Source organism: Chanos chanos, chromosome 5 (genome assembly GCF_902362185.1).
Source record: "Chanos chanos chromosome 5, fChaCha1.1, whole genome shotgun sequence".
Lineage (NCBI taxonomy): Eukaryota > Metazoa > Chordata > Actinopteri > Gonorynchiformes > Chanidae > Chanos > Chanos chanos.
Window position 1 is genome coordinate 31,218,116 of NC_044499.1, and position 72,089 is coordinate 31,290,204.

General features: G+C 38.1%; 3 protein-coding genes across 3 annotated transcripts in view; 1 reads left to right on the plus strand and 2 right to left on the minus strand.

Moving 5' to 3' along the window:
• Positions 1-21,148: 21,148 nt before the first annotated feature.
• LOC115812394 (legumain-like) lies at positions 21,149-35,424 on the plus strand. The gene is made up of 13 exons (XM_030774872.1): positions 21,149-21,232; positions 23,023-23,120; positions 23,329-23,410; positions 23,710-23,795; positions 24,441-24,516; positions 24,632-24,694; positions 24,916-24,982; positions 25,552-25,670; positions 26,445-26,534; positions 26,848-27,057; positions 27,662-27,826; positions 27,957-28,024; positions 35,412-35,424. The coding sequence occupies exons 1-13, from the start codon at positions 21,149-21,151 to the stop codon at positions 35,422-35,424; spliced, it is 1,221 nt and encodes a 406-aa protein (XP_030630732.1).
• Positions 35,425-45,840: 10,416 nt separating this feature from the next.
• LOC115812395 (legumain-like) lies at positions 45,841-53,598 on the minus strand. The gene is made up of 13 exons (XM_030774873.1): positions 53,515-53,598; positions 53,063-53,160; positions 52,792-52,873; positions 51,653-51,726; positions 51,106-51,181; positions 50,959-51,021; positions 50,633-50,699; positions 49,645-49,763; positions 49,160-49,249; positions 48,500-48,709; positions 47,529-47,720; positions 46,036-46,103; positions 45,841-45,886 (listed from the first exon to the last, which is right to left on the minus strand). Exons 1-13 carry the CDS (start codon positions 53,596-53,598, stop codon positions 45,841-45,843), a joined length of 1,269 nt encoding a protein of 422 aa, XP_030630733.1.
• A 17,015-nt stretch (positions 53,599-70,613) lies between these two features.
• chst3b (carbohydrate (chondroitin 6) sulfotransferase 3b) overlaps positions 70,614-72,089 on the minus strand; it is a 1,735-nt gene continuing 259 nt past the window's right edge. The window contains exon 2 of the mRNA XM_030775926.1: positions 70,614-71,853. Coding sequence (XP_030631786.1) covers positions 70,614-71,853 — 1,240 coding nt within the window. The remainder of the gene's footprint in view (positions 71,854-72,089) is intronic.

Here is a 72,089-nt window from a genome sequence, read left to right on the forward strand (position 1 = left end):
ACACAACATTCTCCCTGTAACCTCTGCATATGAAGGTTTATAGTGTAACCGGTCTTTCTTACTCTGGGTATATTTCATTTTTTTTTTTTTTTTAAGACAAGTTCTCTAGCTTTATTAAACTCAACACGTTCAGTACGTACAAACAACCTGCTCCATTAAAGGCTCTCTTCATTCTAACGAAACTGTAAAAGACAGTATGTAGATAAAACAAAGTTTTAACATTCTGTCACTTCTTTTTTTTTTTTTTAAAGGACAGGTTACGGGACAATGGGCTCTCTTAACAAGCATGGGTTCATTTCAAAAGGCCGTAAATTAAAACTGTGCCGGCCTATAAAACATATTTGTGATCGTTCCATTACCGTAACCTTCAGAGGCTGTCTAACAGCCAACAAAAACCTTATCCTTAGACAGACACTTTTTATTTAATGATAAATGGAAGTCTTTTTCATTGGCATGATGGGTATAAAATATTGCCATAAAGTCTGATGAAGAAGTCTGTCTTGCTTGAGACAAATAATTTTAATAGCCAACTGGCTATGTTATATGAAATACAATTAATTAAATGCTGTAATTTGCTGGAAAAACAAACAGACTTGAATGTCAATTAAGCTCCATATTCATTGTTACTTGTATGTAATATGCTGTCCAGAACAACAGTCTCCATTATTGTAAGTTTATGTCTGCTTCGGAGTCTGCAGATATTGCTCTGCATGAAAAGCTAATGCATTGTGAGGAGAGATAGCATACACACACACACACACACACACACAGTGCAAGTGATAGTCTGTACCTGAGCACGTGCGATGGCTGCTGTGTGCTACATTTCCGTTTTGCCCCGTTGGTCTTGTGAGGTGCAGGCGAAATGTCAAAGAGACACGGCAATTTGCTATCCACACAATATAATCATGTTTCCCTCTAGGAACAGAGATATAAGATATTAAAAGCGATGCAAAGACAACATTTCAAAGCCAAGGGAAGCACTTTGAAAGACTGTCTCTATTCCCTTTTTCTTCTTTTTTTTTTTTTTTTTTTGATGCTCAGTTCACATTCTTCTGCCTGGTTTCAAACAAAGCTCTTGTAATACATGGAGTAATGTTAGCAACCCCCACCTCCAAAAAAAAAAAACCTTTAAAGAAATTAATCTTTTACAGATCAAATCCATTCCCAAAGTGTCTGAAAATGTCTTAAGTCTGGAGATTATACTACTGTACTAAGAACCATATGGACACTGATATGAAAAACACCAACTCTCTATCTCTAAGCTTTAGAAAACATGGCATATTCCCAGTCCTCTAGAGTTTCACTTCTCATTCTTACCATGAGAAAAAATACAAAGAGTCACTTCTGTGTAAAGCATAGCTTTTAAATTGTTTCTTTCTTCCTCCTCTTTTTTTTCCAATAAAATTTTTTTAGTTTAGTTTTGCTTTGCCTCCTAATACATTTCCTCATTGTCCAAACCCAAAACGTCAGAGTAATGGGCTGACAGGCCTCTGAATTTGTGTGAGTTAGGCCTGATTGTCGCTAAGAATAAAAATATATTTATATAAATACATATTTGAAAACCTTAGATATGCATATACATGTTATGGCAGGACATATTTTGTTATTGAATTAGCTGTAATGTATGGAGGAGATGCTGTAGCTCGGTAACAGAGGAGAATAGAAAACTTAACTGAGCAGATCTATGCATTAAACATATTGTAGACTACAGTCTAACATTCATCAATGTCAAGACTGGAGTTTGTATAAATTTAAATGCACTGAAGCATGCAGGGCTTTTTTTCCCCACCCTACCTCTTTGTCTGTGTGTGTGTGTGTGTGTGTCTGCGTGCATGTGTGTTTCAGAGTGAGCACATGCAATATCACTGAAAACACTGATCACAGTGCGGTTTATTTTTCTTTTTTAATATCCATCAAGCTTATCACACAAAACATGTATATTATACTCCATAATGATGAACCAAAATGTAAATCAGAACAACAGACCGGAAGATATAGAAGTTTAGTTCATCCATTTAGTTCATCCATTTTGCGCTTCAAAACGCCACTCGTTAAATGTGCCAGTGTTAGATTTGGGCTGAGGATTGATCTGGTCGCACTGCTGTCAAGGACAGGCCACTGACTCTGAGGAAATATTTGCATTGGTGAACTGTGTAATTTAATGTGTACGGTCTTGTATATCCTCTTATTAACAAAACAAACAAACAAACAAAAAAGACGTATGTCAATAACATATTCATAAATGTGGTTTCCATCTCATTTTATTTACTGATTATTAATTGTTCTGTGTGTGTGTGTGTATGTATGTATGTATGTATGTATGTATGTATCTATCTATCTGTCTGTCTGTCCATCTCTCTGTATGTCTGTCTGTCTGTCTAGCTATCTATCTGTCTACCATTCCTTCTAAATTTTCAGAGTATTGTATCATTCATATTGGATCTTGAAACAAAACAAAATAAAGCAAAAAGTCCCCTACACGCTCTGCATTAGTGATTACCTCTTGACAAACATTGAGAGAACATTTTTGGGACCATTTTTGGGATTTTTGCACCTCCCTGAGAACCTGAGAAATCACTGGGTGTATTTCGACATGTATGCTAAATTTGAAATTATTTGTGGTGCAATACCTTTAAATGTGCATGTAACCACTCAGGTGCACTGGACCATTGTGCACCTGTTCAAACTCAGAATGACCAGCTGATTACTAAAAAGATATGCAAAAGGTAAATCATTCATGTCAGTTTGTAACTGCAGCTACACCAAAGTGCTCAGACTGAACTAAGTGTTTGGTTAGCTCAAATCATTTTCGCTGTTCAATCTGCTAAAACTAGAGCCTGAACAAACTTTGTCAAAAGGAACAGTGCTGCCATGACTGTGAGTTTGATCTGATAAAAAACAAAAACAGCAAAACAAAACAACAACATCAAAAACAAACAAACAAACAAAAAACAATAAGTACTTCAGAGTTCTGAAAGAAAAGTTTAGAAAGTAAGACACGGCAGTGTTGCTGCCTGACAGTTTATACATTAAAATAAATCACCTAACCTTTCCAAGTTACAGAGGCAAAAAAGCGGGAAAAATGAAAGATAATGGATTAGTATTCACAGAGGGATCTTATACATAATAATGATGTCATCAATAATAGCCAAGATACGCTACAGCTCCACATCTCTGACTTAAATAAATATATAAATAAATGAAATTACTTTCGCTCTCTTTTTTTTTGTTTCTTAAGCCAGTGGTCCCAGAGCAGTCTGAGCCAGTTCAGCGAGGGGGGAAAAAAGCCTCAGAGAAAGGGAAAGGCAGTGAGGGAGGGAAGAAAAGAGGGGATGGCTAGTATGTTAGGGTGTGCGAGTGTATGTGTGTCGACAGCGGAGAAAAATGTGTTGAATTATAATTCTTTGCGGTGGGTTACCAAGGCAGCGGCCACAAGTCAATTTGCCCAATGAGAGAAGGCGAGCCAGACAAAAGAGACCCATCAGTGACTATTTAAAGTGCATGGCAGTAAAGTGGCCAATAGACTTACAAAGTATTGCAGCTCTCGCCTGACAAATGCAATAAAGGGCTTTATCGCTCAGAGACGCCGCTTGTACACAGGAAGGCAGGACCCAGAAGAGAAGGAGAGTGTGGAGGAGAGCAGACTGGAGAAGTGAACAGTGAAAGGGTGCTTAGATTGACTTCAGTATATGAATATGATACTCTAATGACATTATTTTGTGCTTTCCTTTTCAAATAAGCATTCTTCTGAGGATAGATTATCAGCCTACAGAATGAGACCCAATGTTAGTGTGTGTGTGTACTTGTGTGCGTGCGTGCACTGTTCCGTGTTTTCGCTGCTTTACACTCAGATACATGATACATGGCAAGTTTTTGTGTGTTGCCAATCTACCATGACAAAGCAGTGAATAAAAATGACTCCATAACTCCATAAACTGCTTTCCCAAAATGAAATAAGGTTTGGATGACATTATGAATTCTTGGGTGTTCTCGAAATTGATAAGAGGGCAAGAAATGAAAAGAGAAAAAAATTCTCAAATTATTCACAAATTGCATACGATTGACTGGGAGGGTGCTAGGTCGATTTTGGATCAATTTTGGTGGTGTTGGCTAATGTAAATCTCTTTGTGCTTATGTTTTATCCTGCTGAGTGGACTGTGAAGCGCAGTATTCTCATTTCCCGTCCACCTCGCCATCTCTGCTGCTGTGACCTGGTGGAACAAAGTCAAATGGAGTTTGCTAATGCCTGTAACTTAAGACTGCAGCTCTGCTCTTCAGTCAAACTGCGAGAGAACTCTCACATTCAACTCTAACATCTTATGCCCAAATCCAGACAGCCAGAATTTACATGGGAGAAGACATTTCATGAGCCTGTCTTCAGTCTGACAGTAATGAAGGAAGGTTGGTGACAGTAATTAAAATAAGAATATATATGCTTTCACACCCATTATTTGTAGGGATGTCCCGATCAGGTTTTTTCGCCCCGATCCGAGTCATTTAATATTGAATTTCTGCCGATACCAAGTCCCGATCCGATACATCCGGTATTTTCCTAGATAATACAGTGGCACAGTGCACATTTCAAGTACAGTATTAAAATCAATTCAATGTATAAGCTTGACAATTGAATAGTGATGCACTAAGAAAAGAAATTGCCTGCATCCAAGCCATTCCTTAATTTTCCCTTTTTTTTATCTTTTTTTTTTTTTTTAATTTTACAAAATAACAAAGTAAACTTTGCTGTAAAGTTCCGGTAGGCCAGTGTCTGAAATGTAGTGTCGAGAGGGCATGGCGTACCATGGCTCCAAAAAAAGGACAGCGAAAACCTGAAGTGCGTTCAGTTAGCACAGAAAGGAAAAGATACGCGAACATTTTCTATCAGTTTTTCGTTTGCTTTGGGTTCACTGCGAACGTTTGTGAACACACACAAACGGTCTGAGGAGGTAGTTTTCGGCGAATAAACATGGACGCTGGACTAAGGGAGATATGTGATGGGAGTTATACCAGAAAATATATGTAAGTGTTCGATTTGATTTAATTTCCTTACCATAACTCAAGTGGTTAATTTGTCTGTCAGTTTCGTTGATACTTTTTCTGAAAGCCTCTTTTTTGTATGCTACCGTTATCAGTCCATAGAGTTATTGCTCTCTGTGGTCGTTAGTTTAGGCTAATTCGCATATGTCACATACAGCTAAGCGTTAGGCGTTTCAATTTTGATACCTTGATACCTTTGTTGTTGTTAGTAGCCTTGAGGATTAATGTCGTCGGAGTATGCTGACCTAAAAAAAAGTTCAAATTTTAAAGTTAAAAGAGATCTCTGGTTTTCAACTGGAACTTCCACTAGGGGAACCCATTCGCCTGGAAAGTTCGCCCCAGTTTGCCGAATTTGAAAGCACCTCTGTATTCGCTGCCACAGCGATGGGCTGGTCATCCAAAGCGATTAATTCAGTTACCCTCCGTAATCTTTTTGGCCTTGTCGCAGTCTCGAGGAAATTTCTCTCTCCTTTTAAATGTATATCCTCCAGTGTGTGTTGCTTCGGAGCAACCTTTGCCTGAGTTACCTGAGTGAACCCACTGTATTCCGTTGAGCGTTCATTTTTAGGTGTCGTATCAAAGCGGTAGTAGCATATTGAATGCAGCTCCTACCGCCTCGCGAAATGCTGCATTACAAACATTAGGCTAAGTGGCTGCTGGACTGCTTTCGTTTCCAAATTTAAAATATTTCCACACTGCAGACATTTTAGCCGCGTCCTGCCACATATTATGCTATCCGTTTACGACACCTGTGTGACAGCTGACGTAAAGCAAAGGATCAGGCTTAGGGTCGTGCTCAATAAAGCCGATACCGATCAGTTAAAAAAATGCCTTGATCGCCCCGATACCGATCTTTGAGATCGGATCGGGACATCCCTAATTACTGGTTATCATTTGTTATTCGTAGACAAAATCGAAGACTTTATTGAAGCACAACTATTTGGAGCTGTTGAGTACTCATGTGTAAAGTAAAGTTTTCTTCTCAGGACTTGTTGTATACTCAGGCCTAATGTTTGTGATTTAGTATTTGTATAGATCACTACATATGGTTTGTGTTCAGTGGTTCATCCTCCCCCTCACACCATCATGCGCGCTACTATACAAAACCTCCATATCTGACAGGAAGAAGAGTCCAGACAAGTGTTAAGTGATCATTTAAAAAACAATTCTGTGTTAAGGCACCGCAGTTAAAATGAAGTGCAACCAAAGGGAAAAAAAAGTTCTGGTTTGTATATTTCCCTTCTGTATTGCTCATTTGAATTCAATTGTTAATCTGGTAATGTAATAAGAGAAAATGTCAAATTAAGCTGCCCTCCTCTCATAAGGAGTAAATATGCTGGTTTTATGAACTCTAAACAAATGACCCTTCATGCATGATTGTTCTAGTGCTCTGATACATTAAATAAAACTTGGGTGACGGGCTTGCCTGAGGACTCTCTCTCCAGTCAGCAGCATGGTTAGTTGTTTATCTGATCATGCGAAGGTTTAGAAAAACACTGCTGTAATGAATGATCATTACGCAGGCCCTAGCTTAGCCATAGTTCTCATTCAGAGTTTCGGATCAAAGGGGAATATATATGATCCATGGGAGACTCATCAAATTTGAGCCATTACGGCTCTAACTGTCTTTCAGGCAATGTCAATAAGTGTGTTCAAATGACCATAATAATCCTTGTCTTGTCCATATCTGTCTGCATAATTCAATTAGAAACTTGTTTGGTACTTCTCTAAACAACCATGAGAAACTCTTGTGGTGTTGATGTTTCTTTTTTTCCCCAGGTGTGTTCCAGGTCTGTTGTTCAGAAGAGAGTCATTTTTGTGTATCTGGCGAAACATGTCATTCTATGCTTCTATGTCATTATAAGAACTGATCTAAAACTGTCACTGTGTTGCACTGTTGATGTGGACTAGCATTGATTGGTTGCCAGTGGTAAGGGCATGTCCAATGAGAGGTGGCTTCCATTAAAGAGTGGAATTGGTTAATACAAAAGCATGTCGGTAATAACAATGTCCCCTCCGCGGTGACAGAGACAGAGTGCCTGCGTTTGGAGCGCACAGGCGTGCGAGACAAGTGACGTGGCTGAGAGGTAGACTTTGGGAGAGCATTTGAATTTCCTGTCCAAGAAGAGGCAGTCCATCATTAAAAAACCTTAATTTCTGTGTCAGGTGGAGTTACAGGTAATCGATCATCTTGTCAGGCCAGTTTATTTTTTTTCTTTCTCTCTGCCACTTCAAAGTGAATTCTACTTCTTTTCCAATTAAACTTGTTGCTGAGAGGGAGCAAAAAGAAAATGTCTTTCGCTATTAAAGGTACATTTTGCCATGTTAGGCTTTTTTTTTCTTCTGCAGCCCGTGTAATTTCCCAAGGTTTTAAAAGAACGGGCCCATGGGAAATTGTGGCTTGCCTGCTATGTTAGAGAGCAGGAAGTCAAATCTGAACTGCCACTGATATCTATGGCATTATGTCATTATTGAAATTGTCCAATGGCACGCTCACAGAAGGGTTCTTTTTATGATGTCACATGTCATGTTATGCTTTTTACCACATGACAGTACATTACAACAAATGACTCATCAGCAATAATTTTCAATTTTCTTTTTTTTTTTAATGGAAAAAATGCTTTAATGATCAAAGATGGCTTTTGTGCTATGTTGTCTTATTATACATTAGAATGTAAGGGGGCTGGTTTCATTAAAGTAAGGATAACAGGATTCAAATTTTTAATGTTTCAATCAGGTAAAGCTCCCATTTAATGAGTGGCTTGGGGAATAAGAGCAGTAGGGATTCTGTTAATGTTTCTGGAACCTTTAGTCACGCACATGACGGTCCTGAATTGTGGCGACAACTGTGACAACGTACTGCACTAAAGCACAAAATATCTCTGCATAAAAAGTCATTTACTGGTACATTTCCAAGTGTTAACGCTTGTCAGGTCCAATCTCTAGAGAGGAGACTCTCATACATGCAGAGTAAAATGCCGTTGTGGCGTTCAGGGGACTACCTTTGCCTTGACCTGACAAACAGCGACAGAAACACCACGGGTGGTGACAGACTGGTCCCCTCTTTCTCTCTCTCTCTCTCTCTCTCTCTCTCTCTCTCTCTCTCTCACACTCACTCACTCACTCACTCTTACTCTGTATGTGTGGAGGCTTATGCCACTCAGCGTCTCAACTTAATCTATTCATACGGCTAATCTAAAGAGGAAAAAGAGAAGAATGTTCTCAGAGGTTAGATGAGAGGTAACTTAGTAAAATATAAATAACCTGTGATGTGAAATGCAACACAAGATTTGCTTCATGTTTCAGCCACAAAAATGGGTTTTTAAATTTTTATTTATTTATTTATGTTCTAAAATGTATTAATTTATTTTTTATTTTTCAAGTGGAGAGTCCCTTTATAATTTATAGTGACATTTATTGTTGACATATAGGTATTTCAGGAGACTTAGGAGAGTATGAGCCACAGCTAGATGTGAATGACATGGAAAATCTGACAAAAACAGTGTGCTTATAAGGTATGGAGCACTATGGTAGGCAAGCAGCAACTACAACACCTGTCAAAATATGATGAAACCTTACAAATGGTACACAAATGATTTTCTGTTGTTTAGGAGAGGAGATGAGATCAAGAAATCTTTAGAAGCTAATCCTGTTCAAATAATCCTTTTTGTAGTCTGAAAATGAAAAACAATTTTTCAGGTTCATAAGACATTATACAACATTTACAGTATTCACAAGCTACAGTATGTTATGAATTTCACCCTGTGTTAGGGTTATATAAGATCAAACTTCTTTCTAAATATTGTTTATAAAGAGTGCATTTTGTCAACCAGACAAGTGATATCACAGACTACACTGATGGGGTCTTTAGAGAAATTCATACTCTGCTCTTACTGTCAGTACCACAAGCCTAAACTTTACTCATTCTCCTACTGCAGCATTTCTCTAGACCACGATGCGATAGCAGCAGAAACCAAACTGGGAAGAGAGACAGAGACTTGATTAGCAGGACCCTTTCCCATCATGCATCACTATGACAAATGATTGACTCAGAACAATATCCAATGTGATCAGGATAAAGTGCTGGCCCATTCAAGGCTCAGCAGAATTCTAATTCCAATTAGACCACTTTGCACCAAATTCAATAAAAAAAAAAAAAACTTTCACTTGGTATTTGGGAACTTTAGGAAAGTCTCTCTTTTTCATCACACTCCCTTAACTTCTCCCTCTCTGAGCATTGAGACAAATCGAATAAAGGAAGATGAATAAAGCGATACTGATGGCATAAAATGTGAAACGTTAAGGCCACACATCTGGGATCTGGATGTTGCTGCTTGACCATTTGTATCATTACATTCTGCCCTCCCATTCTCTTTGCATGACAGATAGCGGCAAACAGAGACAAAAAGGAAAGCGATAAGTGATAAGAAAATGTAGTTGGGGGGGGTGGGGGGAGGTGTACAGAGAGAGACGGCAATATAAAAGGTAGAAAGCGAAAAACTCCAATAGGCCTTTGGGCTTTTGGCATTATTAATGACTCTTCCAAAATCTTCCCACATTTCCAATTTCAGTGAGAAGCGCTTGAAGGAGCTCGGAGATGAAGCTGACCTTCAAAATGTTCTTTGGTCTTTAGTTAAGAAATTCACTCACCATTATGGCATCATTAAGGAAACAAGGATAAAATTACCCCATGGTTAATGACCTATAGGATCCAGTACCAAAATTTGTTTCAGATCTCATAAAAATGTGCTTAACACACTCCAATGAATTATGAGGACTGTTAGGTGGGGGTATTAAAATGAGAGAAAGAGGCACTGAAGAGCTGGGTTGGGGGCTGGAGGTCTGGACTTCTCAAATCGGATGGTCGGATGGAATTTTCCGGGCAATAAATTCCCCCCATGTCTCAATTTAATTTCTTTTAATGTTGAAGTTCTTAAGGCGCAATCGAATAGCCAGACTAGATGGCCAACTAGCCACTGAGGTGGCCACCACTCAGTCCCTCTCAAACACGCGAAAAAACAAACATTCTATACACTCAGTAAACAATTCCAAGTCTTTCCACAACACAGTATCCATGGCGGGTTCCTCTTGGCAATTACATTCTTTTAAATTCTCAGCGAAGGGAACACACTCTTAATTAGCACAATCTGTGCTATGTGATGTGATTATTTATGACTAGGACACCTGTGAAATTTGATTTAACATTTACATTAGCTCAGATAACATGGTGTAGGACTGGCAGACACACAAATCCCAAACAGGACACAGAGAGAAACCCAAAGACACAGGCAGCTCTGGAGTTATCTGAAGATATAGGCCTACTCTGTCTCTCTCCCTCTCTCAATTCAAAAGCCATGTCGCAGTGTAACACTTATCATTATTACTGGCCAAGTGATTCTCCTGCATTAGAATAAACAGGGAAAAGAAATGTAAATGTTCAAATGTAAATAAAAAAGGAGGAGAAAAAAGGTAGACTGCTATTTTTCTCATATTACATGTCCAGCCACTCCAGTCAGACACCTTGTACAGTTCATACCATACAGGTAGCACTGCTATGCTGAGACATATAGTTATTTAGAAGAGAGAGAGAAAGAGAGAGAGAGAGAGAGAGGAGAGAGAGAGAGAGGAAAGTTAAACTGCCACTGCTGTGTGGAGAGGTTGCTTGTGCGGTAATGGCATTTGCTCTCTTTAAACTTTAATCTTTCCTATTAATTCCCTGCAACTGGAGAATGTGCGAGAGTTAATGTTCCATGAATGTGTTGCTCACTCCGCAATCTCCTCAAGCTAATTACGCTCAGGTGCTAAATGGAGTGAAATTGCCATCCGTTTGGATGAGAAAAATCTCACCTCCTGTTCCCTAGTGAAACATTACCGTTTTTTTTTTTCTCTTTTTTTTTCTTGAGTCTTCAAAAGGAAAAAAAAGAAAAACAGAAAAAGTCAGAATTTTCTCTGAGGTAAACAAATAATAGTGAAACTTCCACTGTTCCTCTCTACCTATGTAACCTGAGACAGAAGACCTCCATTCCGTCTTCAAAGAGGTCGGACGGAGGTCACCAGGTGCTCCGCCCGCCGAGAAGGGACTGCGAACAGATGTTTGATTGGCATGAATCATCGAAACGGCCCCATTAAAAACTTATGATGTGAACGGATGGGACTCTGGTTACCGTGAGAATTTTTAATCACAATTTTGACGGGTAAACAGAAAGCGGATCTTTAAAGGAACGACACTTTTAATTAGAGCTGAATGGTCATACTGCAAGCCTGAATGCTGCCCTTATGAGCAAATATCAAATAACCTTCTCTGTCAATGTTATCTACTGGTGGAGATTTTCCATGTCCATTAACGTCACAGTGAAAAAAAATTACCTCAGACAACATTCAAACTCCTTCACAAATGCCTACAACACAAAGGCTGGAAAGATATGCATTAATTACCAAGACAAGTTTGCAATGAAATCTAGCCTCACAGTGTGATAATTCTGGGTTTTTTGTTTGTTTGTTTTACAGCAAGTTCAAAAGCAAAAGAGACCATACTATGCAAGTTTCTGATTTTTTTTTTTCTACAGTTAAAATCTATGAAGCCTTCTCAATTTCTGGAGACATGAAGGTTTGCGGGTCTCATCAGGTATGGTGACCTCTCGTCTGTATTACAGAGTACAGGTATCTCTGATGAAGAAACTTAAAGACGCATCAGGAGAATAGAGAAGAAAAAACAAAAAGATAGAAGTTTTACTCACACAGCAGACATGCATTTATAGATTGAAAACAAGCATGAAGAGCGCAATAAAGACAGAGGGAAGAAAGAGAGAGAGAGGGAGAGAGAGAGAGAGAGAATGAAGGGACAAAGAGGGAGGTGGATGGGAGTATCTGGTGTTTGCCCCCTGTATCAGAGACTGGGGTTGGGTGTAGGCTGGTGGGGTATAGATGGTGTTGATGAGCTTAGGGTTGAGGACGGGAGGAAGGCGGATCGGGGTGAGAACATTTTAAAATCAACCAACCTTCAAAAGTAATGAATATTAAATCTGGGTGTAAATAGCTGGTTCCAACAGGAGTCTCACAGGATTAGACTTTCAGATGCGACATCAGCTTTGGACAGGCCTGAGTAGGAGCGTGTAACCTCAAATCACATGGGAAAAAAAATCAGTAGCGCTATGGCAACCAAGGAATAACACCCTAACCAATCAAGTGAATGGAACTATCATTGGAGACATATATCCTGATCCTTAAAACTTTCACCTTAAAACCAAGCTTCACTGTATCCTCAGGTTTATGTACTGCATGTTAAAAGGACTGATCGTAATCATGTGATTTAGAAAAATGGTTGTTCAATTATTAATTCACTTTATGTTAATAATGTAACATAAAGTGAATCTCCAGTATTGGGCAGTAAGGCTTAGAGTTCAGTGATTTGCAGGAATGTTGCTGAAATATTAAAATCTATACATGTGTACAGACGTAGAATTAATAATTTCTTTCATGGTTTTACTGTGAAACAGAATACAAGGATCCAACCTGACACCAGCACAGTCCCAGTTAATCTGAAACGTTGTTTTTTTTTCATTGTTTTGTTTAACCGTGTTTCACACCCACATGTGTGTGTGTCCACGTGATGAGCTAAGTCATACAATGCACATTAAACATCAAAACTGAGCAGTGAATTCATTTCAAAATCATAAAACATGCTGGACAGAGCTATGTTATTTACCTCAGTCTTCACAGATCTACGAAAAACACACGGGCCTTTCCTTATTTTTCATCCAGTGTTCCCAGATGACTCCATTACGATCTGACAGTCACAGCAAATAACAGGAGTTGGTTCCCCATCAGGTTCTGCTCTGAATCTACCAAACTCTCACTGTGTCTAAATCTCTCTCCAGCTGCTTGACTCAGACTTTCTCCTCTTTAGATTTAATTATCTTTTGTCATCTCCTCTCTTGCTCCAGCTCCGGGGAGGGGCCACGGCAGGGGGTTAAAAGAATAAGGAGCAAAAAGACAAGTGTGTATGGATGGGGGGGGGGGGGCACTCATGGTTTGTGTGTGTATGTGGGGGGGTGTTAACAGTTAGCTGGGGAGCACACGGGGCCAGTTTGTCTTCTGTTTGATCTGTTTCTCTAGCTGACACAGCAGGAAATTAGGATGAAAGGAATGCTTTCAGACTACTGCCTTCTGGACAACACAGAGAGAAAGAAAGCTCATTTCCTCCAGTGTAAATGCAAAGTTTGTACTACGCAGTTCAACGTTTGAGATCCTGCTGTGACATTGCCCTGTTCATACTTTTTTTTTTAAAATTGTATGTCTGCTTATGCAATTGTTTAATGCATTTCCATAGAAATTACAAAAAAGAAAAAGAAGTTTAGTGTGTTCATCACTTAGCTCTGGTAAGTGATGAACACACTGACTTAAGTGATGAACACACTGACTTAAGTTTCCTTAAGTCAGTCATTCGCCAATTATGGTCAAGGAGTGAGTAAATAATCACCCATCAAAATCATAGATACATAAACATGGAAACTGGAAACATGGAAACACATGGAAACACAATCTACAACCTTTTCTGAACATTTGTCTTCTTCTGATCTTGTGCCCATTACAACGGACACCATAACTTCACATTTTTTCCTCTTCAATGTTAGTACTTATGCATGATTTATACCAATTTTTTATTTAATGAAACTACTTCAAGTCTTTGCCTAAAGGCATGGTTGCCACTTTGTCCCACCAGATAAATTAAAGAACACTTAAAACCCTTTATTTCACATTGATTTCTTTATTTCTCATGTTTCTCATCAGCACATCAAACTTACAAAATATCGTTCGTTGAAATATTTTGAACTATCAAATATCTCTGTGTAAGCTTTTACACAGGATTTTTCTAAATGGTATTTTCCATTACTGTGGACAGTCGGTATTAAAGTCATGAGTACATGAGCTACTGAGCATATTACATGACATGCTGATTTTCCTCATGATTCCCATCCTCTGTGAACCATAAAACAGACATCTAGACCTGTTTTCCCTGTTATCTCAGTGAACATATATATTTAGCAGTCAGTCCTGATGTAATTAATGGAGTGACATGCGAGGAAGTGATGAGAGGAGAGAGAAACGGGAAGCGTACATTCGGCAAACACAGGCTGCACTGATTGGCTTTTCTGTACCCTGTGAGATCTGCTTGTTAATTCAGTCATTTAAAGTGTTACATTTCTTTTTGTCTGTGAAAAAGAGAGGTGTTGGTGTCTGTATTGTCGGATTAGGGACCTGTAATGTATGTGTTGCATGCTCCAATTGGCTGACACCTGATTTCTAGTTGTGTAACACTACATTAAGGAGTTATTGAAGTTCTCATTATTGTTGAATTATGTAGAGATCAATATTTTTTTAGATAAATCACATGAGAAGCTATAATGTCATAACATTTTTCTCATTTACACATGTTTGTCATCTTTATATGACACATCTTTATATATATATATATAGTGTTACATTTCCCTTTTTGCCCAGGGGGGTAAAGGAATGTAACATTAAATAAATACTTAAATTAAATAAATAAATGTCCCCAGCACTCCACAATACAACAAAAACCGGCTTTGAAAAAGTAATAATTGGATTTATTAATCAAACTTAAATGAAAACAGGAAGCGTCAACCAAAACAAAAAAAGAGAGACTTCAGGAGGGGGAAAAGCCAAAACAATAAACAATATAAATATATGTAAAAATTCAAATCTAAAAACATTTTCAAATCACTTCCAAAAGTAGCTTTGCGTATGTCCTTTTGTTAGGCAAAGAGAGTGTAAAATTAAGTATAGAGCAAACAGGAATAAAAAAAAAAAAACAATTACTGTTAAATTAGTCTGGGCCAGTCAGGTTTCGATAAAGGTAGCCAGGTGCTTCATCACCAACAAAAGGGCAACTCTGTAGATGACCAATGATCTAAAGACAAGTCTTTAAGGTCCAGAGGCATATGATATGAAAATAATAAAGGTAAAAACAGACAAGAGAACACAAGCACCTACACACTGCACAGGAGAAAAAAATCTAGTGCAACACACACTGTTGTTTGTTATTCAATGAAGCAACTATATACACAGACAGAAAAATGTGGATAATTCTTTTTTGTTGCCAAGTGGTACAAAGAATTTATTTCTGTGATAGTATATGAAAAAAATACTGCATCTTCAGTTTGAAGTGGTCACATATTTACATACATACAGTCTGTTTCAAAATTAGAGCGCGAGCGATCAATAAAAGATTGCAGAAAAAAAGGAACAAATGGAAATATTGATCCAAATGGTGAAGTCGTTGTTCCCAGCTCCATCCACTAGAGGGTCGTTTTTTTTTTTTTTTTAATCAAAAATGGTTCTTTTTAGGGGTCTTTTTTGTGTGTGTCTGTCTGCTGAGTGACATCCAAAATTGCTGCAAATAACTGTATGTCTACAAGGGCTTAGCTGACAAATTATTATTTTTTTAAATTAATTTAAAGCAAAGAGCAGCTAGTATGAACCTGGTTATAATCAGCTCAGCAATAAATTTAGCATTAATAAAGTTTAACAGCACTCTAATTAATCACAAAGTCACTTTCTGGCAATTAAGACATTAGAACATTTATAAATAAGCCACTACTTTCATAGAAACACTCTCTGAAGGCTCTCTAGAACAGAGTGTAAGTGAATAAATAAATAAAAAGACTATAGGTCCAAACGTGTCTGAATGGAGTACACAGTGGCAGTCTTGCCAAGCAATCGATTAAAGCAGCTTTCCCAAGGGTCATGTTTCTGTCTTCTCAGACAAACATGTTTACAACATTCGCTGGATTATGGACTGTAAATAATTCAGCAATAGCCCATGTGCACACACACTTGGATCATTAAAGGTCACATGACTTCTCCCCAAAAATAAATGTATGAATATATGAATATTATTTATTTTTTTCTTAGATTTGACAATAGCTATATTTTTGCTCTCAAAATTAAACAAAATGACTTACAGAGACTTTAAATATATAAAATATGAATAAACCTATTTCAAACCTATTTAAAATATATAAAAACCTATATCAGGGCAAAAGAAAATCAGTTATTTTTCCTTAACATTTTCCCTAACAGAACACTTCTATGCACTTTTTAAAGAAAAGAAAAAAACGTGGTGTATACATGGCATCACTTTTAATCTGACGGTGACACTAATGATATGGGCCTGTATTTAAGGTAATCAGTGCTGAACACTGGCTGTGGCAGGTGGGCCTGTCACCACGCCAAGCCATCGCCGATAACACTGGTAATTGCATTTCCGGAGTAGCGTGAGGCGATGGAACACACCACGGACACAGATACCGCTCGCCGGGAACCCCGGTCTCTTCTGTCAGAAAAATTCCATTTTCTCCAGGTGGAAGCCGCAAGTGCCAAGGCAGATTCCCAATCCGTTCCTTTCTCGTGCTTTATCGGCGGGCGGCCCACCAAGTGCAGAGACGGAGGGGTAAATTACTCAGGCGAAACCCTGCACCCTAATCCAATTTCCAGCCTCCCCCAGCAAGAGATAATTACAAGTATTAAAGCAGGCAAAACAGGGGGAGACAGGGGGCTCTGCGTGTGTGTGTGTGTGTGTGGGTGTGTGTTGGGGGGGGGGGGGGGCAGGGGGAGTGTAAAATTCTGCTGCAGGGCCTAGAGATATGGACGGGGCAGTCAGAGCTCTGCTGGGAAAACTCAAGCCAAGGCATTGTTCAAAACTAACAGTGTGTGTTAACTAATGAAGCAAAGGGAATCCGCAGGCAAAAAGGATACCCGCGGTCAAGTGTCATAACACACCCCATGATGTTTTTGTTCCTCTCTTAAGCCCAGATGAGGAATAGCTCCTGGTATAAGGGCTGGGTTTGTGATGGCCCTACATTGTCAGAGAGTGTGTGTTGGACTAATCAAACAATGTTGTGCATATCTTAGATTTTATACTTTCTGATTTTGTTGAGATACTGACACCATACTTTTACACAAAGGTTTACAGATGCAGTTTGATCACTGGTTCTTGCCTGTGTCCCATTTCTCTGGATTCCCTACAGCACATGTTGAATCAAACAGAAGGACCTCTCTCTCTCTATCTCTCTCTCTCTCTCTCTGTCTCTTTAAGTTCACATTATGCATGGGTTGTAGCTGACTACAATGTCAGGTCTTTAGGTTTTTTTTCACTTAATGTTGTTATTTTCCTTCAGTAATCTCCAGTAGTAATCTAGTTATAGTAATAACCATCATGTTAACTGTACAATGAACATGTATCTAACACCCTAGTGTCTGACTAGTCATGGTATTGAGAAAAAGACATTTTCATCATCTTCACATAACACTATGGCCAGATATAAACCATTCTTTTCTCTTAATTCATATTCAGAGTTGTTATTTCACCTCCACCAGTGAAACTACTGCCAGTTTCTTCACTATAACAGGTCAGCTTTGGTGGCTGGTGCTTTTGCGACTTTCATCCTCCTGATTTTAACAATAAACAATAAAGATCTGAGAACTAAGTCAACAGAGAAAGTTTTTATTTTCATTTTTATTTCTCATTGGGTTTTTTTTTCTTTTTCTTTTTTTTGAAGGATGGGGTTCTTTGTGCCAGGCTGGCTTTGATACTTCCTCGTCTATGGAAGTAAACCAGACCTCCTTAGTGTCTTTGATGTCACTACGGAGGAATGGGGTTACCATTACCTTTTGAAAAGGAAGCCCTCCCTCGACCCTAACAATAATAATGACTTTGTTGGAAGCGGAAGAAGCTGTGAGTTCTAATTAGAGAACAGACAGACATTTGGTATGTCTTCCATTCAGTCTCTTACAATGAGCAGGCCTCTGATGCAGAACATAGGGATGAATACTGAAGAGATGAGAGAGAGAGAGACAGAGTGAGAGAGAGAGAGAGAGAGGGGGAGAGAGAGAGAGAGAGAGGACGAAAGAGACTCAGCAACTCCTGGTATCTTTGGTCTTCCTGCTGCTCCTTCTCCTTATTGCTATTTGAAAATACTCTTTTGTTTTTCTCTTTGTGCTACTCTAACCTACCGCGCTGGTCTAGAATGCCTTTGGATGATTATTACTGTTCATCGACAACAATACCATCCAAGGCGTAAATACTGTGTATCTCTTTTCATTGAAAATATGGGGATGAGACGTGGATGTTATGATCTTGTGACTGACTGAGGTCAGTGGTCAGTTCACTATAGACAGACGTATCTGTTTTCTGAATATTTCCAGGAGATAAACAGGTGATAATACCTGACTTTTTTTCTTTAATGAACAATGTGTGTTTTACAGGAATTAATTAGGTTTACTGTATTCAGTGTAAATTGATCACACTCCTTTTTTCCATGTCCAACTGTTCACTTTGACAAGTAATCCCACGATTGTTTCCAAAGTCCTCAAAACTTTTTGGCATGCATTTCATTAATTAGCTGGGCGTTTTTTTTGGGGGGGGGGGTTGTTTATTTTTTTTTAAATCACACTATATTGCGCACGTTTGATGCCACGACAAGTCTGTTTGAAGGGCCTGAAGTTTGGAAGGCTGAAGCATAGACCCACCTGAGCCTGCCCCACCCCCTGCTGGGAGGCTGTAGACATGACCTTTCCACTTGAGAGGCACTTCTCAACACTAATCAGGTAATTAGAGGATGATAATGCATGTAGAAAATTTTAGGCGTGCAACATGTCATGGCCACTCTAGATGGCACAGTTTCACCAAAAACATTAAAGGGAAAAAAGGCTACAGAATATGTATAATGACAAAAATAAATTGTCGGCCAGCCAGAGGTGTTTCCAGGCACTTTTTTTTTTTTTAAAAAAGAGTGCAATCACTCAGGAGGATTTGGGCAGAGGGTTCTTCTGGTCTGTTTACCATGCAGTCATAGGCTGATAATGTCTCTCTCTCTCTCTCTTTCTCACTCTCTCTCTCTCTCTCTCTCTCTCTCTCCCAGATGCATGACCATATTTGGTTATGTAGCTGTTTTCAAAAAATATTTTAGCCACTCAACACTGAGAGCTGGTTGCATTTATCCATTTTTTTGAGCAATTGATAATATATTATTGGCATGAGGCTAGTAAACTCTTATATGCCAAAACATCAGTAATGTTCTCCCTATTCTAAATAGGGGCTGGGAGTATTCAAAAGCCCGAGGTAGGGGGAGCGGGGAATCTGTCTTTGTACAGTACTGACAGGGCGTGTCTACGGTTGGGCTGGTGTGGGCATTGCACACACAGAGATAAGCCTTGCCCACCTAGAGGAATCCTCTGCCCATCCAGTGAAAACTCTGAAAAAATCGTTATAGCTATTCTTGAGCGTTCATAGTCGTTTAACGTCCATGATATGTCCAAAACATCAGTAATGTTCTCCCTATTCTAAATTTTTAAGTGAAAGTTTCTACAACTGATGTTAAGTATAAAATCAGAGCACCCTTTGTACCTCTCTATGCTTGAAGGCTGGAGAGCAACCAAATCATTGTGCTGCTAGCAATATCTGTGAGAGACCTGAACTCTGGGTTTTGATAAGCTATCCTTTATGTTCACAACTACAGTACATGTTTTTCTCAACTTTCATTATTTCTTCTGATTTATTCATTACACAGCCTGTTTTATTATGCTATATTTTGTGGCAAACTTGATGTGTAGGTAGGATAGTATTGTGTGAGGTAAGAAGTTGTTTTGGTGGTAAATAAATTGTGTGAAAAATAGAGAGCAGAATTAAGTGTGGAACAATATGTTTGTTCCTCATAAAATAAGAATAAAATAAAATAAAATAAGTCTTTCGTTCCCTTTTGTTCCCATGTACCATTACTTAACACTTCTTTCTTCTTATATAGCAAGGACCGTTCCTAGAAGTCTTTCAGTCTTATCACTGTATCTTACAAATCACTCATCACTTTTTACACAGCACTCATATTCCAGAAGTACACACTTAATATTGTAGGCCACTTCCCATTTCCCATTTTTCTTGAAAAAAATGTGACGTGTTATGAGCAAACCCTGGAGATGGATGTGAATCACACACAACTGTCAACCACACCCTCTTTAAGGCATCAGTCTACAAAGGAAAACAGATGTTACTTCTCCATTTTACTATAGTGTTCTCTATTTCAATTCATTGCTTCATCAATTCATTTTTTGGTTTGTAAGGTTAGGTGTTTGTACACGTCAGGTATATTAGAGCAAGCAAAACAGCAAAGCCCAGTCTGCAGTTGGCAGGGTGAGGAAGTCATCAGTTTCAGTCTCTGAATCACCTGACCCACAGATACAGACAATAAAACCTGCTACCAAGTCTCTCTCAAGCCAACAGACTTTTAACAAAATTTGCAATTTCTGTACAGAGTACATTTATGAAATAACAACTGTTTATTGTAAGAGCATTCTCACCTACATTTATGAACAAGAATAATAAAACAAAAAAAAACAAAACAAAAAAAAACCCCACAAAAACAAAAACAAAAAACACAAAACACAAAACATTGCACTCTACAAGATCAATATCATCCTTCAGAAATTTGCTTGAAACACTAAAGGTCACAAGTGTCACGTTTCATGAATAGGAAAGCAACCGAAATTAAACAGAGAGTTTGGATGGATGAAAGCTTTGATGATTTCAAAGTTTGAAATCTCATAACACATTATGAACGTTGTCTGTTTGCTTTCAGTATGTTGAGGCTATGTGCAGTCACAGTGCTAAGTCATGTAAAAAAATCTCCAAAGGACAGCAAGGGGATTCCCCAAGGAAAAATGAATCATTTCCAGTTTTGTTTCTCATAAAATGAAAGTGAAAGAAAGACTTGCTCAAAGGGATAAAGCTCCCCAACTGCATTGTCCACAACCCATCTCACACAACCCAGTCCACAACCCAGGAGGAGAACACTCAACACAGGTAAGATTTCATGGTTAACTTCATTAACAGTAAAAGCTAGTTCATTTTACAGAGTGTTAATCAAATCTGAATAAATACCATCTTTTAAATTAGCATTTGAGGAATAGTTCAAAAACTTTTCCCACACTTTCAAAACTTTTCAAGACACTGTTTTCCACAAACTTTTGAAGGAAATAAGCTTAAGACTGAATTGTTATGTGCTTTTACCAGTCTTTACAGAATAATTATAATTTTAATATGGGTGGAGGAAACAGCAAAAGTGGCAAACAGTGGGTTCTTCTTGCTGCTGGTTCTAAGGGCTGGGACAATTACCGGCATCAGGTATGTATGTGTACGAATTCTAAATTTTAAACATAGGCGTAACTGAGGGGATGGGCGGGCTGGGAGTATTCAAAAGCCCGAGGTAGGGGGAGCGGGGAATCTGTCTTTGTACAGTACTGACAGGGCGTGTCTACGGTTGGGCTGGTGTGGGCATTGCACACACAGAGATAAGCCTTGCCCACCCAGAGGAATCCTCTGCCCATCCAGTGAAAACTCTGAAAAAATCGTTATAGCTATTCTTGAGCGTTCATAGTCGTTTAACGTCCATGATATGTTCTGTGAAATTGGACATTATGTGATTTGGACGTTGTGCGAACACCATATTACTTAGCAAAATCGCGAGCAATAGCATTCACTGATTTTCTACCTTCATGTTGTTTGATAACAAAAGTAACTGTTCAGCAAAAGTAACTGTTGTTCAACATTTATTAGCTCCAACACCAACATGATCCACTCAGTTTCAGTCGCAACTGAAAATTTTCGGCAAAATGGCGAACTGAACGCTCGTTATTTTAAGAGCTCCATTTGTCCCCCGAAGTTTAGAAACTAGTCCTTCTTTTAAACGCAACACTTATTTGACAGATATTGCTGCGCAAAAACTGAATTTGAACTTTTTATTCAACATTACTCCACCGTTTGTAATGCACGAGGAAATCAACACAGTGGCATAGAAATCCCTCCGCAAACTAGCGTTTTGAAGGTTTCATTACAGAACGACGCAGACACACCAACGCAGATGTATAAATGCTCACAACGGCGTACGCCACTCGCGTAGGCTACGGCGTAGGCGCCGCGTAGAGCATACGCAGAAGTATAAATCAGCTTTATCACAAGGACTGATTTTGGGAGTCGTAACGTGCTTCATGGTAACATTTTCACAGAGAGATAACGCTACACTTGAGAGACGCGCGATACATGAGATTGGATGCTGCTGGCTACGAGTTGAAGTATACACTGTTATACGGTAAACTTTTATTTTTAAGTAGGGAAAGTTCACATTAAAATAACAATAGAAAGTACAGTGCAGTACATACATAAGCCAGTAACATAAGCGTTTATTATGACTATCAAGACATATGTATTATTATTTATAATGATAATAATACATATGTCTCAAAAGCCATTATTGTGGGATTAATGTCTGATGATGTCACTCCGTACCACCAGCCGGTCCTATGTCTAGATCATAAGGTACGTAACGTGATAATGTTTGCACTAACCGCGCAAGCAGACAGTGACCTGGCCACGGTCACACACAGACACACAAACGCAATGTGCACATTATGATTAGGCTACAGTTAAAAGTAATGGGGCAAAAATTTTATCTATGCTGGCCCTGAAAAAAAATCTTCTGCCCAGATGCCATGGTAGCTATGTTGTAGATGCAGTTGTTTTAATTGAAATGTAGGCTATATAATTCTGTAAATACCTTTGCAATTACTGTGCATTTAGCATATAGATGCGCAAACGTACAGGCAGCATGCAGTAACATGCAAAATACAGTAACACTTGACCACAAGCAACACCCCCCCCCAACTGCCCCAAAAGCCTTGATGTAATTCAAACACTGCTCTTGATCCAAAATGACAGGCAAGGCCTTTTGTAGGCCTGAGTAACAAAGTGTATATGGCCAATATTGACACGGATGGGTAGCGGACTCAGGAGGACAGAATTGATTCAGTCTCTTAATGGATCTGTCCCTATTTTGAAAACACAGTTACACCCTTGATTTTTAAGTCAGTTTTATGTGAATGTGGCTATTTTATACAATATGATCTGATCAACTCTAGGCTGATGTCTGCCATGCATACCAGATGGCACATCAAAATGGGATTCCAGATGAGCAGATTGTGGTTATGATGTACGATGATATCGCTTATCATGAGGAGTGAGTATTTTTTTTTCCCATTTTTTGGTGTTTCTTTAAATACAAGAAAAGTCATTTAAAATTATAGTGATCTTGGCATTTATAATGTTGAATACCCTTAAATAATTGGATGCACCTTGCTGACTTGGCATCGCTGCGATTAAAATACAGATTTTTAATAAATTGCTCTTGACTGAGAAAATTATGTGCGTTCTTCTGTGTTCTGCAGAAACCCGTACCATGGCAACATTATTAATGAACCAAATGGACCAAATGTTTACCCAGGGGTTCTGAAAGACTACACGAGACAAGTAATTCTTTAATTCTTTGATGCACTGTAGGCTACAACAATACAAAATATAAACCACAAAATATTCATTACTCATGAACCGTTTCAGAAATATCACAATATTATGATGTACTTATATATACACAATTAAACTTCATTAACTTTCTAGAGCAGAGTTCAGCATAAACGAACAAACAAATGTGTCCACTCTTTCTGAAAAGCATGAAAATACTATGATACAGTTTGTTCTATCAGACAGTCTACAGGTTTACAGAAAGTTTGAACCTTTTCACTGAATGATGTCACTGAACTCTCCCTTAGGATGTCTCTGCTGAAAATTTCTTGGCTGTACTGCAAGGCAATGAAGGTGCAGTGAGGAAAAGAGGACCCAAAAAGGTCATTAAAAGGTGAAGGTGTTCTTCAATCACAATATACCACACATTCACCTTTAGGCTGTATGCCCATTATACCACTTGACTGAGTTCACAACTTCTGCGCCAGATGTAAATTTTTGGGAAAATTGTCAGCATATTGTGTCTTTTTATGCTATACCTACTCCCTTGGAGTTATTTACAGTGCTTGTCTAAACAAAATGAAGTGTCATTCAAGGTAACAAAATGAGAAATACATTGTCGAGTGCACTGTCTTATTTACATGCCTTGTGTGTATTACTGGAATATTAAATTAACCAGGGAATACAATATAATATAGCAATCTACACTTTGCTATCTACATTTACCATTTTGCTACATATGAAAATTTCCTTTATGCCAAATATCAACATCTTCCAATTAATCTATTAATTAATTTATCCATTAATCTCATTTAGCTGATATCTGAATGAAATCAGACAAACTTGGTGTAAATATGCCTGTAGTCCAATAGCTTCTATAACTACCCTTTCCATGTTGGCCAGAAAGTTTCAATAATGACAAAAGCGATCTTATATAATGACCTGACCACTGGCTGTCATAAATATTATTCACAATTCACATTCTGTAAAAATTCATGACATAACAATAACAGTTGCATTTTATCCTTTTTTTTGACAGTGACTGTAATGACACTATTTTTGTCTACCTGTCAGACCATGGGAGCACTGGAATGTTTCACTTTATTGACTCTACAGTAAATGTTTTTATTTGTTTATTTAGTTATTTATTTTACAAATAGGATATTGTGTTTTCTCCACTGACAAAAAATAACCCATATTCATTCCCTATTTCTGTACTGACTACCTAAGCTCTATGTAGCTGATCTCATTGACACACTGAGAGAAATGGCAAGTAATCAACAGTTCTCACAGGTATGCAATTTCATTTAATTACTTGTATGTTTCTCTTTACACCTGAAAATATTTTTTTTCTTTTTTTGGAAACCATCAGAGACTAGCAGTAAATAAGCAGATTTAAAGGTTTTGGGGATATGAATCACTAGAGTGTGTTGGTGCACACTTCCTTTAGTGCATAGTAACAAAAACTTTACATTAACAGAAGCAATAACAACATATTGAATTGAACTGTGCAGATGGTGATATACATGGAAAGCTGCTATTCTGGATCAGTACTAAACAAGCTGCCAGGGAACATCAAAGGTAGACTGCCACACCTTGACATAATGAACTTTTTGTATTTTGTGTGTGTAAGCGACCATACATTGTGATAAGGGCCGTTAAAGCTTCCATCCAAGGTCACTTTTGTAACATTGAATTTAAAGTTTTAATTGGTCTTTTAGACACATACTTTAAAGTAGAATATCCTGAGGTTAAATTAAAAACTTCGTTACACATTAAGGTTTTGCACAATAAAAGTTTGAGGTACTAAATATTTTGTAAATGGGCTGAAAGAGTGGATAAAGAACAGAACAGTGGATGATAGACATGTAGTCTAGATTTTCAGTTTAATAGGTTTTTAGATTTTTTTATTTAGACAAATTTACATCAAAACTGACCAACAACTGGGCTCTGTGTGGTATATTTTTAACACTGTTAGGTCCTGGTTTCAGCATATGGATCTTATAGATTATCAAAAGAATTTTCTGAGTATCAGAATTAATACGCATTTCCTTAAAAAATGCATCATAATCACAGTATGCAGATGTGGCGTTTGTGCTACTCATGTGTTTTTTGTTTGTTTGTTTGTTTGTCTGTTTGTTTTATTCTAGTGTATGGAATTTCAGCGAGTAATCCATACGAGAGTTCATTTGCCTGCTGGTACGACAACAAAAGGAACGCATATCTTGCTGATGCGTTTAGTGCTCTTTGGCTGCATCATACTAAGATGGTTTGTATTTAAATTTTATTTGATTGTGTGTTCAATGAATGCATAGTCAATGAAAAAGCAAACAAAAATAGTGTAATGGTTTGAAAATGTAAATCTACACATGCATTTGTATGGAAATTAAATCAAAGCATTTTGTCTAGTATTCTTTTCGTAATAAAGTATTACACTGGTCAGAACCTGTTTTCATGGAGAGCAGTCATTTCTATTAAGTTAACCAGTTTTTAAGAAACCAACAAACCACAGGGTGGGATGATATGGTCTGACATGAATCAGAGGTTCCATCACTGCCGTTAAGTGTGGTTATTTTTTAAAAAGTGATTTCCTAACAATACATTATCCTGCTGCCATCAGTTTGATGTTTAGTCATAGTGTTGTTCATGAAACACAACCATAGGAATCTCTAGGGGAGACCAGTACAGACTGCAACTCATACAGCTGGCTCATGTGCTATTGCTAGTCAAAAAAACCCCCCAAAAAAAACAACTTATTTGTGAGAATGTAATTAATGTTGGTGGCTGTCTTCTTAAGGATACTGCAAAAGGAACATCACCTAGGATAAAAGCCATGCAGACTGAACCCATTGTGTTGTGTCTATCTAATGTAGAGTGGTAAACCAGATTACAGACACCAATTAGCTCAATGCTGTACAGTATTCTAAAGGCAAGACCATACAGAACAAATGTACATCGCCTTTCTACATAGTGACCAATCAGAATGGAGTATTTACCAGAGTTGTACATATACTCTCTCTCTCTCTCTCTGTCTTTCTCATAGAGTGATCTTGAAAAAAGTACACTCCAGGACCAGTTCAAGTATCTGCGCCGCCATGTGCCACAGTCAACTCCGTGTCAGTATGGGGACATGGTACTGTACATTTAAACATAAACATTTAATGAGTATTTGAATACACGCTTTAAATATCTAATTATCCTTCAGAGCACTGTGGGGAAAACAATAGTATATAACCCTGTCAATAGCTGCAGTTGTCAATCTAACTTCAGTTTTTACTGTTTAATTTTAAGTGGATTATCAGACATATGTACTCTATCATACTGAGGTCTTTAGTGGTTCATAAACATGCAATTACAATGACTTTTTATATAATTTGGAGGGTTTTTGGAATTGCATATTATAAATCATATGATTTTTTGCCTTATTTTCACTATTGTTGCTACAGGAGATTAGCCAGCTGCCAATCTGTACATTTTTGGGGATCTCTCCACCAGATGTCAGAGATTTTCATGTAGGACGAGATGTTGTTCGTAATCTGACAGATGTCACGGCCAGCCATAATGTCCCACTGAGGATCCAAGAGAACCGAATTCAACGGGAGAGGGACCCCTGGAGAAGAGAGACTCACCAGAGACGATACAAAAAACTTTGCGCAGTAAGATATTACAGGGATATTTTGTGTTATTCTTTGTGTATAAATACAGTCTTTTGTAAAGTATTTTCTGTAAATATACTGCAATACTATTAAGGAAGTTTTTCATTAACAGTCCAAAGTTGCTGTTGGCAGGTATGATCGATTAATTATTAATCATGTTGTGACACAAACCATGCAGTTTTGTTCATTTGTTTTTGTCATATTCCATTCATTTTACAGCTATTAGTAAGAACAAGAAATTTTGTAACTTCTGTTTAGATGTTCAAATTTACATTTGAAAACATGCTGCAAGAACCCCACCCCCCCAAAACTCTATGTTACAGTCACAAATTTCCAAATTTCCAGCAAAAGCTGCTGACATGTTCACTTGCAAACAAGCAGGTATTAAGGGCTTATAGCTGAGCATTACTGGATTTTTTAAATTGTATCTCAAAATCATACTGTTCACAGTGCAAAATTTTATTTGTTCACATGTAATCCCCAATGGCATTTGGGAAAACATGAATAGTAAGTGGTGGTCTACATCCTTTCTTCTCAGACCTTTGACAGAACTGATACAGTAGTTACAGTCAATGCAAACATACACTTTTGTTCAATGTATTAGAACAGGAGCAGAATTGAGAGGGCTGTTCAGGAGATAGCTCAGTGCTGCTGTCCTGATGGGGGAGCCACAGGGCTATCGGAGAGAAACTGTCTGATGCGTGTCAGGGAGCTGAAAGAAGTGGCCGAGCATTTCCGAGTGAACCTCTTTGACTGGCACAACGAGGAGGTGCAAATGACAATATTACAGACAACAGATAAGACAAGACTGCAAAGTTGTGTTGTTTTGTTTTAAATCTTACAGTCCTTTCTTCTCTCTCTTTGTCTGTTTGTCTGTCTGTCTATCTCTTTCTCCACAGTTTGAGTATGCTCTGTCACACATGCATGTTTTGGCCAATCTGTGTGAATCTGGTGTGGAGGTTCGAAGGTATGTTCTGTAAAGTAAGACAGAAATATATAATTGAGAAATGGCAATATAATAAAGACTGATTGTTCATTAACTTTATCTGAATTGCAATGTAAATTTTCTGCTTTGTTTTCAGAATTCAGCGTGCTATAAATCAAATGTGTGGATGTTCTAGAGCTTTCCAGTGAATGTTGGTCAGCTGAGGAGTTCAAACCAATGACAATCAAACACGTTCTGACTCAGATCTATTTGACCATTGGATAGAAGATAGCGTATGTTACACTTAGTAGATAAACTGCAGCAGCACTTCCAGATACATTATAACAGGGATACAGTTTTATCTCATTTTGCTCTGTCTAGACAATTTCCCAAAACATATAATGGGTTAACTATAATTGCTAACAAGAAAATCACACATACGGGGACTTTTCATTAGATTGCTCATAAATACTTTGATACAGCAAGTATATTTCTTAGGACAGTGATGTCAGTGTTTGTGCCTGCCACACCATAAAAGCAAAGCGGCAACTATACAAAAAAAAGAAGAAAAAAAAAAAGAAAAGAAAAAAAAGAAGTTTGAAGTTCTTCATATGGATGAATAGGCTTATAATGTGATTCAAACATATGTTAGTGTGGGAAAACCATGTTTTTCTCAGCCAACTGATAATCTGTTGTGTTCAGCCACCCACATAATATTAACAAGTGTTTTCTGTACTCGGTATTTGCCTTGTGAAATAGACGTAAAGAGATTCCAAATTCCTGCTGCAGTACTTGCATATGCTTCAAAATGATCAGGACCATGTAAGATAAGACTGCCAAGCACAGACCAGTGAGATCAGGGGTCATGAACCGTGGATTTACGAGCCACAACAGACCAAGTATTCAAATACAAATTCCAAAATGACTGAAATTAAAACCATTTTTGAAGTAATCTGAAACATTTTCCATATCCATTTGTATAGTATAACATTACATAACTGTAGCGTAATGATCATCAGTACCATGGGCTTTACGAGCACCCCGTGGATCACTGGTTGGAGACCATATTTGTCTATCCGGTACACCATGCATAATCAAACACTGCAAAGGATCTCTCTCTTGTGAAAAAAAATATATATTTCATATAATTATACAATGTTACTCGCACACTCTTTCTATTCTGTCCTACTTTCTTCCTCTAAAATACCATTTAATGTTTAATGTGAAAGAAGTTTTCTCACATTTTACAATATAATAGTACTGTTCCTAAAATTAATTTTGTAGGAGATCCCAAATTTTTGATAAACCAGCCTACTCATAGCATACACACGTTAAACATACTGTGTAGATTTATTTTCTTACACTTACACTGATTCACATATTCATGTTGTCTGCTTTGCATATACAGTAAGATTGCATGTTCTGAGGGCTGTTAAAATGTATTAGATTTGATTAGTTTCAAATACTGTTCTTTGATTGAACTTTGAGTAGCATGAAGTTTAGATACACAGACATACAGACACAACAAATATCTCTGTGTTCATGATGAATGTAACCCTCTTATGCCTTTTAGACCCAGGGGTTTTCCTTTTTTTTAATCAATATTTGCTGACATGGTGTGGAGGACCTAAAGCATTCTTCTTTTTGCATTTCTGAATAGAAGGCTGAGACCTTTATGTAATTTTGACTATATGATTATGAATGTGTATGGAGACTGGCTTTGTATCTGATGTACTGTATCAATAAAATGATCACTGAGCTTCTTCAATATCACTGTATCTGTTTGTGTCCATAAAACCAAACTTTAAAATTTTACATTACAGAGGTGATGTGTAATGGGACTGATTTTTTGGTGCTGTTGTGAAATAAATGGTGGTGGGGCCTGATGGTTTAAATGTTCTTTTTTTTATGTTGGTGATGGTGTTGTTGTGAAATGGATGGCAGTAGGGCCTGATGGTTTAAGTGTTTTGGGGGTTTTTTGGTGTTGGTGTGAAATGGATGGCAGTGGGGCCTGATGGTTAAAGTGTTTTGTGGGTTTTTTGGTGTTGGTGTGAAATAGATGGCAGTGGGGCCTGATGGTTTAAGTGTTTTGGGTTTTTTTTGGTGTTGGTGTGAAATGGATGGTGGTGAGGCCTGATGGTTTACATGTTTTGGGTTTTTTTTGGTGTTGGTGTGAAATGGATGGTGGTGAGGCCTGATGGTTTAAGAGTTTTGTGGGTTTTTTGGTGTTAATGTGAAATGGATGGTAGTGAGGCCTGATTGCAGGGATAATAGAACCCCAGAAACAACTGTAAATAAAAGGAAACTTTTACAGAGAAACTTTCAAACTTAAAACTTTTAAATATTTATATTTAACCTGTTCTTGTATGTATATTTTATATGCATATAAAGATATGATTTTAGATAAATGTAAGACTAAATTAAATATATATATACTTTTAAATATCCAAAGAGAGAAAAAGAGTTAAAAGAAGAAGAAAAAGAAAGAAAGGCAGGCAACAACAAAAAAGTATGACATTAATTGATCATTTAAAAATGATCCTGTTCACTGCTGTTACACATACTTTCCTGTCTTCTTTTGATTGCCAGACAAATGTTTTGAGTCATAAACATTAAAGGATTTTCATTTGTCACATAATGTCACACTGCTATACAGTTAAGGAGCGCTTGGAAAGCTTGTAATTTTTAAAATGATATTTCCTATGGTGTGCTTAAGACAAAGAAAAAATATCATCCCTCCATCTCTAAATTCAGCTTACCTTGTCAAAATATAGCTCTTTACTCCAACAACATTAATATATCATACTACAAAGTAGAACACAGTTCTAAGTCTCAATGGTGTCCACAGGTGCTAAGCAACATCTACATAATGTAGCCAGTAGTAATGAAATATACACTGTGTCTGGGTGTTAACTATCAGTGCAATTGCCAGTATTCACACTATCTCTGCTTAATCTAGAACTTTACTAGAACTTTCTATTTGACTACATTTTCTAATACTGTACTTTCTCGTCAATGCATGCACATTCTTCAAGTTTTAGTCATGCTTAAATTGTTCATGGAACAAATAACTTCTTCAGCCAGTAGTCAGCTTTCTTTCTCAGTGAAGCAATTTCACATTATCTTATTTTCTTTTTCTTTTTTCCAATTGATTTTTTAAAAATCAGGTGGATAAATTGAGGGTACATATTCTGAAGGAAGGTAAAGTTAGGTTGGTATTTTGAAGAAAAAGGCTGGTAGATTAACAGAGTGTCAGTCGAAAGACTTTTCATGGCATTGTCAGCCAACAATTAACATTAAAGACTGTGTTTAAACAGATTTGTTGCAAATTTTCAATGATTTAGATTTGTTAGCATTGTATGAACACTCACTGTGCGTCAGAACAACTGAGACACATAAAAAGCGATGCCTCTGATTCATCTTGATTTTTCATGGTTAATTTGGATATGTCTCAAATAATCTTCTGTCTATGATATTGAACCTTAAGTTGACTTCACTCTCTTGACTGACTGACTGACTTACAATTTTTTAGGATGTGTTGATATCCGGTTGAATCCATTTCCTGTGTCACACAGCACCCATGCGTAGATGGCCTACCACCTCGGCCGGAAAGTTGTACAAGGATTTATTTTCTGCAAATGCTTTTTTATCCAAACATGTTTTCTATGGTTGTAGCCGAATGATGCAATTTTCATGATCAGATCAAAGCTTTTTTTTCCACTTTGTTTCTCAGGTTTGTCGGGGTTCTTTTTGAGATTATGTAGAGAAAATTTTCTTTTCTTTTCTTGTTGTGAACAGTGCAGTTACTGTGAACCTGTAAACAGTTACCCCAGCGCTAGGTGAACTTTTCTGCAAGTTTTAACAGCCGTCAATCAACAAACAGAATAAAATTTTCAAAAACTATATATATATACATCTTCAGGTGCATCCCCTCAAAAGGAACTGTTCAAAAATAAATCAGCTAAAATGTTGTTTTTGTCTCATTTTTTTTTTTTCATTATTTATGTGCTGCCATTATGTTTAAGAAGCAATCTGTCCCTGACTGGCTCATCGGCTTTACCTCACCATATCCACACCCTGGATGTCTGACTCTTACTGTCTGCAGAGGAAACCGAATGAGGCTGGAAACATTCTGCAATTCACAGTTTCTTGGAGACCATTTATTTCTTCTTCAGCGATGCCTTTGAAATAACTTTTTACTGATGAAAACCCCTAAGTATAAATTTCACTGGAAATTCTCCAGACCCTCGGCAACCCTTTGCAAACACGGAGATGAAGTTTGAGTTTGAGTTTTGAGTGAAAAAAAACTTAAAGGATTCAGTTCTATTCCTACACTAACCTGAATGAGACTATGGCATAAACTGATCTCAAGTTAATTATTAATGGAGAATCTTGCCCCAAAAATGATTGCAGAGCTGCTTTAACTGCAATGGCAGTGAGATGAACTGCGGATGAAAGTGTTCTGCTGCCTCCCAGGGGTTCACTGTGCAGCTCATTTACTCTCTCTCTCTCTCTCTCTCTCTATGAGGCAGATTTGGAAAGGAAGAAGAAAGAGAGAGTGAGAGTGACTGAGTAGGTGAGTGAATGTTTCCAAAGATCTACTCATTGTCCAAAAAAAAAAAAAAGAAAATGTCAGTTTGCACTTCTTTCAATCAACCCTATAATATCATAAATATTTTGTATGCTATCCTTAGAAAGTTTTGACCTCACCATTGTGTCACTCAATCAAATAAACATCTATAGAAGAAACAAATTCAAGATTACAAAATTCATTACATTCATTTACCAACATGGTTTTATTTTCAAAGTCTCATAGTTTTGTGGGTATTCCGCAAAATTAATTCCGTTTATCCAAAATTCGGCATTTAAAATTACAATGATACAAACCATATTATCAAATCAAACATTCATTAAACTTTCCAAACAACTTAAACCAAAAACATTCTATTTTGAAGCAACGTAGGAGTTGATGATAATAAAAGATAAATGAACAAATAAAATAAAATGTTTATGAACATCCTTAGTTAAAAAGGAGATGCTGCCTCCTAGAGGTTATTATAAGTAACTTCTAAAGAGCAGTGTCTTCATGGATGGCAGTTTAACACACCACAGGTTCTCATCTAAATAAGGTAAACGACAGTAGACACTCAGAGAAGAGAAAACAATCCTACTAGAAACCATGGCCTGTAGCCATCACGGCAATCTGTTTGGAAAGTCATTTTCACCTATATGAAGGATTGAAATTTATCTTTAAATTCATTTGAAAATGTGTGCCGTAATTTTTGTACATGTCTTTAGACCGGTTATGCAAATCAAAGCATAATTAAGCCTCTTCCTCCTCCATGGCTCTTTGGCTGGTTTCCTGGACCTCCTGATCTTGCTTCTCTGCTATAACTGCATGGCTGGTCTACTGTCCTTCTTCACTTCCTTGCTCCTCAGGGTTAAAGTTATCACTCTAGCAAGAGACACTCATCCAGGTTAAAGCCTATGCTGTTTCTGCTACAGAGCATGGATGAACTTCTTTGCCTCCTCACTTCTCACATTCCTCAAGTGCTCCAGCCTCCAACATACAACCCCCAGTGTAACCTACAAGTACTGATACATTGTATAGTACACTTACAAATAGCCTCATACATGAAACTATTGCAGGTACTCAAAGAGAAAAATGCTGCTTTTCAAAGAACAATACACTTCATACCCAGAATAGATAACAAATAATATTTTACACACCAAACACACGTGTACTGTCAAAAACCTGTGCTGCTTTGTTGATAGAGACCCTTTACCTGCGAGGGGTGGATTTGAAGCTCTGTAAACTGCAGCCTGTCAGTCAGGCTTCTTCTGGCTGATAGAACATAAAGATTCACATAAAGTATAGAATTCTTCGATGACATAGATTACTTAATCTCCAAAACTTGAGGTATCAATTAATTAATTAATTTTTGCCTCTAAAACACTTAACTATTCATCATTATTTGGGGCGCGGAATAGCCACCAAGCTACCTGCTGAATACGCTAACCCAGCTTCTAGTCATGGGGATAAACAGCAGCTAGCAAAATATTCTGTCTAATTCTCAATACTTTAAGCAGTATGTCCAGTACTGGATGGCTGCTATGAATGCTCTTGAGATGGTTAACAGATTCAAATTCTTGCTTGTTATGCCTTAGTCAGGAGTGATTTCCTTTTTACATTGAAGTTTTTAGCCTCAATAACTAACTAGCAAACATAGTTAGTACTTCTAAGCAGTTGAGTATATGCTAGCTCTTTTCTCTCAAAATTATTTTTAGAAATATACTGATATTCCTCCAGGGTGTTTCCACAAAAAACAATGAAGTGGTCCAATTTTGGGTCAGTTTGGTCTCACAAAAATAATATCCTGTCAATATTGGCCCTGTAGTCAGAAGCTGACCATTGCTGAACCAGGCAGAGGCTGGCTGACAAATTGTGCATGGCAGCAGATTTGCTACCATCTGTAACAGGACACATATATCGTGCACCTGTAAAAAAGGTAGGTATACATCATGAACTGGCCAGGGAGGCTAGGCAGATGTTTGTAATAAAATGAAAATTGAGTGTATGTTGTGAAATATCAGTTATGAATAGAAAAAAATGCAAATGACTAGATACTCTAGTTATATTTTATAAATGTGATTGATATTTAATGTTCAGGACAGCTTTGTTATTTCTCATTTCTCTTTGCTATTTCTCTCTTAATGTAAAAAGGGACTAACCAATATGATAAGCTAAGGTACAATATCAAGAGCAATTTATCTCCATTAAGAATGTAAACATCTCATAGTAAACAAACTACCATCCAGACAAAGTACCATCCAGAACTTCTGTCAACTGGAAATATCCACTTCCCTCTGTGACACACATGAATGAGCTATAATGTCCTCTGTGAGATGGAAGAATTTACCTGGAACAAGTTAATGACCCCATACATGCCACACCATTAATTCTCTGAACGCCCCACTCGCCATTCTCTAAATTATGGATTAGCCAATGGTTTGGCTGATTTAAAATTCATCCACCAATCAGTTTACTTCCCTTCTCAACTTGGGCGGGATAAATATAGCCATTAGCTGAAACCCATGTTGGAAGATCCATCATCGAATGCATGAATATTACAGGAGGAAGACAAACGATTCCAAAATGATTAATCATTGCCCAAACCACCTGAGCAGGGTAGCCCTGTTTGACTGACAGGTTTGTCTAAACAGCTGCTTTTGGATGCTAAGGTGCTGTTCTGTGAAAAGCATTCTGGTAACATGGAAATATGCACTTATGTGCACACGCTTTGAGAAAAAAGTAAATGCTATACGAAAGGCACAGAGTGAAAGAGTGAAATATTTGTCCAAAAATTACTTGGGAGTTAATTCCTACTAATTGGATCACACTGAACATTTTTCTTTCTTTCTTTTTCAGGTTCACCCCTTAGACAAGAAATTTTGAATCCCTACATGCCAGATGAGCATTTAAGTTTATGAGTGAGCTATTTATCATAACACAAGCTATTGAAAGCCAACAGGGCATTTCCTCTTCATTAATTACTGTATAATATGGATGTTTACCTGCTCTTGTTAAGCTTTCACGTTGCTATTATGCACCCCACACTTAAGACTATGGAGTTCACCCCCTCATACACTGTTGTTGTGTTTAAAGAGTTGCATGTTCTCTTGTCATCATTATTGTGTTTACCTTGCCCAGACACAAGTATGGTACTGTACTGTGTTGATGCTTCAGATTGTTTAAATAAAGTGTTCTGTTTAACAGTATCTTAGTACAGGCTGTGGTGGTGAACTACTCTAAGCTCACACAAGCAACAAGCACACCCATATGAAAGAGAGAGAGAGAGAGAAAGAGAGCGAGAGAGAGAGAGAGAGAGAGAGAGAGAGAGAGAGAGAGAGAGAGTGAGAGAGAGAGAGACACCGAACTGACAGTGTGGGACCTCAGCCTGATATAAACGACAAACAAGCAAATATACGAAAGTTCATTCTAATTTTTGGTGAAAAACTGTGAAAGAAAGGAACATGCAACTTAAAAGAAATAATTGTACGGACTGGTTCTACTTGTGGTTCTCAGTGTTTTTATTAACTGGGCCACAACAGTACCTAAAGCCAGTCTCCAAGGCCACATAGATCAATAATGATGCTTCTATCCAAAGCAACTTAAGGAGCTTAGCACAGGCCTAAATTAACATGTCTCAATATGCATAAGCAAGTGCTAGTAACTAACCCAAGGGTCATATATGGATTAAGTGCTGTATTGGTTCAAATTTTTACATGAATATATACAAGTACAGTTACTAGTTAAGATGTCAGAAAGATTTGAAAGAGCTGAGTTTTGAGGTGTTTTCATTATCAGTATTATTTTTTTTTTTTTGATGTGTTCAGCGTGCTGGGGCATCTGACGGAGAGAGGCAGCTCGTTGCATCAGTTAGGAGCCAGGCGCAAGAAGATTTGTGATTGTGACCTTGACCCATTCCCTGTCAGTACCACCAATCAAACCTGAGGAGGCTGCCCAATGCATATGGTTTGACTGCAGACTGCATCTAGATGTGTGCAGCGTCACTGGCCACTCTTAAAACCAACATGAAGGTCTTGAACCTGCTTTTGGCAGCAACAGGCAGCCAGTAAAGGGAGACAAAAAGACAAGTTACACAAAATATACTACTACAGACTTAATTCACCAAGAAACGTCTTGCATTCTTAATTCTGGCAGCATAATACTCACAGTAATGGGTTACCTGAAGATGTCTGGATGATGGACGAGACCAAATCCATGTAGTCCAGCTCTAAGCTTGTGAATGCATAGTTCCAAGCAGACGTTATTAGCCAAAGCGACTTACAATAAGTGCATCAGTCAGATCCTATTACCTCATAAACAGAGATCACAATAAGGCTGTATGTATGTTCACATAAGCATGTTGATGCAATTTATGGACAGTATTTTTTTCTTTCAAAAGGCTACAAAGTCTGTTCAGAAATGGACTGCCACAATTCTGGACTGGAAAACAGAGATAAAAACAGATGTTTGTTGTAAGGCTTACGAAAAATGTTTTACACAAACTAGCAGGGCACCAAGCTAGGCTACTAAGCTAGCTACTGTCATAGGGCTATTCTTTCAACTAAAGGCATATGACACACGGAAAAGTAAATATCAAAGTGTGTTGTGCATTACAGCCTGTGCACAGCAAAATGAATCACCAATGAATCTAATCAGATATTTACATATCTTTTTAGTTTTACATATCTTAAAAAGCAATTGATTAAAATGGGGTTAGATGTTGCAAGCCTCATTTTAGTTATGGTGGGCTACGTGCATGGCACAGGTTGAGAACCATGACTGTATACAATCCAATTCACTTTTGGTGGTGCGCAGTAAAGCAGCTGTTGACACTGTTCAGGCACAGGAAGTACTGTCCATTGATGCACTTTGAAAATTTACGGCGTGACACATCTTTGGGACATGACCTGCATCCGTCCCCTTAGTCAGTGAACACAGTCCAGTGTCCACTACCATTGTAACAGACATCAGATGGGTGCAGAGATGTTCTTGGGTTCTATTTGGGGTTTGGAGCTTTCTTTATGGAACTCAATGCTTGACCAACCATCACCGGTTTATCGACAGCCTTCAGTGTGCTGACCACAGAAAATTCTGTGAGAAACAAACAGACGCCTTACCACAAAGCTTATTCATTCTCAGTCTCAGCCAAGTACCACTAACAGCTTGACTAAACCAAACCACTGTCAAGGCCATATGTCTTGTTCAGGCAGGGCATTGGTATCTACTGCGAAACGTGAAAATTCAGACTGGTATTCAAATTTTATGGTCACTTTACCATCTCTGTTATCTATGCTTTTTATCACAGCTGATTTTTCAGCAGCACAGAACATAACACATGTCAGTTTGATATGTACATGCAAGTCTTTTGCACAGTAATAATCTGGCTTACCTTTAAAGAGAGGCACTGTGCAGAACTAATGTACAGATATGAAAATGGATGCACAACGTGAGATTTGTGAGTAGTGAACTCTCTTCCTGATGTTCTGACTCCTTTGCTGCGTTGAAGGCAGGTGGAAGGAGACATTTTCTGAATAGGTAGGCTATGCATTTGGAGGATATTTAAGATCAGATCGACAGAAATGTCCATCGTTCGTTCTCTCCTCTCCCTTCATCCTCCACACCCACCCCTCCACCATGCATAACATTCTCATCCACCCCTCACTCCATCCTTCACAGCATGAGGTAACTCGCTCACTTTTATTGCCTACTAACAGTCATATCATACTAAGTCTGAGACCATCAGCCACTTCTCTGCTCCAGTGTCCTTCACTTATCCTGTCATTACCCAGACTGCACTTTTTACACCTCTATCTGTCTGGTGAATTTCATTAGATGTTTGGTTGTGACAGCACTGTACGCTTTCAACAAGAAGACAGGCCAGTAATTCAAGTGTTCAATGTTTGATGAAAGTGTATCTGATCCCAGTTTTATTATTTCACAGTTATTTCAGTCGCTCAATCAGCAAGTGCTGCCACTATTAAATAATCAGCTTTCATGCTTTACTTGATGAATGAATCCTTTTCTGAGGTTTTCCAGACGCAAACTTTTTTATGCTAAGTAGACACTAGATGGCAATATTGTGTAATGAAGCTGTGTGACTGAATTTACACTTTTATTGAGGTAGCAGATGGGCAGAGCTTTAATGTGCTAAGGACTGTGAACTTCTGTGTCCTGTATCACAGTGACCCCTGCTGATTGAGTTTAATAATGTTTCACACTGTAGTGATATTACGAATGACAGTAACATAGAAGCACAGCTTTCTGTGTTGGGCATCGAAAATGAGTATCTATCTTTTTGTCCTTGATAGTCTCCTCTTATTTCACATCCTCAATCGATAAAACAATTTAATGCAAGGACTAACCTCTACTTCTTTTCTTCGTAAGTCTATATATAAGTATATACATATATTTTGTACAATGTTTCCTGGTCTCAAGATGATGTGTGAAATACACCCGCCGCTGGCACAAGGAAGATCATGGGAATAACAGAAACAGAGTCACACCCTGGGAAATGGAAAATGTAATGGTCACACAAAATTTCCCTAATCATGAGAAATATACATGTATGTTTTCTCATTTGAACAACAATGTATAATTTGAGTACGGTACTGCAGACAAAGTGTAATATCTTCTTGCCATGCTAGCCGAAACACACTGGACCTATCCTGTGTGTGGAGCCCCGAGTCATTCCACGCAATATGCATGTAATCACATGTAATCATCATTTCAGTCTGCGTGGCTAGCCATCTCATCATTCATTCATTCTCTAAACCGCTTATCCTAATTAGGGTCGCAGGGGGTGCTAGAACACAGATAAACATTCATGAACATATTCACACCTGTGGGCAATTTAGTATCTCCAGTTCACCTGACCTGCATGTCTTTGGACTGTGGGAGGAAACCAGAGCTCCCAGAGGAAACCCACGCAGACATGGGGAAAGCATGCAAACTCCACACAGAAAGGACCCAGAATCGAACCCAGGATCTTCCTTGCTGCATGCAGCCCCTAACATCAAATTAAAATCACAGTGAAAAACCTAGTCTGTGTTATTAAACAAGGCTTACAGTACTCCATCCATGATAAATACACTTTTACCAAATTAGGAGCAGCAAACACACACACACACACACACACACTGCAACTTGAGCAAAGCTAGCAATATATACAGGGGTTGGACAAAATAATGGAAACGTGGTATTTCAAGACCTATAAATTTGCAGACGTTTAGACGTTAATGCAATTCCCAGTGATATGTAAATCTTATGTATATGCACTGCAGACATCTTGTGCTTTATGTATTACCCAAGATTTTTCTTTCTGTAGAAGTCTGTGTATTAGTATAAGTCAAAACGTGTGACCTTTCAGACTTCCAAAGAGGACAAATTGTTGGAGCGCGAATGGCTGGCGCTTCAGTAACAAAAACTGCTATCAAGAGGATCTGTTTCTGAAGTCATGATGGTATACCAAAACCTAGGGAAAACTAGTTCTGGGAAGCGTAACTCTGGACGGAAGCCAAAACTTTGTGAACGTGACTGCAGAGCACTAAAACGCATTGTGTCAAAAAATCACAGAACCACAGCTACTAAAGTGACTGCAGAGCTAAACCAACATCTTGTTAACCCAGTATCAACCGAAACAGTTCATCGAGAGCTCAATGCAGCTGGATACCATGGAAGGGCTGCCATTGCCAAATTTTTTCTTTCCCCAATCAATGTTCAAAAAAGGCCTAAAATGGTCCATTATTTTGTCCAAACCCTGTACATCACAGCTCTCCGATGGACATGATCAATCTGTCTCCTCACACATTAACCGTCTTAAGAGAAAAGGGTGTTATAAATAAAGAATTTGAAATGTTTATTTCCAAACATGGTGAAAACCATCAACATTACAAAATGACCAGAAACATGACATATTACATGAATTGCTTATGCATTCACAATAACTGGGAAACTCGTGACTTCCACACTTAGCAGGATCATTCTGGACATGATAATGCCGCGAGCAAGAGCAAACAGCTAATCTTCTAACAATTCTTTAGGAGGGGTTTAAGCACACACACGCTAACATAAACATGAAGTAACAATCTGCATTGCTCCAAACTTGCTCCAGAGTATTTCAAAAGTCAAAATGGGAATTAACAATGTATTAATCTGTAATTTGTCGACTCCCTACTCTTTGTGTCATTAACCGACGACCTCTCACTGAACTGATTTGCTAGTTCTCACCTTTTTTGCCAATCAAGGCGGGATTTAACAGTCACGGACGATATCAGCCAATAGCATGGCAGCAATTAAATAGAGAGCACCAGAAGATATCCATTTGTCCACTCACTCACTATATTTTGTTTTCTACCTCGAGCACTCACTACATAGTGCACTGTATAGTGATTGAGTGGACATTTCAAACACAGCATGTTTCAAAATAATATTGTTAACAAAACACTTGGGCACAATTGTCGTGTGTGTTGAGATTTTATCTTAGTAACTTTATGGCTGAGTTCTTGCTAGCTCTGCTGATATCATCATCCCGTTTTCATGCCTTGTACAAACAATAAAGACGCTGATGGATACATATTGTATAACCAATGAAATAAGTGTAACCCCATGTTCACACAGGGAGCAGCGAGAATGTCAAAGCGACTGGAAGTTATTCATTTTCTAGGTGAGCCAGCGTGGCTCCGCGCATCTTGGACAGAGTGGTGGGATCAGGAACAGGACCACAGTTACTTTAATGTAGGCTACACACAAATTAACGTTAATGTTAATTAAAGACCAAGGCTTGGAAACGTGCCCTAGAAACTGCATGTTGAAATTTGACTTAGCACTGAGGATCAACACAAAAGTCACATCACACAAATGGCTTTTAATTAGGTTACTTCGTTATTTTGTTATCAGACATGTAGCCTAATTATAATTGTTCATTTCTTTCCTTCATTGATTGATTTCACACCATCACATGTAAAAGATTTCATGAGGTTAACTCATATCCTACTTGTGGTCAGTCCGAATAAGACGTCCACAGCGTTGTTGGCAGGGTTGCCAGAGTGTATTTTGACGCTCTCCCCGCTCCCAATGTGAACACAGGGTAACGCGTTATGTCTTTTCCACCAACTGCTCGGCTCAGATGTGTTAAAGATATGGAACACTGGAGCACAACGGAGAGTATGTTAATTTTTGCTTTGACTGATAGGCTATATAATGCTTTTAAATATCACACACCTTAAGATCCAAGACACTACCATCACTATTAGTCATGGAAATTCCAATTCTGGGAGTCATATACAATGAGGTTATTATTGATCACTCTCACTGACTCACTCACACTCGATATCTAAGTCGCTTATCCTAATTTGGGTCCCTCATAGGGCGAAAGGCGGGGAAACACCCTGGACAGGTCGCAAGTCCATCGCAGTATTATTGATCAAACCTGGCAAAATAGTATTGCCTCTTTCACTCACTCTCACTCATTATCTAAGCCGCTTATCCTAATTTGGGTCGCGGGGGGTGCTGGGGCTTATCCCAGCGCTCATAGGGCGAAAGGCGGGAAACACCCTGGACAGGTCGACAGTCCATCGCAGTATTATTGATCAGAATTGGCAAAATAGCATTGCCTCTTTCAGTTAATAATTAATTCTTGACAACTCATGTGGTGCAAACAGCAGGGTTTAAAAAAGCTAAACTGCTCAGTCATGAAGACAAAAAAATGGAATCTTTGTTTCCCAAGAACGTAAATTCACTCCATGAGTGCGATTAATTATTGTTATGTGGTATTAGTCTAAGTGTTCGTGAAAGGAGCTTGATCATGCTGTCATACACTGAGAAATGAGATAGGTCTACGTCCCTGCATCAAACAGTCACTGAACTTGTCTGTACAACAGAGGCACCCCAAGAAACATGTCAGACGGCAAACCCCGCTGGTCCTTTTCACAGAATTCGCATAACAACTGCAGGCTGAGTTATATCACATCTCCAATAAAATGGGAGTATTTTTCATCTTACATTAACTCACAAATATTGAAAAAACAAATCCTACACAATACCCTACATAAGATCTGGATATGAGAGCCATTATAAAGGATACTACCACGAGATATGCTGTGGGCCTACTTGAAAAAGAGAAAGGGAATCTTTGTTATGCAAGAACATAAATTTGTCTTTTGTTTATGGTTTATGTTATACCAGGGTTTTCACGCTCGAAAGAGTCAGGAACGTATTAGTATGATACTCAGAATGATGATACTCATGATACTCACACTCTGATAAAAGAGAACAACAGAGAGAGAGAGAGAGAGAGAGAGAGAGAGAGAGAGAGCTGATCATGTGGCAAGAACTTGCAGGGTTGCTGGTCCTGTGGCGAGAACTTGCCTCTTGGTGGAGCAGGGAAGAGGGGTGACTTATGTAACTTCACAAAATTCGCAGCCACGAGAGGGGGCTATAGGCATTTAATGGATTTTACCCTGCCAGTTGAGATCAGATTAGTGCCACGTTTGTCATTCAGAATTTTACACCAGCTTCTCTTGTTGTCCACTGAAATGTTAGCAAATGATAATGTTGAGGATGTATGATAGTAATGTGAATTTTCTAAACTTTTAAGATTGACTTTATCAGACTAAATTTTTGATGTGCCGAGGAGTATTTTAATATTACAAGAACAGTTTTGATCAAAAGATTGCCTTAAGACTTTTTTTAAAATATTTTTATATATTTTATATATTTTTTTATATTACAGCATTGTTATGAATTCAGATGGGTAAGTAAGAAAGAAGCAAATAACGTCCTTTATAGAACAGGTAATTCTGCTTTGTAGTTGTCACCTCTTGTCTGTTCCTCAATAAGGGCCATTGATTACGTAACATATCACTGTGCTGTAATCTGTTCAGCTCAACTAGTCATTTATTTCTAAAGTTAGTACTCATTATTGTCACAAATGGAAGCTGAGAACTGTCTCCTGTTGCAATTTATGAGGAATGAATTATACTTCATTAGGTGCGTTTGCATGGAGCCTAGTATTCCGTTAATAATCGGATTCAAACTCATTCGGAATGAAAATGCTTCATGTAAACACTTCGATCGGAATGGAATACCCCAATCCGATCGAGAATTCAATCGGATTGAAAGCGGTGGTGTAGATTTCTGATAGTCCGTTCGATAAAACCATGTAAACGCTCAGTCAGACTGTCTTCTGCGCTTGAAACTTTTCGCGCATGTTCAGTACGCGTAGTAATGACGATTTACGCTTGTGACCTGTAAATGCGCACAAACTATCCGATCGCTTTCATGTTAAAAGTACACTCGGAAACAGCCATTGGAATGATTTCAATCCGAATGATAAAATGTGCGCATGTAACCGTAGCTATTGTTTCTAAAGAAAAAATGTTAAATTTGGTATTAGAGGTTTAGAACCACCACAATGTCCAAATACATTTTTGCTAACAGTTATATAGAAACGGAGCCAATAAAAGCAAGAACACTCATAAAATGCTAGAAATGTATAGGTTTACTTAAAAAGCACACGAAACCAATGAGAAGAGTGTCACTGACAGAAATCATCTTTTGTGCTGGTCTGGACCACAAAAGTTCAGAGAGCACTGTATGATTATACTACTCAAACGTTTTAGTTTTTTTTTTTTTATTTTATTTTATTTGTAAGAGTCTAAAAGATTGCTCATTTAAATATATGTATTAATGTGCATGCATGTTAATCCATGTGTGTGTGTATGTGAATCTATGGAAACTGGGGTTAGATTTGTCCTGTTTTCTCATAGATGTCTTGGATTCCCTTACAGGATGGGAAGTTTGTTTATTCAAATTGAAAACCATTCATATTCCCAGATGTGCTGTTGTAAATCTCCCTAGTATACACTTATTTACAGTCCATACTACAGTTAATTGTGTATGTCTGTAAAATGATTTGACACCTAACGTCTAAATTGCTGCAACAATTCTGTAGTAGTACTACAGCAATTTTGAAAGTGAAAATTTCCCCTTAGGGCAACACTAGTTACGAACTGGACAACAATACGATCCTCCAAGACTTTATTTGAATAGAAGGTATCTTTTGCGCCTGTGTTGCAGGGCCTTGTAGAATAAAGATGTTATAAAGTGTAACCCATCTAAATTGTACAGAGCCAAAAGTGTTGTAATTCTCCATTCCCCTAGATGGCGCTGTGTCTGGAGTTTTAGTTGAGTCATTCTATTTTGGCTAACTGATCAAATCAGTCTCCCATTTTCAGAGGGAAAATTGTGCCAATACACTACCGGGTAGATAGTGGTAATACATGCATGCGTAGAGGATCTGAGCTTGGAAGCACATACCAAGAAATTGAGTTTATGTACTGACTGGACTGTGTATATAGTGACTGACTGTTAAGGGGAAATTGTTTATTATTTTGTTTTATTGTTTTTTTTTCCGCGTGTGATTCCCAGCTTTGTGAAGTGTTCCTAATTAAACATTGTTACTGTTTTTTCTATTCAACAAGTAGTCGTGACCAGTTCACTTCTAGAGCTGAACCTAGTGTAGTTTTCTGGCCCAAATTTTAGCAACCCATGTCACTGCAATAGTAATGTGGGAATGTGATAGCAACTTCGGTTACAAAAAGCTTCCAGAGTTCAACACTGCATAAAAGAAAAGGGAGAAGAAAAAAAAAGGCAAAGTATAAACGAACAGGGGTAAATGACAAAAACACGGGGGAAAAAAGTAATGCCTTCCCAGCATAACTTACTACAAAGTATGTTTTAACAAAATCTCAAAAAGGCACACATCCCTGATTCACATTGGAGTATACAATCTGGAAAGAGGAAAATTAAGAGGAAAGAGGAAAACCCATAAACATCATTTTTAAACACGTATGTAATGAACCATGCATGTGTATTCCTTTTTATGTGTATGTTTGTGTATGTATATGAAGTGTATTGTATCTTTCTCATGACAGTGAGTTTTCATTGGGTGCCCATTAACCAATTATATATATATAACAGTGAGATGTCAACAGAAAGGACCTTATTCTTCACTTATCTCAAATAACTCAATGAAAAGAAGCTTTTGCCTGTAAAATGAAAAATATTTCGAAGCAAAACAAAACAAAACAAAGCAAAACCACAAAACATGTAGTAAGATGCTGCAAAGGTTTTGTGGAGTAAGATACTGATAATGATTATGTGGAGCAACCCCCATTTCCCTGGAACCACCACCACTGCTGGAACCATTATAATGATCAACTCTAATGACTCCACCACCAGTACACAGTTTAGTTGATGGTCAAAGGCTCCAGCAGGTCTGCATGCATGCTTAAGGTTTGAAACGACTGCTCACGATGGTTATAGCATCCTTAATACTGTAAACAAAAAAAATTAAAAATTGCACTTAAAACTGTTACTTTGGGCTTAAGAAAAACATTTAAAAATGCTGTTCTATTTTGCAAAAGAACTTTCCCAACAGTTGATGCAGTATAATTTTCATATGATGAGTTTTATAAGATTGTACCTTTGAGTGGTCACACCCCATTCACACAGCTGGGCAAAAATGTCCATTTGTGAGAGAGCAAACTCAAACTGGGAAAAGATAATGACAAGGGTGAGACTGACGTATCTGATATATCTATGGATCCTCAGATGAAAAGCAATAAAAGATGATAGCTCATGTAGTAGCTCATACTTAGAAAGGTCTGTTACATTTACCTGGTTGCATGTGCTTACATAAAATTTGTACTTTTCTGAGTATTTTCAAGCAACAGTACTTTTGCCTTTCCCCAGGTGTATATTCAAAGTGAAAAATCTACTTTCTTAATCTAGAGACGTGTCCATTCTGCTGTATTATTTGTCCATAAGGCGTGTTTACACTCACAGCCTTGTTACACACAGCCACAGATTTTCACTTTTTCTAGTTTCTTCCTGTTTCTTAATTTTACTCAAGTACTTTCTTGGTCAGTGCTGCTGGGCTGTGGGTATAGTGTACTGAGTAATTGGTAAAGTAGGCTGGCTATAACCATACCTCAGAAGAAGTCTAAAGTATGGCGGCATTTTGAACACCGAACATACAAAGTTGGATGCAAACTCTTTATGCAAGAATTCGCTTATCATTCAGCAAAATCAAACATGAAATGGGTAAGTTGCATAACTGGTGGCCATCTAAAATGAGACTGAAGACAAACATGTGCTTTTTCAACTTAAAGATTTTAAATCGCAAGTGTTTAATTTGTTTATTTATTCGTTTACACTTAAGATTTAATTACTGTGTTGAAAGAGAGATACAGAACATCTTGTTGAAGAGAAGTTATTATTTCATAGCAGGCAATACCCTGAATTTATTTTAAACTGTTTCATGTTTATTCATTTAGGCTACACGTGGTTTTAAATGTTTAAAGTGAAATTTTGTAAAACTTAGGTTATAAGAGCTTGATTTAAACAGAAATACACGTGCTACCTGTCTCATTATTCCAACAATTATTCCAATTATTCCAACCCAGGAACGAATAGTCGAATATTCGTACTGAACAGCCAAATACAATTGGACTGACAAAATTCTGAGTCGGGTACAGCCCTATGTAGATGTGATGGTGAAGTTCAGTGAGCATTTTTCATTTAACAGATTCACAGCTTTTGCAGGCAAGTTGTCTTTAAAGGTGTAGGCTGTGAGTTCACAAATGTTTTGCCTATTAAGCTTTGCTGTTGGTTTTGGTTAGTTCGTTTCTAATGCAAAAATGCTGAAAAGACTATGTGTTTAACTGAATATTTGTTATATAACTTCAGTATTGATTAGATTTGTCAGCATGTTTCAGCACATTATATGTGTAATGTAGCCTACTGCATCATGACGTAGGAATGAAGGGCTTCCTGAAACCAAACACTGCACCACTTGATTTTCTGTAGTGTTGTCTTTGATAGTTTTAGATTTTCCTCAGACATGGTAATTGTAACGTGTGGCCATATTTTTTGGCTATTATTGTTGTGACAACAATTATTAATATTATCACTCACCTCCTCATCATGCCAATTAAAGCAAGTCATTCGGAAATGCTCTGCCACATCTTTTAGCTCCCGCACACGAGTCAGGCTAAAACTGGGAGAGGATACGTGAGGTTGTTGCAGCTGGCAGCCCCCTGCAACAAGACCCGACTCTTTCAAGAGTTTGTGGATCTCCGCAACTGCCTCCGTGATTTTGTTTTGGTTCTGAAACATAAAAAGAAGCACACAGTTGCATTTTATAACATGCTATTTGTTTAGGAATGTGTTTCTTTCATATGAAGAATTATTGTTACAAAACTTTTTCCACTCTTTTCTGATGAATCAATAAAGCAATATCAAGAGCATCATATATGTCAAAGGTATAGGTTAAAGGTTGACTATAGTGATACTACAGTCATGCGTCGCTTAACGATGGGGATATGTTAGGCGATTCTGGCATTGTGCAAACATCATAGTGCACTTACACAAACCTAGATGGTATAGCCCACTACATACCTAGGCTATATGGTATAGCCTATTGCTCTTGGGCTACAAACCTTAACTTTTTTTTTTATAAGTAGAAACAGTACACTCTAAAATAACAATAAAAAGTACAGTATAGTAAATGCATAAACCAGTAACATAGTTGTTCATTATCATTATCAAGTATTATGTACTGTACATAATTGTATGTGCTCTACTTTTATACGACTGGCAGCGCAGTAGGTTTGTTGACACCAGCATCAACACAAACACGCGAGTAATGCGTTGCGGTATGACATTGCAACGGCTATGACGTCAGTAGGCGATAGGAATTTTTCAGCTCCATTGCACTCTTATGGGCCCACCGTCGTATATGTGGTCCGCTGTTGACCGAAACATCGTTATGCTGCACATGGCTGTATATAAATTCTATACATGGTACTGATGTCCATGTGTAACACTATTGAACAGAAACACATAAAATAAAACATCCTTAATGCAGTATTTATCTAATTTCTCACCGCTTGAAGTTCTTCATGTTGTCTCTTCAGACTGTTCTTTTTCCTGCTGTCTGTCTCTGCCTGAATTTTGCTCTCCAGGATCTTGAGTGGGACATCATGGGTCGGCGTGACATGGGTAACTTTTATCTCTCTGAAGCTGGCAAGATCAGCCTCTCTGACTGAAGATGTGGGGTTCAGCAAAAACGTACCAATTGGTTGCAGGCTGACCTCCTGTAGTAGAAACAAATATTTCAAATGGAGAAATTCAGGTCAGATGACAGCACAGTATGTAATGTGTTTGATGTTTGATGATGATTTGACCAAAATGAGCTACAGTTCTGACGTAATAAAAATGTGGTTGCGGACAATAACAGTCTTTTTGAGTTTTTCGCCATGCACACTGATGGGCTTCATGGTGGCTCAATGGTTAGCACTGTTGCCTCACAGCAAGACGGCCCTGGGTTCAAATCTTGGCCGTCCTTTCTGTGTGGAGTTTGCATGGGTTTCCTCTGGGTGCTCTGGTTTTTGGTGTGTGCTCATTGGTCCACATTTCACTGCTCACTGCTAGTGTGTGTGACTAATGAAGCACTTCTACTGCTGCTTCTTCTAGTCTGTTCCAAGCACACCTTCAGATATTTGTTGGATATTCTCTCAATGCAGATTTTGGATGGTTGCATGTACCTTCTCTCCATATTCACAAGAAGTTGAACTCTCGACCTTTTGTTTCAAGTAAATGAATTGGTCATGGAAGGTTGTTTTCTTCAGTATGTTCTGTGATAGAAAAAACAGAAAGCGTGGGTACACTACACATACACTATACATACTGTTGCTGGTAACTACATAGTCTGCTAAAGTACATGTACTTATTTCTTTAATTACATCAATCAAAATTCAAAATTCTGCATAAAAAATGGAAAATGAAAATAAATGACGATCGATTAATTGATCAAACAAATATATATGCCAACACAAGCATGTATGAAAATCTGGAAGTCAGACAACTGCAAAAAGTGCTCATTTCCAAACACCATTATTTTGGAAACTAGACTGCTATTCACTTTACAAATGACATCACTATGTTTATAGGTATAATTAATGGTGTTTTTACACACCACGTAGATTGTTGGTTAATCTATGTGCAATACATAAATAAAATTTCTGTTAACCTTCTCAGTGTGAAGCATCCAGTTATAAGAGAACTCATCATTCAGATAAGTATGTCTTGTGGAATCCAGAAAGCAGGCACAGGAACTCTCATGTGGCTGGCATGATGAAACTCCATACACTAAAGTGTAATCAAAAATCTTATGAACAGCTCAGAGTTCATCTTACCTTAACAAACCAGACAAATATAACAGTCACTATGTCCGAAATTAAAATCTTTGGCTGAAACAAATCGAGTCTGAAGATATGTGTTCAGAACTGCAAGTATCTGAGGGAAGCTGAATTCTGACTTTCAGAGTTAAACAATCTCTGACAGTAAGTACAGGTGCAGTAATTCCTCAGCAATTCTGTTTATTTGTGCAAACAGCCCTAAGAGAGAGAGAGTTTAAAACAAAATTTGATCATCAACAATCCAGCAACAAAAGTAAAGACTGAACTTCTCTGTAAGAAAATGGGAGATTTTGAAAACCACATAAGACACAAGTTCTGTTTAACAGGAAACCCTAAAGGCAGTGGAGCTGAGGAAGGTCATCCCACTGACTGATGGACCTGGAAACTAAAATCTAGATTAAACTAAATTTATCCTTAATATTCATGTAAATTTGGCCAATAATCCAAAATTTTGTATTGATAAATCCCCATTGATTTGGGGAGAATACTCTGAAATAGATATTTTAATTCTTGGAACCCCACAATAGTAGCACATTAAAATCCCTCTGCTGTGTGGCTGTCTTATGACAGAAAGTTCTTCCATGTTTTTGTCACACTAATATATCTTAAGCACTGGTTTTCTATTTGTTCCTCAGAAACACCCTGTCCTACAAATCTTTGTTTCAGCCCAGCACTAGCACACCTCATTCCACTTATTATTCACATTATCACAGCTGACTGAGTTAATCAAGAGTTTGCTGATTAGTTGATCAATGGGATCAACCAATCAGGATTGAAAGCCACTGATTAAAGTTTGAATTTGACTCCAATATGGCCCACCTTCCACATTTCCTGGGAGACCGGACAGCATTGATCCCGAACAACAGCTTGATATGTATATCACCATCTGGAGAATTATATGCAATACGTAGATGAACATATGAGGGTGAAGGTGAAGGTCCCCTCAATGCTTTCAGCTATAAAGTCTGTGTAACTTTGACAAAATGTTTAAGATCATTTTGTAGACTAAAAAGATATTTCTTGTAACAGCCAAGTCTTCATACTGGTGTTCTCTTGTGACCCATTATGATTCAAGAATGATGATTTCAAATATTGAACTCTTTCAGTGTGAAATAAGGGATGCAGAATCATACTGAGCTGCTTACCTTTGCAAACTGATTGTTCTTCGCCATTTCCGTCACTGTGTCAATTAAATCAGCTGCATAAAGCTGTATCCGAGAATACATGGTTGAAAATGAGTAATTTTGCAAAAATGAAGAAAAGGTTACATTATTATTCAAAATTGAACTTACTGTGGAATGGGGAAAGGCAAAAATTCCAACATTTCCATGGTCTGATAGGTATACAAAAATTGTATCTTTTTTGCCACTGTAAAAAAGTAGACATTTTATATTTATGATTGCATGAACTGTTGCCCTTTCCCCAACATGAACAGTGTTTATGGTGCTTCGTTAAAATTTTAGACTTCTTCAAGCATTGAAAAAATTATTTCAGAGGTTGAACAAATTGGTGGGTAATTGCTAACAATTTACTTTAAATTGGCTAAACTTGTTATGGGTTCACTACATAAGGTTTCTTTCTCAACATTTTGAAGGCAATTACAAAATACTGATTTCACAGTTGATCATACCAATCGCCTTTTTTAATCTTTAACCGTTTTAATCTATGTAATCATACCATCCACGTAATGCAGCTAGACTTGAGAAAATAAAAGATTATGAAACGTGATTCCATCAATCTAAAAATATGCATCCAGAGAAGATGGAAGTGCTTGATATGATAAAACATAAAAATGAAAATAATGGATATGATCACTTCAGAGTAGTCATGGTAGCTGACCTTTTAATGACCTTGCGCAGTCCATTTTGTTTGTTCCCACTTAGTATGGCTAAGAAGTTCTCAGAAGACACATCCTATTGCAGATTAATATAGTGCTGTTTGGTGATCTAATCAACAAAAATGGCTATGTTTCAAAAATCCATGTAGAAGCTACATACAGTAATTGTAACATCTGTTATGTAGTATGGTCACACTGCATTTTTAAGTGTGCCTAACAATATACTGATGTATGGTAAAACATGGGAGTATAATACAGAAATTTGCACATATTAGGTATATTTCAAAGTACTTAACTTACATCAGTAAAATTAATGTTGATAAGATGTACTTATTAAAAATGTTCAAAAGGAACTTAAATGAAAGTATGCACCCCATGTCCATTTCATTAGAAACACCTGCCTTGGACCTACACTCACTGGCTACTTTATGAGGTGTACCTTAAAATACTCGCTATAGCAAGCAAGTGTAAAATTACAATTACAGGCTGTAGCAAGTGGCATCAGAAGGGCGGGGGGGGGGGGGGGGGGGGCGCAAATTTGCCCCAGGATGGATTGGGGGAGTGTTCCCCATACTACAGCCTACTGGGATGTCTGCCTAGACAGGAGAAGGAAGCTGGACACCAGGTAGGCTTCAGGGCCCAGATAGATTATCAACTATGACGGAGTATTAGGGCCACATTGAGAGAAAAAAAAGTTCTGAGATTTCAAGAATAAAGATGTAATTTAACGAGAATAAAGTCGTTATGTAACGAAAATAAATAATTTGTAATTTAACAAAAAGAGATTGCTTAAATAATTGCACTGGCATTGCATTAGAATGCATGTACCTACATAGGTAAGTATGTATTTGATTGTTTGTTTTTTATTTGTGGGTTTGTTTGTCTTCGCTGTTCTGACAGAGCCTCGTGGTCGGCATTGAAAGGAACAGATGTTTTTAATTCCTAGAGTTCTGTCTTGTTCTCTCTGCACTAAATGTCTGGCTGGTTTGTTGCCTATAAATAACTGAACTTCACTGTAGAATTATGTCTGGCCATACATCCAGTTGCAACCCTATTTTTAATTAAGCCCATTTTTTTCTCAGAGGCTTCATATCTACTCAAGTGGCTCTTTAAAAATGAAAGAACAGCTTAAAGGCGTTACCTTTCCTGTGTAGTCCTTCAAGACTCCCTTGTAAACATTTGGCCCATCTGGTATGTTGATTATTTCGCCTTTGTGCGGGTTTCTGTAGATTAGAAAAAAGCGAACTTGATTTGAACTGATTTGCAGAAATACAATATGCTGAAAAGTAACAACACCACTTCTTAGTCAAATGTGTCATGTTTAAGTGTGTTATCAATCATCACTGTAAAAGCTTTGACTGTCTCAACATACGTTTCTTCCACTGAAGGAAAAATTTGAAATATATACTCACTGGATATTGTCAACAATATCATCATACATCATAACCACAATTTGTTCATCTGGAATTCCAGTTTTATGTACGATCTGGTATGCATGGCAGACATTTGCCTACAAATGAAATTAAAAAAGAATACATTTCACCATATTTCATTTCGACATGCGATAATATTGTAGAATTCAGATAGAAATTTGCACAGGACTTGCAACCCTTCCTTTGAAACAGCATAAAAGGAATAAGCAATTTGACTGTCTTTGGACTACCTTAGCCAGTTGGTGGTGGGGAAAAACCAAACAAAAACAAACATCTTCTCTACTAAACAATAAACATCTGGAATCCCATTTTGATGTGTCATCTGGTATGTATGGCAGACATTCGCCTAGAGCTGATCAGATCAGATTGTACAAAATAGCCACATTCACATAAAACTGACTTAACAGTGTAGAATTCATACACATACATACCTGATGCCGGTAATTGTCCCAGCCCTTAGAACCAGCAGCAAGAAGAACCCACTGTTTGCCACTTTTGCTGTTTCCTTCACTCATATTAAATTTGTAATTTGTCTGTAAATACTGGCAAAACACATAACAATTCAGCTTAAGCTTATTTCTTTTAAAAAGTTTGTGAAAAACAGTATCCTGAAAAATTTTGGAAGGGTTTTTTTTTTTTTTTTTTGGAAAAGCTTTTGAACTATTCTTTAAATGGTAACTTAAAAGTTGGTATCAATTCAAACTGCATTAACACTCTTTGAAATGAACTAGCGTTGACTATTGATGAAATTTAAGCATGAAATCTTACCCGTGTTGGGCGTTCTGTGTGGAATGGGTTGTGGACTATGCAGTTGAGGAGCTTTATCCCTATGAGCGAGTCATTTTTTTACTTTCATTTTATGAGAGACAGAGCTGATTAATGATTCGTTTTCCCTTGGAAAAGGCCCTTGCTGTCCCAGATTTTTACATGACTTAGCACTTTGACTGCACATAGCCTCAACATACTGAAAGCAAACGGACGATACTCATATTGTGTTATCACATTTCAAACTTTGCTTTCATCCACCCGTCCAATTTCGGTTGCTTTCCTATTAATCAAATGTAGCCGGGACCTCTAGTGTTTCATGCAGATTTTTGAAGGATGATACTGATATTGTAGAGTGCAATGTATTCTTTTTGTTTTTATTATTCTTTTTCATAAATGTAGGTGAGCGTGCTCTTGCAATAAACAGTTGTTATTTCATAAATCTACCCTGTGCACAAATTCTAAATTTAGTTAAGTAGTGGACATGCTTATGGTAAGTAGAGTAGAGTTCATTTTTGTTTAAAGGAGTCTGTTGTTAAGAGAGACTTGGGAGTAGCAGTTCTTATCTCTGTATCTGTGGGTCAGGTGACTCAGAGACTGAAACTGATGACTGCCTCACCATGCCAACTGCAGACTGGGTTGTGCTGTTTTGCTTGTCTTAATATAGCTGACCTGTACAAAAACCTTATCAATCAAAAAATGTATTTTTATTGCACATTTGTAAAACTGCTCTGGTACAAATTGAATGGGATAAGACAATAGAGAGGCACTCTTGATGCAACTTTCATCTGGGAGATACTTTTAAATGAGTTGACCGATTTTATTTCTTTTTCATAAGCTGCATAATCCTTGCTCTTTTGTACACAGTTTATACAAGATAATCAAACACAAATGATAAATCTGGCTCACAGTTCACGTTTGCCTAATCTCAAAAATTCATATTCATACCAAGCATCTCACATTCACACAAAATGCAACAAACAAAACACTACTGGCTATGAAGACACGTCACATGATAGTGTGAGGTTCTTAATGTACCAGCAACAAATATGTTTCCATTGTTGAGAAAAGGAAGCACCATAGGACAACTTTGAATAGTTTATCATCGCCAATAAAATCACAGCCACTTAAAATGGTTGATAAAAAAATATAGATTAATTGATTAAAGACGATTATAAGAGAGCTAAAATGTCCCAATCATCCTCAAAATAGGTACCAGCCCAATAAAAAGAAAAACAATGTGAACACTGAGTCAAAACAGCATCCTCTAAAAACTAAGACAGAACACACAATGACTAAAACATGGATGCCGAATTAAAACAGCATCCTCTAAAAGATCAGAATCAACAAAGGTTAGCAACCAGTCGACTGGGCTCAGTCAAAAGAGTAATAAAAACAGCACATACAACCAATAACAATGCCGTGCAGTGTGTCTTCTAGTTTCCTTTGTCCGTTCCACCACGCCGCCTGTTCCCCTGTACAGTCCTGGCGGTATTGTTCAAATTACTCGTTTTCGAAGCTGCCAGTCTATGCCCCAGCATTTTTCTCACCAAACCAAAATTGTGTTAACAATTTTGAGGCTTAGTGTTTGCACCAGGAGAAAGGTGTGCTCTTTGAGTTTAGATTGTGATGACTTGAGTTAATTATATTGAGAGCATGTGTTTGCTGAATGAACATATAGTGCAGTGAATGATTTATTTGGCCACTTTTGTGTAAGGTTTTGCAGAAAGAGTTTTGAATATTGAAACGTGTGGAAACAGGTGAATAGTGTTTACAGTTATGGGAAATATGTACATGTTTTGGAGTATGACGTAAGAGTATGGATTTTTGTGCTAAAGCAACCAGTTTTTGTGTTTAACCAATTATGTAATAAGCTCTGTACCAATAATGTAATAAATTATTACATTAACAGGAGGTTATTACATTATTAGGTTAACCTTATTTTTGCAGAACCCAATAATGTAATAATTTCCCAATATTGTAATAACTTGGCCATTGTTGTAGTAACATGCCACCAGTGATGTGTTGACACTTTGGGAATGCATTGTTTTTGTAAGTTAATCGTTATTTTCAAATAGGCGATGCTACAAACATGTGTAATAATATAATGGTCCTAATCATGTGTAATAATATAATGGTTTTTCATTTTTTATTTTTGAATATTACACAGTGCTACACTGCCATTGGTCTATGGTAGATGAAAAGAGAGCTGAAGAGCCCAGTAAGTCAGTCTTTTTCATCTACTCCTGTATCTGTATGATAGTATATGTCTTACCATACATCCTTGTTCTGTGTAGAGTATTATGTCCAGTACCATACACCAGTACCAAAAACTCAGCAGTTACACCACTGACCTCAGTTTCAGTTTGTCTCTGTTTATTTACTTATGAATTACACCACCTTGTGGCCTATATATTACTGGGTCTGTGTATTAAAACATATATTCAGAGATTTGGGCAAATTTAGAGAATAACAGCTCAGCAATTCTTGTTCCCACATTGCAGTGCCCAAGGTGGTCACAGGGCAGGATGTTTTCTTCAAAGTGCAAGCAATGCCAAAATAAACAAAAAACAACCAACCAAACAAACAAAAAAAAAAAAAACAGTACAGTATTGGCAAGTTATTACAATATCAGGTTTTATTACATTTTTGATGGAGTTAAGTGGAGATTTTTGTTACATTATTGGGAGTTATTGCATTATCGGGAAAGTATTACATTATTGGGTTCTACGGGTAAGCCATTTTATTACATTATTGGGAAGTTATTACATTATCAGGTTTTATTACATTTTTGATGGAGTTAAGTGGAGACTTTTATTACATTTTTGGGAGCTATTACATTATCGGGAAGTTATTACATTATTGGGTTCTACAATCCCTTTTTGGCAACTTAGCTTGCAGTGTTAATTCAGATACATAAAGACAGTTTGTCTGTCTAAATTAAAAAGCAATGGTCAAGGCAAACATTTAAACTGACTTTAAAGAGGACATTGAGCTGTTGTTGGTCTGAGACGGGTTGGTATGTGCATGTCAGACTAACCCTACTGTGGTTTTCACACTCAAAGGGTGTCACAGGTGGATTGAGGATGATGTCCAGAATGACCTTCGGTTAAAAACAAAACAAAAACAAAAAGATCATCCATCCAATAGCATTTGGTGATCCTGTGGTGAGTAGCAGCATTTGGGTGAAGGAGGTGAAGTAGGCTGACTCAAATAACTTTGCAAAATTTGTGGCCACTGGAGGGGGCTATAGTTATTTAAAAGAGGAATTTCCCTTCCAGTTCAGATCACATTAGTAACACTTTTTTCCATCAATATTTTCCATCAGCTTTTTTTTATTGTGTAATGTAATGTTATCAAATAATGTTGTGGATGTCTGGTAAGAAATTCCTATCAACTACTGAAGCCCAGGAGTGTCGGGACTATGGATATTTGCCTAAACCTGTGTTAACCTCAGGAACCCCCCTCCCCTCTTTTTTTTTCTAAGGCAAATACAAAACGTTTTAGGCTTCATAATGTTTCTATGTCAACCTTACTAATTCTGTTGAAATCAGTTATACACTGCACTTTTATTATTTGCACCTGACACATTTCAATTCAGTTTCTGAACTGATGAATTAATTATAACAGAAAGAAGAATGGATTTGTCCTCTCTAGTTTGTGTGACCGTACTTTATAAACCGGAGGCTGCCCTGTTAACGTTAGGGTTAAATCTTCACACCTCCAGTCAACTTTAGAGAAGGGTGTGTATGAAGCAGTCCAAATGACAGAAAACCAGCTGTTTTCCATGCCTGTGCCAAAACCACCAATTATCTCTCCACTTATGATAATCGGGAGACTGACCAAAACTGTACATTATCGTTTCAGCACACAGTGTGGCACATTTTAATCATTTCCATGAGTGTGTCTGTAACTTTTCAGTCACCACAGTGGGAGAGAGGGACATCAAAGACTTTCAACCTACTTTTGAAGAAGAAGTTTTTCTCCCCCTTCTGCATTTACCAATATACCTGTCAACACAATGCCCACCATATGTGTACTGGTGTAAAACTGGGAAATGGGAAGGAACATGCAAACTGTAACACCTTTAGTCTGAAGGAAGGGGAGGGAAAGGTTTGATGGTATGTGTTCATTAAGACAAGGTGATGGAACTTTTATCACTGTTCATTCAGCTGTATTTATATTTTAGTACAAGAAGCAGCTGTATCAAGACCATCGAATATAACAATACCTGTGAAGAATCTTCTTTGCTTCGCTACTTACCAGTGGCCATTAGAGATATGGAAAATATAACTGATTAATGGCATCCTGTGAGTTAAGTAGGCATTTTGAATAGTGCATTGCAGTATATTTAGGTCATGACATTTATGTCATAAAGTACTGTTTTTAATTATCAGTGATATCAAAAATATTTTCCACGCACAGAAATGAAATCACATTTTGCTATTACACGGAAGTGTGCTGACCCCTGCAGGAAAGGTAAGTAACTGCACATTCATTTACAAGGTAGAATGACATCCACACAGAACAAGATTCAGAACATATCAAAATGTAAACATACTCTTTTTTTATTCTCTTCTCCTCAGAGACAGAGCATGATATTTTCTCTCAGACACAACATGTGACAGAAGCCTTCCCCTCAGACTCTTACTAAAGTCTGGCAGAATTTTGAAGTCCTGGTCAGTGTAGGAGTGTGTAGTCTGAAGAGGCCAATTCTGCCTTAAGTTAAGTTTTCCTCCCACACTAAAGCATATAAATCACTCCACTGTTCAGAGTCAACTTCAGTTTGCTTAGAGGCCACTTCACAACTACGTAGAGTAGACTGATTTCAGCTCTGAAAATCTTTGGTTGGATTAGTATTTGAGCCCATCCAGTAGCATGCAATATATTAGTTTAGCACAGATGTTGAAAACATTCAACAACTTTTTTTCCCTTTTTTTTCCGGATGTACATGTTATTATTCTGTATAATGCCTAAACATAGTATAACTCTGTTGCTTATCTAGACTAAAAGTTTAATTAGAGGGAAGTTATGTTTGGTTAATATCTAAGCGTTTGAGAATGAAGTTCAGTTAAATTAATGATTAGTCAGTCTCTGTAAACAACTTCATGATATGCAAAAAATAAGTTTACAAAGTAAACTATTACAAAAATACTAAATAACAAAAAATACTCAATGTGTCAAATGTGTGTGCAGGTGTAGGTCTAGAGAGAGAGACAGAGTCTGTGTGTGTAAATGCCTGCATGTAAACACGACAGACATGCACTTAATTGCACTTGCAGCCTACATATACAAAGTATGGACTTGCGGCAGACAATGCTGTTGTACAGTCTGAGAAGACACACAACAGTGTCAACATGCAGCAGGGGTGTGATCCCAGAGTGAGATAGGCAGTGAGTGCAGGCTGCTTCTCCTGATGACATGGGGCCAGAAGTTGGCCAGAGTTGAATCAGACAACAAGCCACCATCCTCCCACTAAAAAACCCCACAAATATAGTGTTGGTGATAACCACCCCTTCCAGATGCCCTGGTCAGAGCAGATGTTTCCTCCTCATACGTGTTGCTTTCATTTTAATGGCAGCTCATTTGCTGTGTTGTTTCCAGAGCAACATGCATTTTTCAAAACCAAACAAACCAACAAAAAAAGAAGCAAAACAAACAAACAAACAAAACAAACTACATTTTTGAGCTAAATATTTGATATTACATGAAGTAGTTTAGTATTACAGGAGTGAGTTGGTACTAGGATTGTTGGCCCTTAGGACTTTTGTTTGTTTATATTTAATCACTGTAACAAACTGAGATGGGTAACTCAGAGAAACCACACTGCCTCGTTTATAGAACCGGTAATTCTCTTTTATAGTAGTCACCCCCACTCTGTTCCCCTTCGTTATTCAAAAAACCACCGTACTGTAATCAGTTTCACTCAACTATTCATTTAATTCTAAAACTGGCACTCATTATTGTCTAAAATGGCAGCTGAGAATTTCACAAGTTTAAAATGCCTTCTCAAATGTTTCCTGTTGCAATTTATGAAGAATTAGACTTCATTTTATCCAAAGAAAAATGATAATTAAGAGAGGAAAACAAAGAGAGACTAAAAGAAAACATCGTGATCTGCAACACAAACATGTTGAGAGAGAATTACTGGCATGATTTTGAGCAGGAATGCAGTATTTTAGACAGATAATGCAGTTTCACTTCATTTCAATGCAGTGCATTGTGCTGGACTTAATACCCAGGGTCAAACAATTTTTATTGTTATTCTTAAAAGTGTTCTTCTTCTTGTTGTGTATATATTTATTTGAAGAGTTAACCCTAAAATGTTAAGATATGGCCTAAAAAAAATATACTCCTCAAATTATATTGAAAAGCTTCATGAACAAGCAAATCAGCTTTAGGACTTATTAACTACTGTAATGGCAGGTTGGGGCCCAGACACCTGTCCACTTTAAGGACTCTAAATACCACAGTGCCTGTCAGTGAATCACCGGGGCTGAGGAACTCTATGAGGAGTTCTGTAGTCCCCAGAGGTCCTATTGTGCTCCTGTATGGCTGAACGCACACCTGAACTCTCTCTGTGGAATCTCGATTTCCACAGAATTACCTCTGAGCTTGCAGGTGCACATGGCAGGAGAGTTTGCATTCTTGCCTTTAGTATCAAATGATGCGCGGAGATTACTTCCCCTTGAAATTTCAACCAAGCTCCTTTGTGCAAACACTTCTGTTTCATTACAAATTTAATACAGACAGCCACTTGAAGTGACAGCTATCTGGTCCAACTGAAGCCTTGGGTTAGAGAAGAACCTGTGTTAAAGAATTCAGTCTGTTAACAAAATACCCTGTGATCACTGGTGACTTTTTGAGAATCTGCCAGGAGAATGTGAAATTCCTTGTAAGGTTCTTTACAGTTAATCATTATAAACCAAATGAAGATTAGATAACAAATAACAAACCGTGTCAAATCATGAGTTATTTCTTACAGACATTTCAGATGCTAGGTTTTTATGTTTTTTTTTGTGTGTGTAACAAGTTCTCTCCCTCGCTCAAAAGCCACAGAGCCCAGAAGAGGGTGGTTGCCTTTTAGGGTGAATAGAGCAGTATTTGTGAGATGGAAAAAGCCAGAGGAGCGGGGGCAGAAACGCCTTCCCTCTCTGAGGCCATGGAAGAGGTATGAGGGCAAGTTTCCTGTATCTGCTGGCTTAGCGTTAACACTGTAAGCATATTTCACTGACTTACTCTTAATCAACAAAAAGCACAATGACAACACATTATCAGCCATATCTCTACAGTCTGCCCCATAACACATTTATCATTCATCTGTCTGTAACGGCTCATCTGGTTTCTCTGTATCTGAGTATTTTTTCACTGTTCAGGTTGTATGCTCAGTTTATCATAAAATATATACAGCTCTATTCTATCTATTCTCTATATTTCTAAGTAATTCTCTCATACACCCAAACACGTCTGAAGATAAGATCTGATTTCCTTGCATCATGTGCTGTCTTAATGAAATTTCCTGGCAACTTCTTGGGAAAGTAAAGACAACTGACATGTAGAAACATCCCTAATCATTGTTTGGCCCATAGGGATCGTTTTCCTAAGAACAAATCAAACCTGCTCTACATTTATTTCCCACAATGACAAGAGACTGTAGAAAATGTGCAGTGATTTCACAATGAATGAAACACTCTTTGTTGTAAAGGTCCCAGATCTACTCTAGACCAGCTTTCTTTTTTAACAGCTGCACAAATGGTGATATTTGGAACTGGCTTTGATTCTTACGTTAAAAATTGAAGTAACAACTAACTGCTCACAAGAGTTGCAGTCTATCTGAGGTAAATTTGATAGATAGTAGTACAGTCAGTACCCTGTCCTTGCCAAAGAATAGTAAACAGAAAAAAAAAAGTGCATTTCTCAGTCTGAGACAGAATTTCAAAGAAAAAAAAAAGAATTAATGATCAATTCAGATTCTGAAGGTGGAAAAAAAGGCCTTAATTTGTCAAGGTGAAACAGCTTTTCCATGCTGGTGTGGAGTGTGTTTAAGGTCTGCTTCCTCTGAGGGGAACACAGAGCCTCAGTCATAGCCTTAGCACAGACCACCTCAATGCCATCTTTTGTGCACACATACTTACTGCTCAGGCTCACCCCAGCAGATTCACAGAGCCTTCCTCTGTACGGATCCCGCTATTTATCCCAAATCACTCTAACATTTCACTGTGGATTGAGAAGAGAGGAATGCCTGTATGCCTATACCGCATAGAATCATAGTGATCGCGCTTGAGGCTTATTCTATGACACAGAGCACTGTTTCTATCTTAAACAGGTTTTGTAATAAAACGGCCTGTTCAGATGCATCTGAAAACAATGGCCTTCTCAGAAGGGTTATGTGAACAAATGTGACTGTGAGTTGTTGTACTCACACCTCTGAACCTAATAAAGTTTAAATCAATACTCAAGTTCAACAGAATAACACATAAACAAGATTTACTGGTCTAAAGATGGCATATGGAGGGCAACAGAAGGAAAGAGAACAACAAAGAAAAAGAAAAAACATTTAATTTGTTATGTTCTAATCTTGGATTTTAAAAGTATACAGACTCATTGTAGGATGAAGATTTGTTCTCAGAGCTCTTGGTAAATCTTGTCAGACTCTTTGCTTTGTGACTAAGGAGTCAAGCAAAACTTTAATGGACTTATTGGAAGCAGTGAGCATCCAATCTGCAGTCTTGTGAACTGAAATCTTTTGGCTCTGTCTGATTTAGAAGGTGGCCAGATGGGGGTCATGTGATGCAGTTTGAGTGGTACAGAACATCACATGAAAAGCATCTGCCCTTAGGCCTCTGTATTAAACGGCAGTCTGTATTTCTAACCAATAAACCACTGCCAAGCAACAACATGCAGCCATCATAAAAGTAATGAACATTTGAAGAGAGTGGAATGAATCAGCAGCAATCAAAAGAAACCCCTACAGCAATATTTGTTCCAGTCGAAAACAAAAACAGGATAAATTCACCGCTAGTGTTTATCTATTCATACCTTAACGGAAAAAAAGTGTGTTTCGTCATTTTCAACCCAGGGAAAACAATAAGAAGGATAAGACTTTGGTGTCATAGGAGAAGTTAAAGTATCTGACATAGGACCTGATAGAATCCAGACAACCTCTGGATTCCTGTACAGTGTTTACTCTCCTGACAATGTAAGAACAACCTCTGCTCCAGTTCTTATTCTCCATGGGTGGTTCTTTATACAGTCTATGGACCAAGGAGGACCAACTGCCCAGACAGGGCTAAAAACAGCACTTAGGCCAGAGGTCTTCCCACAGGCTGAGAGAGTGCCATGCTCCTAAGTCACTGTTTGTTTAGTTTCTGATTGCACTAAAGCAAGCTGTTTACACTAGAAGACCCTTGATCACAAAAGCAACAGTTCCATTCTTCACATTTTGAGGGCCACCCTGTGGAATTTACAGAGTGCTGGAAAAAGGACGTACGGCTTTTGGTGGAGCCACAGGAAGTCAGGGCCTTGCTGTGGAGAGTGGTTGAGAGATAAGCAGAATGTTCTTATTGTTGGCACATTTCGAGCCAGCCATGAACGCAGCGATAAAGTATCTTGGTTGTAAGAAGGAAAATATTTAGCAATCATTTAACATCACGTCATCCATGAATTTCAGCCTTGTACAGCTATGTACAGTACTATAGCTTGTGAAAAAAGAAAAAGAAAAAATGAAAAGAAAGCAAAAAAGAAAGAAAATCCAAATTTGGAGACCTCTGTGTTTGAGTGCTATGCAGCTATGAGTGCTATGCAGAATGTAACAGTGTGAAATACAGAAATACTTATGTTTTTCCTCTCTTGCTGTTAATTGTTTTTACCCATTTTAGATCTTGAAAATGTGGTCTGTATTCACCACCCAGTTCAAACTGAATGTGGCTGCAGTGGAAAACAGGGTCAGAAACCTACAAATCATGGAAGTCATGGAAATGAACACTTTCTAAAGAATCTCTTCATAGAAGAGTTTATTAAGATTAAGATCAAAGTCCTCTGGTATTTCTTGAAAGTGACTCCTCTAAGCTTCACACAAAGGTAAAATTAGACAAATTTGATGAAAGCCATAAAATTCATTACATGGCTGCAGGTTGTGATCGTGGCATGTTCTGGGACTTTGAGTTCTGGAACTTTGGTGAATTGCTTGTTGGACCCAAATAATCCTGTCTAAATCTTTTTTGTAACACATGAAAAGGAAGTAGAAAAATCATCAAGTTAATCATTCAGACTTGCTCTCCTAACATGTTTCTGTTTGTATGGAAGAAAATTAGTTCATATGTTTGTGTCATATGAACACAAGATGCGAGATGCCGGGCAGACAATGACACCACAGCAATGTTGTTTCATACATTTAGAACAGCTTTTGTTTTCTGTAGTCCGTACCCAGGACCACATATAAGAAATTCACATTCTGTGCATTAGAATTAATTTAGCTTACTGTCAGTTTACCGCAGCTGCTTTGCCTTCCACGCATCTCGTTGCGCGGCTGCCATGGTCACCCTGTTGTAGCCGTGGAGGATGCTAGGCCAGCCCGCCGCATTTTTGTGGGAATAATCGTCTGTTTGTGAAGAGCTGAATTCAGAGAGCATGCCGGTTTCCATGGAGTCGACCCTATTCACACTTTTTTCGGTGTCTGTCTGTTCAAAGGGTGGCAGTGAGAGAAAAGCTAAATGCATTCAGTGCTACTTAAACATGGACAGACACACACACACACACACACACACAGGGCCAGATCAACAGACCTACTAAACATACTGGGTACCACAAAAACCATTAACTCTGTAAAAATGGGCCAGTTCTAAAGAAAGAGAAAATATTACAGAGCTGTGCTTTCCTCTATCACATTGCATGTGTACCTCAAAATTCAAATTCAACACAAGTGAATCAGAGAAATTTAGCAATCTTGTCAGGATCATCCAGTGGGTATAAATATAAGTCAACAGCCATTACTGTTATTAATACACAATATATCACAGTATTTCAGTAAAACAGTGTGGGACAGCACCAGCCTTAACACTCTTAACCAGGTCAAAATTTCTGATAAAGAAACTCTAATACATTCAAATTTCATTAGTAGTTGTTGTACTGAGTCTGTTTGGGTGGCGGGTGGGGTTTGGGGGGGAAACAATAACAACAACATAGCCAGAAAGACTGCATACTTTCATGGGACTGCATATTTTTATTTTAGTCGACATGAGAAATATTTTTGCAGTACCATATAAGCATATATTTCCACAAGGAAAATGTGTAGCACAATAATGCAGGTTTTCCCTTTTTTTGTGTAGGATTACAATATTCACATGCTTTCACTTCAGGAGGGGAGAGCCTGATTGTGTGTCTCTGTGTGTGTGTGTGAGAAACAGAGAAAGAATACAGAGAGAGAGAGATAGAGAGGGAGAGGGAAAGCAAGGGGGGGGGAGTTCAGACACAAACACAGCATAATAACACAAGAGATAAATCTTTACTTATGGAGTTCTGGAATGTTCTTAACGTCGGAGATCCGACAATTATACCTCAAACAACCAGACTGTTTGTTCCTTCCTCTGAACATGCACTAAGGAAGGTGGGGGGAGAGGCCAGAAAGTCTGGTGGCTTTTTACTATGTAAGTTGGGTGAAATCTTTTGTGTGAACTGGCCATTATCATAGCAACCAGTTGCTGAGTCTAGTCGAGGCAAAAGCAGTACAGTTCTTTTCGAGACCTGTTTCTAAAATGAAGACAGATGATTTCTGTGACCTGACAAAACCACTTGTGGTGAAAAGAACACACACACACACACACACACACACACACACACACACAGACACAAACACACACACAGCTACACCCACACTCAAATATACAGACACACAGACACACAGACACACACACACACACACACACACAGCAAAGGTTTGTCTAGAAGGGTGGAGAGGAACTTCATTTTTAAACAGTCTGTTCGAGATGATGGTGATATCCGCTTGGGGAAAATACTGAAACTTGTGGCTGACAGACAGCCCAACCCCCGTTATTTACTTTTGGCTACTGCGGTACCTTTGGAAAGGCTTGACACAAAAGGTGCCATTTAAGAACACTGAAACAGGTTTTCTTTTTATAGAAAACATTCTGTGTCAGTCATCTGAACTGTCACAGCTTGGCTGAAGAGAACCTGCTTAATTCTTTTCCTTCTCTTCATCTCCTCTGTTAATCTGCCCTTGACATTGTCAATCAACGACTTAAAAAACACTCACTGTAAAAGTCAGTTTAATTTGCTGGATGAAATAAAGTGAATTATGATCTCATAAAAAAAAGTCAAGATAATCCTCCAAGATACTTGTATGCTTCCAAATATTTGTGCAGCAATCTGGAAAGTTCTGAGAACTGAAAAATTGTGAGGTATGCTTGCTGATGTAATTTGCATTTCATGTTTGTGATTTTGTAATCAAGATTTTTTGCAGAGACACAAGCCTAGACTTTCTGCTCTGCACGGCAGTGGAAACCACAAATCTTTCCTGTGTTTCACACCGCTGTGACTCAAGTCAGTGCCTGTAGAGAGAATGTGGATGATGATAAATATGGTTATACAACCAAAGCTCCTAACGTTATGCTTACTTTCAGACAACACGTGTAAAATCAGCAGTTATTTATTGTACCTGGATTTAGAACAGAAAGGGGAGGGAAAAAATGAAGAATAAACCAATGTTTGAAAATCTGTGGTCATTTTAAACAATTGTTTGGAGAACACTGGGTCCAGGGAATGAAAACCTAAATGTATATTGAGAAAAGGAAAGAACAAAGTGGGAATCTACACTGGACATCTGAAGAGGTGGCACGGTAGCCTGTTAATGACATGAAACTCTATGCCTCCCCTCCGCTTTGGGCTTAAGTGAAATGTTCTATTTTGGCATCAGTGAAAAGGAGCTCAAAAATACAACCCGTATCTGAAAGCTAGTCTTTGAAATCACACTAGAGCATAAACTGTGAGTAACACACTGTCTGTGCTACGCATCTAGTAGTCAGTGGGGTGGCTTTGTTGAAAGCAATGACTTCAGTATGTGGAAACCACTCCACGTTTTTACACTCATCTCTGAGTCAGCTGAGGTAACTGCAGACCAGTAGACATTAAATTTATTCACAGAAAATTAGATGGTTAAAAATAACATTAAACAAACAAAAAAAAAAACACAAGCAGTTATACTTCAACATCCCACCAAACATCTGCTTGCTTTGATGGATTCACTTATTAATAACATGTTGTATATATATATTTTTTTCTTTTTTCTCTGACAGACAAACTTATTCTGAGCAATAAAAAAAAGAAAGAAAGAACACCATGACCACTTGTCTCAATCTGACCAAGGATTCAAGCTTGAAGATCCAGCCTCAGAGGAAAGAGGCTATGTTGTTTTCCAGAAACCTTCCCACAGACAGGCACCTGTTATGGATACCAGGCAACGCTCGAACGACAAAATGTGTTGGGATTGAGAGAATTAGCTGATTATATTCCCTCTTAATGAAGTCCCCTCTAACATAGCAGCCTATCTTGTCTCCGGGACACCAGGCACCCCTTGGTTCTGATGTGGCATGGATTTCACTAGAGCAGAGCTGGAGGGTGGAGCTCATTGCCCTTATTTCACTGGGAAGAGGAGGAGGGGAAAAGGGCTTTAATTTAGTGGAGAGTGGTTAAGCATATACTATATTTGCTTCAACCATACAGAGGCTCCACCCTCGGCACTTTTCTCACAAAAAGGCCTGAGGCACCATGAGGTTTTTTTTTTTTTTTAGAAAAAGTCCTTAAGCCTGATCACTGGTTTCACTGTTTGTGACCATTTTCCTGTGCTGTGAGTGCACAAGTCTTAGAAACAGAAATGACTAATCCAGGAGAGACGGGTGTGTGAAGAGTTTAAGAAGAGATAGTTCTATGAATAAGACATCCACCTATGCCCACTGTCTCAGTTATATTATGCAGTGTCATGTATATGAGACAGAGACAGAGAAATTTGAATGAAACTAATTTGCTTTCCTGAAATTTTTCATGTTTTTGTCAAACATCTTATTTTGTGTGTATGTGGGTGCACGCATGTGTGAAACAAATAAAAGCCTCCCAGGTTATTTATGTGTGTGTGTGTGTGTGTGAGAGAGAGAGAGAGAGAGAGAGAGAGAGAGAGAGAGAGAGAGAGAGAGAAAGGGTGCGGTCAAGTGGGGGAAAATGACTGTGGGACACATTTAAATGTAAAACTGGATAAATTGCTATGTCGAAGTCTTGCTGACAGTCCTTAAGAGCCAAGCCAAAACAGTAGTAAACATGTTTCCTACCCTACCACTACTGCCTCATTGTCACTCTTCCTAGAAGGCAATGGTAAAATAACTACAATCACAGAGTGTGGACGAAACCCAAGACAGCAACAGACAGATGTTTTTAGCACCAAACTCTGAAATAAAATGAAAGAACAATCATTTCATTACAGAGCATCAAACCACTGTCTCAAACTAGCAGGGCCAATTGACTGATCAGTTTACCACTTCTGGCTTCAGATTTTTTTCCCCTTTCTGTCCATCTTTCTTTCTTACATTTGATATTTCTTTCAAACTTTCAAAACAATGATATGGTAAACTATGTCTTTAACCTCAGGCAAAATTAGGACAAGTAACTTTGTCTTCTCACACCTGGCTGAATGTGTTTCCTGATCCAGTCTCAACTTACAACATCTGAAGTGAATGTGTAGGCAGACAAGGATACTTTGGAGCAGTATTATGATCAGCTACAAAAAGCCACACCTCTTGTGAGGGGCATACATGTTCATTATGCGGTCAGGCTTGAAGCAAGAGGGTAACCGAAAGAGTTCCTCGGTGACTCAGTGACATCCCACTTATGTAACGTAATGTCACATTTAGCTGGCACGAAATTAGCCTACATATTTAAACTGGACTGAATTCAGACAAACACAGACAAACACTAAGGACTGTGTAGAATTTTCCATCCAAACTGTGCAAAGACATCTTTAAATGTGTTTAAGTTGAAAGATATGAGACAGATTTCAGTTTGTTTATGTAAGATTAGTCCATAATCAGATTGCACTGTCACACAGATATGAATTACATGTGTAGGGGTGAGGTAATTGGTTCGTGTATCGTGATGCAGTCTGGGTAAATCACTTTATGCTTCATTGTAATCCAAGATGAGGGCTTTAAATATCATTCTTCTACAAAGACATTTCCTAGAAAGAAACACTGACACCATTCAAAGGTAGTGTTAAGAAAAAAAAAAGAATTTAAAAAATGTAACATGACACACTTTAATGAGTGCAGATTTTTCTTTAGAATAGCCCTACTAAAGTTTCACAATATATTGACATAAATACAAAAAAAACTGACATAAAAACATTTTTCTTCTCCAATCTGACAGCAAAAACAGGCTATCCATTTGTCCTAAAGTAGTTATATCTAATCTATTCTGTGAAGTACTGAATGGCTTAAAAAGGTGAATCCACATGGAAAGTAAAGGAAGAAGGCTTTGACAAACTAAAACGGATGATCATAAAACCCAGTCCTGAGGTCCCTAGGCCTCTTTAATGACTAGCCTGGTGACATGTGTCAACAACCAGGAACCCCGGAGATAAATCTCACACATTTCTGCAAGCCGGCTGCAGATGGAATGCATGGACATACAGTACCACTGTAAACATCTGTTATTGCAGCGTATCCCCACGTGTTCTCCAGGACTTCAAACGCCTCCTCAATCAAAAAAAAAAACCAAACCACACACATACACACACACACACACACATTCACTCCCTCACACACAGACACACACTCATCTCAGTCTGCAGAGATTACTCCAGGAGAACATATACTGAGGCAGTGTTTACTGAGACACTGCCTGAAGCATTCTTTAAAATGGAACATTTGCAAAATCCCTTATCGTAACTTAACATTCTCCTGGAAAAACTTTATATATATGTATGTGTGTGTGTGTGTACATTATATATATATATATATATATATATATAGATAGATAGATATATACACACACACACATACATAAACACATACACATTTATACATAATATATATATATATGGCAGGAACATAAGTCTCCTCAGGTTTCCTCTTTTATCTACACATATGGGAAAAAAAGTCAAATTTCAAGTTTATTCTTTGGTATAAAAAGCAGCTTCTTCTGATTTTGTCAAACCCTGAACATAAAAAGTAGGATCATTAACTTTGGAGTGCATTGTATTTTTTTTGACACCGATATGTTTCTATTTAAAATGCGGATCATCCTGAAATGAAAATAAATGAGAGATTGAATGAACCTTCTTAAATACTGTATAACTGTTAAATACTGTTTAACTACCACAAAATAGCCCTGTGCTGTGTGATTTTTTTAAAAGAGGAAAATATATATGAAAAATATATCTGCTCAAACAGTAACATTTTTCCCTCTTTGAACATTTGTTGGAGGTATTGAAATTTTTACTGGAGTATGACAGATACTCTCCAATTCTGTTGACTTTGAACTTTGGAAGTAGCTTTACTGCCTCACTGAGTGTTGAGAGAGATATTCAGTTACCAAAATGCTGGGAGTGGATGTTTTCACAGTTCAGCGATACTGACCAACACAACTCCCCTCTCAGTCTCACAGAGTCCCCAATAAATATCACCTAAATGTTCACACTGTTTCAGGTTTGACTCCTTAACAAGGAGCAATTTTGGTCAGAACAAAATTAACAGTTTTCATGGAGTTACAAGAAACTCCTCTCTTCAATCAAACTGATTGACTTGTCCGTCAGCATCTCTCTGGTCTCCGCAAATCTGTAACCAAACAAAGACATGGTCGGTCCACACACTCTCTGAACAACCTGGGCCAGTTTGAATGGTATGGTGAACCTCCATTTCTCCACTTGCTCGGAGGAGTTTTTCTGGGTGGAATACACACCGCTGGCCTCCTTGGAGGCCTGGGTGTTCTTTAGGATCCACTCCTTCACCTTGGGTGAGAAAGGGATCCCGGTAAACTGGTACATTTCTGCAGCTTTGCGCATGGGATACCTTGCTATGTCCTCATAACGCACTAACATGTAACGGCCTTGGAGCCAAGCTGGCTGTTTCAACCCCACTTCCGCTGACATGCGAATGTTGTCGCAGTTTCCTTTCAGCTTTCTCACCTCGTCGTCATCCTCGGGCACGTCTCCGTCATTTGCCCAGCGTTTCCAGTTTTGATACTTACTGGAGAAGGCCACCATGCGTGATGCTAGAACAGCTCGCGGATCTCTCACCAACTGGATGAACCTCACATCGAGACGGGGGTCCTCGGCGAGAGGTCGCAAGGTCTCCAGCTGACGAACCCTGACAGTTTTAATGGCGCGATGCTCCTTCTGCTGGCAGGACTGGGAGGCCAGGGTGAGGTTTAGAGGGCCACAGCGGCGTGTCCGGCAGTGGTACCGCTCAAAGACCTTCTTCACGAAGGGCGTGCAGACGGGTTCCTCACATAGTGCCTGGCTGGACTCGCGTCGGAAGAGGGCTGCAGTGACGTGGTCTCTCGGAAGAGGCTCAATGAAACTCTCCAGCAGAGAGAAGTCGCACAGGAAGAGCTGTCGCAGTACATCCCTGTAAGCTGGCCCGGAAGCCGTGGCATTTGTTCCACCCGTTTCAAGTGTCAGCATGCGTTCCACGTGCCACAGCGGCTCAAACAGGTAGAACATATTGCTGCCCTGCTGGTTGAAAAACTCACCTACGAAGGAGGAACCAGTCCGTGTGGTGGCCAAAAGCAGAATATGTTTCTTCCCACCAGCCAGTGGTGACTTGTTCTCTTTACTAATCTCTGTGAAGTTCTCCAGTCTTCGTTTCATGTGTCTGAAAGCAGAATCGGATTTCTCAGATGAAGAGCTGGGGCCATTTTGTCTCTGGAGTTGAGTGGAGCTGGAGTTGTTTTTAGGTTGCAGGGGTGTTTGAGGAGTCTGCTTTAGAGTGAGTTTATCTGAAACCCTTTAAAACAAAAGCAAGAATGATACAATAATGACTTTGAGGACAGAAATGCATCAGAGCATTCTTAAACTGCAGTGAACTGAAAGTAAATTTATTAGCCAAACTCCTTTTCAGTTCCAGCATTGAGTATCAGCTCATTTCTCATACCACTGACAAAAAGCAGATATGCTCACAATATTGCAGTCCATGGTCTGTATCTTAATTTAAGAGGAAACCAAAACAGGAAATATATGCTT

Coding starts and splice junctions, on each gene's coding strand:
- LOC115812395 (XM_030774873.1), bottom strand. CDS start 53,598: ATGAGTGAAGGAAACAGCAAAAGTGGCAAACAGTGGGTTCTTCTTGCT. Junction 47,721..48,499: donor AACATGAAGAACTTCAAGCG/GTGAGAAATTAG, acceptor TTTATGTTTCAG/AACCAAAACAAAATCACGGA. Junction 46,104..47,528: donor TTAATTGGCATGATGAGGAG/GTGAGTGATAAT, acceptor ATCTTTTCCCAG/TTTGAGTTTGCTCTCTCACA.
- LOC115812394 (XM_030774872.1), top strand. CDS start 21,149: ATGGGTGGAGGAAACAGCAAAAGTGGCAAACAGTGGGTTCTTCTTGCT. Junction 23,411..23,709: donor TGAAAGACTACACGAGACAA/GTAATTCTTTAA, acceptor ACTCTCCCTTAG/GATGTCTCTGCTGAAAATTT. Junction 27,827..27,956: donor TTGACTGGCACAACGAGGAG/GTGCAAATGACA, acceptor CTTTCTCCACAG/TTTGAGTATGCTCTGTCACA.